At 35.6% G+C, this 72,089-nt stretch overlaps 2 protein-coding genes across 2 annotated transcripts; both read right to left on the bottom strand.

The window, feature by feature from the left end:
* Nucleotides 1-13,140: 13,140 nt before the first annotated feature.
* On the bottom strand, nucleotides 13,141-13,731 carry LOC105158667 (uncharacterized). The gene has a single exon (XM_011075497.2). It carries the CDS (start codon nucleotides 13,729-13,731, stop codon nucleotides 13,141-13,143), a length of 591 nt encoding a protein of 196 aa, XP_011073799.2.
* Nucleotides 13,732-43,987: 30,256 nt separating this feature from the next.
* Nucleotides 43,988-48,103, bottom strand: LOC105157331 (homeobox protein knotted-1-like 7). The gene is made up of 5 exons (XM_011073730.3): nucleotides 47,185-48,103; nucleotides 46,892-47,012; nucleotides 45,018-45,208; nucleotides 44,650-44,781; nucleotides 43,988-44,417 (listed from the first exon to the last, which is right to left on the bottom strand). The coding sequence occupies exons 1-5, from the start codon at nucleotides 47,479-47,481 to the stop codon at nucleotides 44,277-44,279; spliced, it is 882 nt and encodes a 293-aa protein (XP_011072032.2). The 5' UTR covers nucleotides 47,482-48,103; the 3' UTR covers nucleotides 43,988-44,276.
* Between the last annotated feature and the right edge of the window lie 23,986 nt (nucleotides 48,104-72,089).

Genomic DNA, 72,089 nt, shown 5'->3' with positions numbered 1-72,089 from the left:
AGTGGGAGTAGGGTCGATTCCACAGGGTCGGTGTTAAATTGATTTCAGAAAAAGGAAAATGATTCGGGGGTTTTGATTGTAAAGGAGGATAATTAAAAACTAAATTAACTAGAAAGCGAATTATATCAAAAGATGAAAATATGAGAAAGGGCTTTTCCGGTTAAAGTCAGGTTCATACTTGATTCTGTGAGTTGATCACCAATGCAAATGTAATACTTGTATAAACAAATAAATAAGTTATGGTCATTAGTACGACCTAACAACTTCGTATTTTCTTATCTTTTTGTCAACCAAGGTACGACCGTTGACGAGATCCCTAATTAATAGACAAAACTGGGAACGTCCACAAAATTTAATCTATTAATAACATTAAGAATTAGAAAGGCTCAATTCTAATTAACAAATTCCTATGGGGATAATTCGTTTAAATTAGATAATGCATTCCCTATAACATAACTAACTACTTTGACGTAATTAATTCTGCTACGTTGCTACTAAGTATTGAACTAAATAAACAATTACATGGGTTTGTAAAGTTCAATTAGCTAAGCAAACCTTCTTCATAATGAACAATTGGCCACACTATTCATAAATTAGATGTTTGTAATAAGGGCACAGAGAATAACATGAATACTTATTTACAAGTGTAAAAAGAGCAGATTAGATCTCACAATAATTTACGAATCAAGCAATCACCTTAACCTTAACCAGAAAATGATAAAATTTGTTGAACATTTTAATGAAAGAACACACTAGAAAGTGGAATACCACTAACTCTAGGCAATGAGACTAAAGAGATAATATGAAAATAAAATTGTCTATTCAATTCAAAGTGTGTTAAACAAATGGAGAGACCCCCCTATTTATAATAAAAGCCTCCTACGAATCTAGACATTGGTTTCTAAAATGTCAACAAATCATCAATCATGTATTTCAAGGAATCCTTTCCAAAATTCAACAAATTATTCTTTTTTTTTCTCTTGCGAAAATCGCATCTTTCCTTTCTTCATCCTTGTTGACCAAATCACTGAGCGTGGGCACATTTAGTCAATCCCGCAAAACTGCCTTGAAATCTTTTCTTCCTTTTTTGGTGCCTTCAATTCCCATTTTTAGCTCAACTTTGCCATCTTTATCCCATATCATCCCTTTTTAGTTGAATATGCTATAAATTCACAAGATTAGGAAAAATTTTGGCTCAAAAAGGAAGATTAAATCACTATAAAATCATGACAATTTGTGTAGTCATAATTATGTGGTCTCAATGTGATTCAAAGCATGTTCTAGGAACAAAAAGTCGTAGAAGTATTTTCTCTCAAGAAAGAATGAAATATTTTATGAAAATGATAAGCTCAAAATCTTGCGAGGTGTGCTTTAGTCCACTAATCCTATAACAAAAGATTTCAATTCAAATCATTTTGGTAAAAATAAGTTTTCAACTTGTGAATTATCCTTAAATATAAAACATGTATTCTTTTTCACATAATGTCATTAAGTCAAGAGTGGTCCAAAGTTGAAAAGGTTTCATCATGTCAAAATTTTCCACAAAGATTTGTCAAAAAGTTCTTCATTTCAAGTCAACTTAAAAAAGGAAAGGAAATTTTTTTCATTAGGTTCATCCCTCAAAAGCTTTCATCAAGCATTTCCACCAAGCACCAAGCATATCAAAAATCAATTTTTTTTTTAATCAAGCACAAAAATCCTTCCAAGCACATTCAATGAGCATATTCAACAACCAACAACAACTAAATTCAACAAGCATATTCAATCAACCAACAACAACCAAATTCAACATGCATATAACCATACCCCCACACTTAAAATCCACATTACCCTCAATGTGGATCATGACATGCAACTCAAGGATTAAAATTAAAATGAGAGATAGTTAAAGGAACGTCCCTGAGTGCATGAGCACAAGAGCTTTTCTTCAATCCTTATTCAGGTATTAAAGATAGCCCTCCAATAGCTATCTATTGTCTCATCGGTGCACATTCAATATCCATTGTTATGCTTAAAAAGCATAAGCAAAATCAAACTTAGTGCACCAAATAACATTTCCATGATGCTTATAACAAAGAGTTAGGGGATGTAAAACATCTAAGCTCCTCATTAGTCTACCACGACTGAATCTTGGATAGCTTATCCCTAGACAGGGATTCAATTCCTATATGGAGAATTTTATGAACAATATTTGTGTTTTAGAGTTCCACAACATCTTCTATCATTCCAAATGATGTTTTTAACATCTAGAACACTAAGAACACAATTGAGCTCCCATTAACCTTCCACATTATCCTTGACTAAGTCATATACCTCATGAACTTGTCATAATAAGTATTCTAGATATAGGATGTTCAAACCTAGTTTGAGCTCCACAACGGATATTATGGCTCCAATCCATTTATCCAGTCGATGTCTTAAAATGCTTCTCCTTATCCGGTTAGATTCAGAAACACTTACCTATCAAGTAACTGGTGCTTTCAGATCGTCCTCTAGAGAACTTAAATATAGTAAGTGAAGATTTGATTACAAATAATGTTTGCATTATTCCATAATGAACCTGTATAAATCAGACTCCGAGTCTAATTTGCCTCCAAGTAGTCCCTTGACGTATGCAGGACTATTCACTATACTCAAGATTTTGTTAGGATACAGGCTTGCCAATCCATATCAGATATGGTGTTTGGATCACAACCTTAAAAAAATGCCATGTTTTCCAACTTGACGATTTTTGAAAGTCTATATCCCGATGGGCCAGGTAATTCAGTAAAATACCAATTGAACTATGAACAATCAATGTTCGATTTCTTCCTTATCCAAGAGAAATCAACATCCTTTCTTCAGGAAGAATGTCACTGAATGAGAATCCCATTCTTATTTAGATACTTCAAGAACTCTCACTAAATAAACACCATCTCGATCCAATTGAAGGGTTTGTATCATAACCAGTTTGATTCTCCACTTCAAGTCTAATTGCTAGATTTTTTCAAAAGTTTTTAAGCTTGTGAACCCTCTACTAGTTTATGTGTACTCAGTAACCTATAGATGTATTTGAATCTAATCCACTAGATCGTTTTGACAAGTATTTCTTTGCTCACAAAATGCTTTCACGACTTTCTTCTTTCTCAAGAAGGATTCATAAGTTAGGAAACTCAAATAATTTATATCTAGACTCTTTGAATCTACCAACTTACTTATCCTAACTGGAGGGATATGGCCTAGCTTATACAAGCTACTCTTTATAAGTTTTTTTCTTGACTATCTAGCCATTTGTTTTTGAGCGTTCATAATCCAATTATGACATGAAGTACAACAATTTATAACTTAGTAGACTCATTGTCAAAAGAATCTTTTATAGTCTAATTTGTCCAACAATTGACTAACAAAAATCTATCACGTTGGGTTACATAATTGTAAACTATATTAACATGAATACTAATAGCTAAGTTTACTTAGTCTTATAGCTTTTGCAGTAATGGCCTAGCCATCGCCTAGCTTTAAGAATATGTTACTTAGCGATCTATTCCTTTTCATTTCTGTAAACCATTTGCAGAAATGCACTTCGAGAGCAAGTGTCCAACACATGGGAATAGAAATAGAAATTATGTTTGTTAAACAAATGTCATAGCTTAGGTGGAGCGGAGTTGAGATACTCCCTTTTCCAGTACCTCTTGGAAATATATGTAAACATCATGTGTAAATCTTGACTGCCGAACCATTTTTCCATTTTCATTTACCCTAGCCCATCATAGGGATAGGAGCGCTCAAAGCGCTTGCAACGACTGACTTTGCTCCATCCTTCTTCCTCATTCAACGTCTGATACCCTTGCCTTTCGTTCTTGGTGTTGAAGCCTCCAAATCCATATCGATGGCGCAGATTCTTCAATCGTTGACTCGTATTGTTCCAACCATTTTTATCAACTCATGAATGGTTATCTTAAGCCGATCTAGAGTTCATAATAAATAAGTTGGGGGGGGGGGGGATGAAGTGACTGAAGGGTTATGTCAATGTACATCTCATTTTAAGATCAACATTGAAGTCTTAGAGCTTCTCCATAAGGGATAGCATCTTAACACCATGTTTACGTACAGACGATCTTAAGTCATCTTGGCTTCGAAAAATACTCCCTTCACGGCATATCTAATATGCCTATTCAGTGCTGCATAAATTCAATTTATGTGGAGCATTATTAAGCCAACGACATCCAGCCTATCAAAATGCTCATGGATGATGAAAGCAGGTATGATGCTGTGGACCTTGCGATTGTCCTCCTGCCTTAATCCTGAACGTCAAATGTTCTTTAAGTAAGACCACTTTCGCAAGTCATATGGTAATGGCTTATCCATGGCATAAGCCAGGTTTTGAAATTGAGGACAATCCTCCGACTTTGCCGGCAATTTATTAATTGTGTTTAATTAAATGAAATAAATCTCAAAAGTAAATAAAAAATAAAAATCAAATCTTAGACATGCATTCAAAACGCAAAGCAGAAAATAAAATAGATTATGGTAATATTGTGTTTGAGTTAAGACTTGGCCGTTCAGTCATTAACTACTCCCACTATTTCTACAAAATTCCACCACTCTTGGGTGGGGTTTTGGAAAATCCATTCCTCGTGGGCTTGGGATCCACAAGAACAATTTACATGCCCCACTTTTACGATTCACATGTAAAAGGCTTGTGGGAGGCAACCAATGTCATTCTCATTCGATGAGATTCCTAAGATGTTTTGCCTCACCTCTTCACATGATTCTGAGGATTCCAAGTGAATCATGCTACTCAATGTTAAGCCCGATCATCAACCCAATCACACATCAATTGTCCCCCCCCCCATGACTCGTGAGACAGAAAAACAATGACCGTGTCCTTTGTTCATGACAATAATGTAGCTTGCCTTCTATACCAAATATGCCACGACTCGTGAGACCACATTTGGATAGTGGTAGCCTCATCATGATATTGTTATAGATGGAAGGCTTGAACAAATCGAAACACCATTTAGACCCAAGTCCATTATGGGCTTAATATTCATTTAGTGTCAGTCTCAACCCATCAACCAAATCATACCTCAACTGTTGCCCCCCACGACTCATGAGACAGGGGAATAATGAGTGTGTTCTTTTGTTCACAACAATGGTGCAGCTTGTTTCTATTCCAAATGTACCACGACTCATGAGACCACACTTGGGTAGTGGCAATTTGGCCTAACACTTTAACTTGCTCCAACCAAGTGAGACTTAAATTTGAGTGTTGACTGAGACCTGATCACATGATTGTTTTGCATGCATAATCATCAAACACTTAAATTAAAAAAGCATCACACGCAAAAGAACCTAGCACACCCCTGTTGGATGATCATGAGCCCAACTTATGCAACCCATTGAGTCCGCAGTGAGTCTAAAGTAGGGTGGCCCTATGCCATTACAAATTTAATTTACCCATGAATATATAGATGGGCCTTGTAACTCCTCCGTGGGCCTCCTCTATGGACCTTCTTCTCCATGGGCTTACTTTTGTGAAAAAAGATCCTCACAAAAAAAACCTAATTTACTCTCATTACAATTTAAAAAAGAAACCTCGATCAGCAATCGAGGGGACTACATAGTGGGGAAGGAAAGCAAGCCTTATTTTTTCAAGGCAAAGAATGAAGGAAGGAGAGAGATAATAAAAGGGCACATCGGCTCACCCAACATAAATAGAATAAATAAATACATTCAAACGACGACAATGTATCATCTCTTTTGTTCTCAAGGACCCAAGGTAGGCTGGACTTCACTATTCTTGGGTCCTTTCAAGATTTCCCACAACCAATTTATCTTGTAACTTGCCATTTTGGGGAAGTTATCTACTCTTGACAAACCATGGCTGCACCACACCAGTAAGGCATGTGTCCTTTGCCAAGATGGGATCTTTGAGACACATGAACATTTATTCTTTCAGTGCCATTATGTCCGTCAGTGCATTGCAGATATTCAGAGGACTATAAGGGTCCGATGGCCTACTCGATCGTGGAATATTTTCGTAGAGTGGATGCCGCTAAAATGGAGTGGGAAGCACATCATCAACGCCTCATACTGTGCACTGTTGGCGTCGTTAGTGTAGCACTTATGGCAAGAATGGAATCAATGGATCTTTCAGCATACTAGCCGTACATATAACACCTTGCTAGGATTGTATTGAGGAGATTAGACATGTTATGCATAGTCATACCCTCCCCTCAGTAGTTAGTACATGTGCTCTTTACCGATTTTGGAGGATCCCTTGGTTTGACGAGTCCTCAACTGCTTGAACCGTGTGGTTGTATTTTACTTTTTATCTATTTATGCAATTTACCTTTACCGAAAAAAATACATTCAAATGGTCAAGGGCTCCATGATCATCCATTTTCATGAAACTAGCATAATAATCCAAGTACACATAATAGACAAAAATAATACATTCCATGTATAATAAAAACCATGATATCTAATACCAGAAAAAATAATTATATGTAGAAAAAGTTGTAATTAAAAGGATGATCAAAATATGTTCGTCCAATGCACAAAATAAACCATATTAATAAAGCAATTTAATTTCAGAAAAAATCTAATTTAATCCAAAATTAAATTAGCAGAAATTAATAATTTTCATAAAATGCGCAGAAAGTAAAAAAATTCAATTTTTCAGAGAAACGACAAAAAAATGGCCCAGCCGACCATTGCTGGCCTACAGCCGTGAGCAGACGGTCGCATGTTGGCTCCCGTGCCAGAACGCACGAGCGCACAGATGGCTTGCACGCAGCGTCTGCGCAGCGCCCCAGCGCCTGCGCATAGACGGCCGCACAAGCGTGTAGTCCCTGTGTAGCGCGCCTGCACGCGCTACCTGTGCGTGCACGCTGTGCAGCACCAGCCGGAAGTTCACTACTACAATACTTGTTATTTTTTTTGATCCCACACATTAAACTGAAAAATAAAATCCAAGTATTTACAGAAAAATCCATTTTTTTCTCAAATACTTAAATCAACCAATTAATCACATAATTATCAATAAAATAAGTAATTAAAACATGCTTAAAAAATTATTAAAATATATTGGCATGCTTCTTCACATAAAATCGATAGCCTCTATATCGAATCGGACTTTGATACCCCTTGAAAGGATCCTGTTGTACGGCCCGGGAATGGACTAGCAGAAGCGGTAACAAAAACGCATATAACAATTAAATTTAAAGCATAAAAACAACGAATCCAAGGGGTGTATCCTTGGAGTTCCCGCGCGTTTGATGTAGTATGAAAATTACGCAACAATAAAGTATAACCATACGAAGCTATGGTTTGCAAAAAGTAAAATAGAAGCGAAAAGTAAAATGAAAATTTAACTCTTAAATTTCAAGCTTCCAACCGGTTAGCTTCGCTGAACGTTCCCCCGAAATTCCAAAATAGGAATCTCCAAAGGTGATCCACACCACACCAAAAATCGAGACCTTGATACCTTTGATAGCAGAAATCAAGATAAAAAATCATCCTTTCAGAATGATAGAGGGGTGGCCAAAACTATGATGGAGGAGGAGAATATTTTGTGTTGTATTGTGCAATGAATTATTACCTAATAGTCATACACAAAATATATTTATATACCTTGAATAGATAAATAAGAATGTGTTTAGATACATTCTATTATCTACAAGCCAACTCTTCAATCCATTCTAAATAGAGAAGTGTCTAATTATGACCAAACTAGCAATTTCCAAAAATGTAATTCTTTGATCAACTTCCCCTCAATCAATTTTGCTAGAGAGCCTTAATCATTAGGCTAAGTTTATGTAAAATAAGTTCAAGGCCAGATGAATTTTAATTAAATTCAACTTAATAAAATCCATTTCATTGAGCCCACTAGGTTTTTAATCTAATTAAATACTGAAGCCCAAATAGTCTTTATTAATTAATGAAGTTAAGCCCCTTGAAATTAATCCAATTAATTTAAACTTGGATTATCCATCCAATGGACCCCATGTGCGAGTAATCTAATTACTTACATCTTATGGACTTAATTCAAAATTAATTCCTTGTCCTGTCTTTGTGATTTGTGTGGGACTCTTTAGGTTCACCTTTCAGCTAGACTTGGCTTAGTGTCCAACTATTATTAATTAAATCTAATTTAATTAATATTTCTTGATTAACTTTTAATCAAGAAAGCCTGTCACCATGGGTGGCTGTCTAGCAACGACCATGGCACAAAAGACTAGGTGAATTGCCGTGTGAATATTTAGGCTCCTGAGTCCATACGGCCCGGTCCTTCCGTCTACCATATCTTGGCCTTAGTTTAGGGCATGGAATTAGGTGTTGGTTCCCATCTTGGACTATACGTCTATACTTAATACTTCAGATCACTTTACACCAAGTTTCTCGACATAGGAACCTCTTTTTTTCTATTTGATCAACGACGCTGGCCACAAGTTCATAAAGCGTGAATGTATCTTCAGTGCATAGGAGATACCGCTGTCACATATGGAGAGGGGATGGATCCTCTTCTTGGAGCTCACCGTCCTAGCTACATACTCCGATTGTAATGGACAAGGCGTATGATGATCATGTCTGTGACACAATCACCTCTCATACGGATCCAATATACAGTCATCGTATGCACGTGACTGTCATCATTCCTCAAGTTTGAGGACTACTCACATACTATCGGAGCCGGGTTTCGAGTCATATTGACCAAGCCTCTAAGACTTCCATATGATGATCCCCGCGCGTCAGTTCAGTCAGTTGACCACCTTGTCAACCAACCCACCGAATTGCATAAACGTAAAACATTTGTCGCCGATGAAACGCGGCAGTCATCCAATGAATGCAATACTCAGCCCAAGTCTCAACAGGAGTCTAGATGCCCAGTTTTGAGGTTCATGACTTGAAACGTTTCAAACCAAGCCTCAGAAGTTGGTTTTATAGCCGCCATCCAATGTGCAATCCAACTACATGAGTTATTGAATGGTCTGTTGGCATTTGTCGCGATGTGAAAGCAATGCCTAATGAAATTGGTAAGCACAAAAGACACATGAACCAAAGACGAACACTTACAATATTCGTCAAAACAATATTGATTAAATAAAGATTTCTTGAATGATTCTCAAAACCGTCAATCTAATTGGCTTTTAGTCACCTATTGTAACAGTGCCCTTGGTGTTCTCTGGCGTTTGATGTAGTATGAAAATGAGAATAGAAAAGTTCATACGAGGCCATGATTATAAAATCAAGATAAGAGGTACCTAGTGAGAATACCTCTTGAAAAATTCAACTTTGTAACCGGTTAGTTGTGTAAAATTGTTCACCCAAGATTCCAACATAGGAATCCTCCAAAGATGATCCACACTACAACCGAACGGATAGAGGCCTTGATCGCTTTCCTAGAAGGGATCAAATCCAAACTCTCACCTAGTGAGAGAGGAAGGGACAACCGAGAGTGTAGGAGAGGGAGAGAAGTTCTGTTGTTGTCTATAATGTAATTATTTCCTAAATAATTATACACAGATATGGTAATCATAGCCTTGAGTTCCAGGAAGAGGATCCATCCTTTGTCAAAACGTGATAGAGGTGTCTCCTATGCACTTGGAGATGCGTTAACACTCAAAACGTGCATGCATGCGACTGTCACGGTTGTTCAAATCTGAGGACTACTCCCGTACAATTGGAAGTGGGGACTCAAGTCATACCGACCAAGCCTCCAAGGCTTCCATATGACGATCCCCGCAAGTCAATTAGTCAATTAAACACCTAGTAAATCGACCCATTAAGATCACATAGACGTCCCACGTTTGTCGCTAATAAAACACGACACTCATCAAATGAATGCAACTATTAAATGCAATCCTCCATAGGACACTTCAATATCAATTCCCGAGGTCCTCGACTTGGAATATTTCATACGTAACCCTAAACAATTGGTTTCATGACCGCCATCCAATGTGTAATCCAACTATTGCCCAGTTGTTCAAGGTGGTCTGTGGACTTTGTTGTGATGTTTCAAAGAATGCAAACATAAATATAATGAGCACAATAAATGAAATGTCAATAGCGAATACTCATTTTATTCACTGAATAATATTACATAAAATCGAGTTATTGTCAGAATAAATTACAAGCATGTCAATCCAATTGGCTTTCAGGTCACCTACTCTAACAATCTCCCACTTGACTTATAGCCAATCACACATCGACCTCAAACTTATATTATCTAGATGCCAAGCATGGGCGATTTGCAGCATCGACTTAGTAAGTGGATCCGCTATGTTTTCTGCTGAGCTGACTTAGTCCATCCTGACGTCACCTCTGCTCACCATCTCTCTAAGCAGACGGTAGCATCTAAGAATATATTTGGAACGGTGATGAGATCTAGGTTCCTTTGCTTGTGCTATCGGCCTATTGCTATCTCAATAGCTAACCACGGGCTCAGCAATGCTAGGTACCACACCCAATTCTTGGATGTAGTTTTTCATCCAAATCGCTTCCTTAGCAGCTTCTGAAACCACTGTGCATTCAGCTTCCGTGGTAGAATCCACTATGGTATCCTGCTTGGAACTTTCCAAACAACCACACCACCATTCAGCTTGAATATAAAATCTGATTGACTTGGCATCATCATCGTCAGATTGGAAGAAAGCGTGACTATAGCCTTCCAATATCAATTCTCCATTATCGTAAATCAAGAACATATCTTTAGTCCTTTTTAGGTACTTAAGTACTGTCTTAATTGGCTCTAGTGCGCCTCCCCAGCGCATGCCTGACATCGCACCTGGTCATTGGACAACATACTGAATGCTTTCTATGGCTAAAGCATAGGGGATGTCCGACATCATTCCCAATGAGTAGGATGTCGTCTACATAAAGTACAAGGTACGCAATCGCGTTCCCACTGATCTTCTTGTATACACAAGGATCAAATTCATTTTTTATGGAACCATAACCCCATATGACTTCATCAAAACACATGTTCCAGTTTCGGGAAGCTTGTTTGAGGCCATAAATGGATATTTGGAGATGACAGATCTTTTGTTTTTCTCCAGTGAAAGTTAAGCACTCCGGCTGACCTATGTAGATCTCTTCCTCAATGAAACCATTGAGAAAAGTCGTTTCCACGTCCATCTGCCATTTTTCATAGTCATACCATGGTGCTATGGCAAGCAAAATCCGATGCACTTGGCCATAGCTACGGGTGAATAGGTTTCCTCAAAATCGACACCGGGTTGTTAAGTGTATCATTTGCCACGAGCCTAGCCTTGAAGCTGTAACCTTCTCATCAGCTCCAAGCTTACATTTGTAGATCCATTTGCACCTAACAGGCTTAACACCTTTAGGTGGGTCTACGAGGAGCCAAACTTGATTTGAACCCATCGAGTCCATTTTGGACCTCATGGCCTCAAACCACTTATCCAAATTGATGTTTGACATTGCTTCTCCGCACGTCTTTAGATCATTGTCCAAATGAGTAGTCAGTCCCGGGAATCTGTACCTATTAGGTGGTCACGATTCCCTGGTCAACCTACGGAGGGCTGGAGCACTATCATTAGGAACTATAGGCTCAAATGATGTTCCTTCCTTCTGCCGAGGTGTCTCACTTGTTTCCTCAAGTAGCACCTCATCGCTTCAGCTATCCATAGGAAAATCCTTTTTCAAGAACACTGCGTTTCTTGCGACAAAAAAATTTTGCTCAAATAGATCATAGAAGTAGTATCCTGCAGTTTCTTTTGGATATCCGACAAACCTGCACAGACCAGACCTCGAGTTTAGTTTGTCTCCTACTAGCCTCTTGACTTATGCGGGGCTACCCCCACACTCTCCAATATTTGTAGGATGTAGGTTTTCTATGCCATATCTCATATAGTGTCTAGGGGACCCTCTTAGATGGCGCCATCTTAAGTAATTTGGCCGCCGTCTCAAGAGCGTGACCCTATAAGGAAGGGGGCAATTTCATTATGGATCGAACCATGTCCAATAGGGTTCGATTCCTCCTTTCTGCCACGCCATTCAGTTGTGGCATTCCAGGAGGTGTCCATTGAGATTGAATTCGATTTTCCTTTAAATAATCAATGAATTCACCACTTAAATACTCTTCACCTAGATTTGACTGAAGGGCTTTAATTTTACGGCCATTTTGATTCTGGACTTTAAGTTTGTACTCCTTGAACCTTCCAATGGCCTCAAACTTGTATCTCATTAGGTAAACATAACCATAAAGTGAGTATTTAATTGTTAAGGTTATGAAGTACGACTATCCTCCTCTAGTCGGAGTATTTAATGGTTCACAGACGTCTATATGGATCAAATCCAAAAGACCGTTCAAAAGTGCACTTTGTCTAACAAAAGGCTTCTTAGTAATTTTCCCTTTCAGACAGGATTTTCAAGTCGGTAGCTTGTCCAAATCATCTACCTTTAGACTCTTAGAGTCTACCAATTTCTTCATCCTATCTTATGAGATATGGGCTAGCTTTACGTGCCATAGCTGTGCGTTTTCATGATTATCCAGTTTTCATTTGTGTTGGGCAGTCATAATCGAATTAGACTGTTGGAGAATATAAAGACCATTCACTAATGTATCAAGAATATGAGAGTTATTATCATTAAAAAAAAAACCATTTGATTGATCGCAAATACATAACCATCATTGTCTAGAGAAGAAATGGAAATAATATTCTTGATCATGCTTGGTACATAATAATATTCTTTTAATTCTATCCGAATACGATCACTAATGACTAAGTCAAGAGATCCCACCGCTTCCGCAGTGACGGTCTTCCCATCGCCTAGCCTTACAATCATTTCATCCTTACTTAGCATTCTGCTTCGTTCCAACACCTAGGAGTTATTGCAGATGTGAGCTCCACAGCCAGTATCTAATACCCAAGAAGTAGAATTAGTTATCATATTTCTTCAATCACAAACATACCTGGGTTGGAGAGGAGTTGTGGGAACTCCCTCTTCCAGTGCCCCCTTCCGTGGCAGTGGTTACAGACATCATTCACCCTTGACCGCTGAGAATCGCCAACCTTTCCTCTCCCTTTGCCCATTTCCACGGGAGTTTGGATGCGATGACTTTTCCCTTGCCCTTCTTCCTCTTCCAGCGTCCAGCCCTCTTGCATTTCGCTTTGGAGGTTGAAGCCTCTCCTACCAATACCGCCGCGTAGACTTGTGGGTCGTCACCTCGTATTGGACCAGCATACTAATTAACTCATGAATGGACTTTTCAAGTCCATTCATGTTATAGTTAATAATAGTCAGGTCGTAGGATGGAGGAAGTGACTGAAAGATCACGTCAATATACATGTCATTGTCAAGCCCAGTTTTAAGGTTTTCAAGCTTCTCCACTAGGGATACCATCTTAACCTCGTAACTTTGTACAGACGATCCTATGGCCATCTTGCTCTTGAAGAATTCTTTTATAGTGGCATATCTAATATGCCTATCAGGAATCTCATAAACTTCCTTCATGCGAAGTATTATAGAGGAAACATCATCCAGCTTATCATATTGCTTTTGGATATCATTGGACATTGAAGCCAATATGATACTACGAACCTTGCGATTGTCCTCAAGCCATTTATGGAACATGACATGCTCTACGGGCAGGACCCTTCCGGCAAAGCTGTTGGGAGTGGTTTGTCCAAGACATAGCTCTGGTTCTCGAAATCTAGGACAATCTTTAGATTTTGCAGCCAATTTGTTGTAGTTCATGCCATTGAATTTATTAGTCTCCATTTTCATGGTTAAAGCATTCTTAGATATTTTCTAGACAATAGAATATTAAACAAAAATCAATGAATGATTGTAATATATGATTAAGCTTAAAGACTTGGTCTTTAGTCTTTAACTCTCCCACTATTTATATGAAAGCCCACTACTCTCAAGTGGGGTTTCGGGAACAATATTTCCTACTGGGCTTGGGATCCACGAGTGAATTTTCCATGCTCCACTATTACGATTCACATGGCGAAAGCATCATGGAATGTATCCAATACCATTCTCATCGAATAAGATTCCGAGGACTCCAAGCGAATCATGTTACTCGGTGTTAGGCCCGACCCATCAACCAACTCATATTTCATTCGTCTCCCCCCACGACTCGTGATATAGGAAAACGGTGAACATGTTCCTTTGTACACAATAATTATTCAGGTTTCCTCTATTCCAAATATGCCACGACTCGTGAGATCATACTTGGACATCGATACCTCCCTCACCACATTGCTATGGATGAAGGCTTGGACAGATCAAAACCATTTTCATCCAAGTCCATTATGGGCCGAATATTCAACTTGGTCCAACCAAGTGAGAGTTATTTTGAGTTTTAGACCGAGACCTCATCACAAATTAACATTGCATAAATAAGTATCATATACTTAAAGCATTTAAATAAATGCATCGCATGTAATCAAACCTAACGTACCCCTGTTGGATGATCACGAGCCCAACCTATCCGGCCCACTAAACCCACAGTGAGTCTATGGTCATTCTAGGGTGGGCCTATGCTATTACAAAGTATTTTTTACGCATCAACATATAGATGGGCCTTGTGATATCCCCATGGGCCGCCATCTCCGTGGGCTTCATCCTTCGTGAGCCTTCTTCTCTGTGGAACTTCTTCTCCATGGCTTGCACAAAAAGAAAAAATTTCACCAAAAATGTCCTATACTACTATCAGTACAATTGAATAAGAAACCCTAATTTTTGGGGAGTACATCAGGAGGGAGATAGCAAGTCTTATTATTCCAAGGCTAACAATGAGGAGAGAGGAATAAAATCACAAGGGCTCACCGACCACCCAACAAAAATTAAAAGATATGCATGCGGTCTAGGGCATTCAATGCATGCAATTAAATCAAATTAATTAAGCCCCCTTCATCCAATGCACGCAATTAAATCAAATTAATTAAGATAATTTAATTCTAGAAAAAGTTCAATTTCTTCAAAATTAAATTAGCAATAATTAATATTTTTCAGAAAATATGCAGAAATTGAAAAATTCAATTTTTCGAAAAAATGACGAAAGACGGCCCAGCCGTCAACAGCAGCAGCAGTGGAGCGGCCGCACGGCCGCCCGCAAGCACTGTCCACTGTAGGTCGGTAGTGCACTGCTACAGTACCATTTTCTTTTTAAAATCATTCAAAATTACAAAAATTTAAACAAATTAATTTTCTCACATAATTGGTCAAGAATAAGCAAAAAATATATCATGCTTCAAAAGAAATAAAGAACATATTGTCATGCTTATTCACACATAACAAAAGGCACTACATCAAATCTAGCTCTGGTACCACTTGAAAGCACCTTGAAGTGGGAGTGGATTGGCTCGGGAAGGGCAAGCGAAAGCGCCGATAATAAAATGCATAAAATTAAAATAAAAACGCAATAAAATCATAGTTCGAAGGAGTGTACCCTTAGAGTTTCAGGGCAATTGATGTAGTTGTTAAAAATAAATGACAATGAAATTAACAGGGCTAACAGTTGGATACAAAACTAGAGGTGCATAAATCATAAATCATATTTTAAACCTCCTATGTTTGATCCGTTCACGCAAGGTGTCAATGTCGAAACCTTCAAAAATTGCATTCACACTACACCGGAACTTGGGACTCAACTCAATTTGCTAGAAACAAATTGAAGAAAAAAACACACCAAGTGTGTACAAGAGGGGGTTCGCCCAAGTGGAGTAGTTTGAGAGAAACAAATTATTTTTCTTACTTTGTTATATGTTCATTAGTTATTCCAAATAAGAATATTTACATATATATATATATATATATATATATATATACCTTGTATGGATTTACTAGAATCTGTCTAGGTTCATTCTACCATCCATAAAGTAATTAATCCTTTACTACAAATAAAGGATGACTAACATGACACTTTCCAAAAAGTGAAATTGTTAGTCGATAATTTCCTTTTCTAGAATTTTTCAACAACTTAATTATGGTGTAATGCCCGATTTTATTAAATAAAATACAAGGTCCAATTAATTTTAATTTAATTAAAGCCCACATAATTAAGCCCATCATATATTTAATTCAATTAAATATATGAGCTAATAGATTTTATTAATTAATAAGTCCAACTTATTAAATAATAAGGGCAAGCCCAATATAAATTAATCCGATTAATTTATTCTTGGGTTCTTCCATCCAATGGATCCCTCTGATTTATAAGTAATCCAATTACTTATGGAATTAATTTCTAATTAACTCCTCATCCCTTCTTGTTGATTTATATGTGACTATTTAGATTCACCTTTCAGCTAGACGTGGGCTAGTGTCAAACACTATTACTAATTAAATCTAATTTTATAAATAATTCTCTATCAATTCTTGATCAAGAAAGCCCGTCACCATGGGTGGCTGTCTAACAACGGTCCATCGCATTAGAGACTAGGTGAATATTCATGTGAACTCTTGGACTCTCGAGTCCATACGGGTACGGTCCTTCTATCTATAGTCTCCTGACCTTAGTCTAGAGTATAGAATTAGGCGTCGGCACCCATCCTAGACTAGGCGTCTATGCTTAATACTTAAGATCACATTACACCAAATTGCTCGACATAGGAACCTCTTTTTCCTATTTGACCAATGACTATGGCCACAGATTTATAGAGCTCAAACGCATCTCAAAGTGAATTGGAGATACCTCTGTCACTTTTTTGACAGGGACGGATCCTCTTCTTGGAAATCACCTTCCTCGCTACATACATTGACTATATTAGATAAGGCTTATGATCATCATGTTTGAGATACGATCATCTTTCGCAAAATCTAAGATATAGTCATCTCATGCAAATGGCTGCCATGATTCCTCAAGTCTAAGGACACACCCCTACTATTGGAGCCGGGAATTCGAGTCATACCGACCAAACCTTCATGACTTCGATATGACGATCCCCGCGAGTCAGTTGAGTCGATTCGACACCTAGCCAATTGACCCACTAAGATGGCATAGACGTCCCTCTTCTGTCGCCGATGAAACACAACACTCATTAAATGAATACGACTCTTAATTCAAATCTCCATAGGACACTCGATGTCCATTCGCAAGGTCCTCGACTTGGAACATTTCATACCCAACCCTTGCAGTTGATTTCATGATCGCCATCCAATGCGCAATCCAACTATTGCATGATTGTTAAAGTGGTCTGTGGACATCTATTGTCACGTCAAAAGTAGTGCTTGACGTAATTTAGTAAGCACAATAGATACATGTGCAGGATATGAATACTTACCATATTGGTTGGGACAACATTACCTAAATAAAGATTGCTTGCATGGTTCTCAAAAAATGCCAATTTAATGGTTTTTGGTCACCTATTCCAACAATCTCCCACTTGACCTTAAAGCCAATTGCTCATATTTTCAGAGTCATTCAATTATAAGTAATCTGAGATATCGGCTAGGTCTTATGGGTTTACTTTTATTTCTACCGATATATCTTGTGGTCTAACTGCACGTTACATCTTCCTATTATGGCTCCAAGCTGATGTTGGTGTCTAAAATTTTTCCTTTGACATGTGATGAGATCTCGAGCCTTTTACCTTGTGCTGTAGCCCAGTGTCATCCTGCAAGGTAACTACTGGCGCGACTATGCTAGGTAGCATACCTAACAGTTGGGCATTGTTTTTCGATCCTAACCGTTTTCTAATATAACTTTTAAAGTTTTCATACATTCAATTTTCCATGATAAGGGTCCTTATGGTATTCTACTTGGGACCTTGCCAGTATTACCACATTATCATAAAATTAGACTGTACGTTCATTTTGAGATTAAATATTATTCATATGATGTTGGAAGCTAATATCGCTATAGCCTTCTAGAATCAACTCTCCATTAATGTGCATCAAGAGTTCTTCTTTAATCCTTATTCTGGTTTTAAAGATAACCTTTCAATAGCTGTCTGTTCCCTCGTCGATGTACACTCGATATCCGTTGTTATTCTAAAAAAGCATAAGCAACATTGAACTCAGTGCACCGAACAACATTCCATGCTGCTTACATCAAAGACGTAGGATGTCAAACATCTAAGCTCCTCATCAGTCTACCATGACTAAATCTTGGATAGCTTATCCCTAGATAGGAATCCAATTTAATGATGGAGAATTTTATGAACAATGTTCGTGTTTTAGACATCCAAGGCGTCTTTCTATCATTCCAAATGATTGAGATGTTTTTAACATTTAAAATACTTGAAACACAATTGAGCTCCCATTGATCTTCTACCTTATTCTTGACCAAGTCATGTACCTCATGAACTTGTCAAAATAAGTATGTAGGACATTCAAACCTAGTTTGAACTACATAGTGGATTTTATGGCTCCAAGCCATTAATCCGATCGATGTCCTTCATCAATTCTCCATGTTAGGTTTTAGAAACTCGTACCTTTCAGGTAACTGGAGTTTTCTGATCGTCCTTTGGAGAACTTAGACATGGTCAGTTAAGTTTTGATTACAAGTGATGTTTGCATTATTCCATAATGTACCTGTATAAATTAGACCCCGAGTCTAATTTTCCTCCCACTAGTTCTTTAAGGTATGCAGGACCATTCCTCATACTTAAGACTTTTGTAGGACACATGTTTGCCAATCCATATCGAATATGGTGTCTGGATTACGACTTTAAGAAAGCACCGTATTTTACAACTGGATGGTGTTTCGAAAGCCCACATCCAGACGGGCCAACTAATTTAGTGAAGCGTCGATCGAATAATGTCCAATCAAGGTTCGATTTCTTCCTTACTAGAGACAGTTCTACATCGTCTCTTCCGGAGGAATTTCACTGAATGAGAATTCCATTCTCATTTTTAGATGTTTTATGAACTTCCCACTAAATACGCACCACCTCGATCCCATCGAGGGGTTTGTCTCCATAAGCAGTTTGGTTCTTCACCTCAAGTATAATTTCTCCAAATCTTTCTGGAAGTCCTTAGACTTATGAAGCATCTACTGGTATTTAAGTATTTAGTTACTTACAGATGTCTATTTTGGATCCAATCCATTAGATCATTTTTTATAAGTATTTTTGTCCCACAAAGTGCTTTATCGCTTTTTTCCTTTCTCAGAAAGGATTCATAAGTTAGTAACTCAAATCGTCTGTTGCCAGACTATTTGAATCTACCAACCTACTCATCCTAACTAAAGGGATATGGCCTAGCTCATGCATGCCATTCGTTGTAAGTTATGTTCTTGACCATCCATTTTAGTCATTTTTTTTAGCATGCATAATTCAATTATGTAGTACGATAATTTAATAACTCAACAGACTCGAGAGAATCCTTTATTGATCAAGATTATAGTCTAATTTGTTCAGAAATTGACTAACAACTTGATCACACTGGGTTACATAATTGTTTACTATTTTGACATGAATATTGTTAGTTAAGTTTATTTAGTCTTATTGCTTTTGTAGTAATGGCCTAGCCTTCTTTAACTTTAAGACTACTTATCTTAGCATTGTATTCCTTTTCATTTCTACAAACCATTTGCAAAAATGCCTTTCGAGAGCAAGTGTTCAACACTTGGATCTTTGCGCAACAAATGCCATAGCTCGACTGAATGGGAGTTCATAATACTCCCACTTCTAACGGCCTTTGGAAATTTCATGCAAACATCGTAAGTAAATTTTGATTGCTGAACCGTTATTCCATTTTTCTTTTTACCTTCGTCCATTGAGGCGATAGGAGGGCTCAAGGCATTTGTAGCGGCTGACTTTGCTTCATCCTTCTTTCTCATTCGGCGTCAGGCTCCCTTGTTGTTCGCTTTTGAGGTTGAAGCCTCCAAATCCAATACTAACTGCGCAGATTCTTCAATCGTTGCCTCGTATTGGTCGAACCATTTTTATAGACTCCTGATATGGTCTTCTCAAGCCCATTTAGACATAACGATAAATATGTCAATAGGGGGATGAAGGGGAGTGAAGGATTATGTCAATGTACATCTCCTTTCAAGATAAACATTGATGTTATCGAGCTCTTCCATAAGGGATAGCATCTCAACTCCACGTTTATGTACAGACGATACTCAATTTTCTTGGCTTCAAAAAATGCTTCCGTTGCGGCATATCCAATATGCCAGTTCGGTGCTGCATAAATTTAATTTATGTGAAACATTTATTGAACCAACAACGTCTAGCTTGTCATACCGCTCATGAATGATAGAAGCAGGTATGATGCTATGGACCTTGCGATTATCCTTATGCCTAAATCCTGCATGTCAAATTTAAGCCTCATGACTCCTTTTCAAGTCCGATGGAAGTGGCTTTTCCATAACATAACCCTAGAAATCGAGGACAATCCTTCAATTTTCATCTTCAATTTTAATGATTGTGTTCCAATAAATAAATTTCAAAATTAAAAAAATAGAAAATGATATCCTAGGCATGCATTCTAAATGCGAGTAGAAACAATAAGCAGATTACAATAATATTGAGTTTGAGTTAAGACTCGGTCTTTAGTTGTTAACCCCTTCTACTATTTCTACAAAATCCCACAACTCTCAAGTGGGGTTTGGAAAATCCTTTCCTAGTGGACTTGGAAATCACAAGAACAACTCATCCTGCCCCGTCTTTACGATTCACATGGAAAAAGCTTTGTGGGAGGCAACTGATGCCATTCTCATTCCATGAGATTATCAAGATATTTTGCCTCACTTCTTCACACGATCACGAGGACTCCGAGCGAATCATGCTGCTGGGTGTAAGCCCGACCCATCAACCAAATCATACCCCAATTGTCCCCCCCCACAACTCGTGCGACAGGAAAACAACGAGTGTGTTCTATTGTTCATAACAACAATGCAACTTGCGTTCAATTTCAAATGTACCACAACTTGTGAGACCACATTCTGATAGCGGTAGCTTCCTCATGATATTGTTATGGATGGAAGGTCTGGACCGATCGAAATGAAATTTTGATCTGAGTTAATTTATGGGTTTAATGTTTAATTAGTTTTAGGCTCAACTCATCAATCAAATCACACCTCAATTGTCGCCCCTACGACTTATTAGACAAGAAAACAGTGAGCGTGTTCCTTTGTTCACAATAATAATGCAGTTGCCTCTAGTCCAAATGTGCCATTACCCGTGAGACCACACTTGGGTAGTGACAGCTTCCTCACCACATTATTGTGGATGGAAACCTTGGACAGATCAAACCATTTTGATCCAAGTCCATTTTGGGCCCAAACACTTTAACTTGGTGAAACCATGTGAGAGTTAATTATGAGTTGTTTGATCGAGACCTCATCACATATTAATATTGTAAGCATAATTATCAAATATATACAACACACCCGATATGGACTGAACTGTCTCACTACATTCTGAACCCAGCTCATGTACTGATTTAATGGGCGAACAGCCTCGCACGCAATGAAACCTAGCATACCCCTGTTGGATGATCACGAGCCCAACTTACGCGAACCACTAAGCCCATAGTGAGTCTATGTCAGTCTAGGATGGTCCAATGCTATTACAAAAGTAATTTACCCATCAACATATAGATGGGCCTTGTAATATCTCCATGGACCGCCTTCTTCGTAGCCTGCTTCGCCGCGACCTTTTTCTCCATGGACCTTCTCCATGAGCTTGCTTAAAATAAAAACCTCACCGAAATCTCCTATACTACTCTCGCTACAATCTAAAAAGAAACCCCGATCAAAAGTCGGGGGAGTACATTAGGAAGGAGATAGCAAGCCTTATTATTCTAAGGCTAAAAACGAGAAGGTGGGAGAAAATTAAATCACAAAGGCACACAGGTTCACCCAACAAAAACTAAAAGGCATACATAGGGTCTAGGGCTCGATGATCATCCATCCACATTCAACTAGCACATAATATCAATTAAGCATGCTGGATAAGAAAATGAACATCTGAAGAAAACATCGTGATATCCAATACTACGACAAACAATTATATGCAGAAAACATAAAGTTTAAAATCTGCAATTCAAATGGATGATAAAACTCCGTGCATCTAATGCACGCAAAACAACCAAATTAATTAAAGCAATTTAATTCTAGAAAAAAGAATCCAATTTTTACCAAAATTAAATCAACAAAAATTAATATTTTCAGAAAATGTGCAGAAATTAAAAAATTTAATTTTCCAAAAAAAATGACGAAAAACGGCCCAGTTGTCGGTCGTCAACTACAGCAGTAGCACAACGACCACACAGCAGGTCGCGTACGTGCTAGCTCCCTTGCCAGCACTCGTGTGTGCGGCCGCACTGCTTGCGCGCAACTCACGCGCGCACTGCCTTCCAGCTCGCGCACATTGTCCATTGTCGGTTGGTAGTGGACTGCTACAGTACCAGCTTTTTTTTTTATTTCCCCATATTAAACTGAAATTAAAAATAAGTATTTTACCAGAAAATCCAATTTTCTTAAAAAATATTTTAAATCATCTAAAATTGCAAAAAGTTAAACAAGTTAAATTTCTCATATAATTATTCAAGAATAAGGGAAAATAAATATCATGCTTCAAAAGCAATAAAATCATACTATCATGCCTATTCACATAAACCATAGCCCCTACATCAAACCGAAAAATGCGAGTGGATTGGCTAGGGAACGCGCAAGCGGAAGCGGTAATATAAAAAATATGTAAATTAAAAACGAAACATAATAGAATCATGATTCCAAGGGGTGTACCCTTGGAGTTCTCGGGCGTTCGATGTAGTAAATAATAAAAGCAATAAACAGGGCTAATGGTAAAATAAAAACGAGAGGCACAAAATTGTAAATCAAGAATTAACTCTTTGCTTGATTTACTTCAAACCTTCTTTGTTTGATCCGTTCACGTGAGACTTCAATGTGAAAGCCTTCTAAAGTCGCGTCAACACCACACCGGGATTTGGGACCCTCAATTCAATTTGCTACAAAAGAAATAAGGAGAAAAACACACCCAGTGCTTGAAAAAGAAGGGTGGCCGAGTGGAAGCTTTAGGGTTAGGAAACTATTTTGTTTTTGTGTGTTATGTATTCATTAGTCATTCCAAATAACTAATATACATATATATACCTTGTATGGATGTACTACAACGTGTATAGGTTCGTTCTATCATCCATAGTATAATAAATTCTTTATTCCAAATAAAGGATGACTAACATGGAATTTTCCAAAAGTGAAATTGTTAAGTCAATAATTTCCTTTCTTAGAATTTTTCAACAACTTAATTAGGGTGTAATGGGCGACTTTATTAAATAAAATAAAAGGTCTAATTAATTTTAATAAAATCTAATTTAATTAAAGCCCACCTAATTAAGCCCATCATATATTTAATCCAATTAAATATATGAGCCCAATAAGCCTTTATTAATTAATAATAAGTCCAACTTATTAAATAATAAGGGCAAGCCCAATATAAATTAGTCCTATTAATTTATCCTTGGACTCCTCCATCCAATGGATCCCTCTCATTTATAAGTAATCTAATTAGTTACGGAATTAATTCTCAATTAATTCCTCGTTCCTTCTTAGTGATTTGTGTATGACTCTTTAAGTTCACCTTTCAGCTAGATCTGGACTAATGTCAAACACTATTATCAAGAAAGTCCATCACCATGGGTGGCTGTCTAGCAACGATCCATGGCACTAGAGACTAGGCGAATTTCCATATGAACTGTTAGGCTCTCGAGTCCATATGGGTACGATCCTTTCGTTTACCGTCTCCAGACCTTATTCTAAGGGATGGAAATTGGTGTCTGTTCCCATCCTATTCGACCAATGACTCTGACCACAGGTTTATAGAGGCAAACGCATCTCCAAGTGCATTAGAGATACCTCTATCACGTTTTGATAAGGGACGGATCCTCTTTTAGGAACTCACCATGCTCGCTACATACTTTGATTGTACTAGACAAGCTTATGATGACCATGTCTAAGATACTATCACTTCTCGCACAAATCACTTCTCACCATGCTCGCATGGACGTGATTGCCGTTATTCCTCAAGTTTGAGGACTACTCCCCTACTATAGGAGTTGGGGATTCGAGTCATACTGATCGAGCCTTCAAGGCTTTCATATGACGATCCCCGCTCTTCAGTTCAATTGATTTGATACCTAACCAATCGACCTACTAAGATCGCATAGACATCCCATGTCTATTATTGATAAAACACGGCACCCATCAAATAAATACGACTCTTAATGCAAGTCTCTATAGGACACTCGATTCCCATTCTCGAGGTCCTCGATTTGGAACATTTCAGACCCAACCCTTGGCAGTTGATTTCATGACCGTCATCCAATGCACAATCCAATTGATACACAGTTGTTCAAGTGGTCTGTGGGCATCTGTTGTGACTTCAAAGCAGTGCTTGACGCAATTTGGTAAGCACAATAGATACAGGTGCCAAAGATGAATACTTACCATATTCGTCGGGACAACATTACTTAAATAAAGATTGCATGAATAGTTCTCAAAATTCCCAATCTAATTGGCTTTGGGTCACCTATTCCAACACTTGTTAGGTCAAGACTCCTTGGTATCTTTTTGACAAGATCATATACATAACCCTAAAATCTACCCTAGCCAACCAACAGCTGATTCACACCCTTCTCGTAGGACAAAGAATCAAACGTTAATCAATAACGTTATTGATTCACTTCTATGGAGATTTTGGTAGCACGAAATCTCCACTTCCTTTAGTGGTGGCGTTTCATTCTTAAGAGGATCCCGTAATCGAGATCTCACCGTGAACTAAGCTAAAAATGGAAGGAATCAACGGATGAAGCTGTACAAAGAAAAACTACAAGGGTCATCTCTATTTCAATTTTCAACCTCTTATTCTCTTTCTCTGTGTTTCTATTGCCTTTGTTTCATATTGTACACTGAATGCCCGAGAAAGATCAATGCTGAACCCCTTGATTGGGATTTATTGTTTGCTAGGATCATTATTTTTTGATTTTTTGCGCTTTCACCGCACTTTCGGGGCTGATACACTCCCTTCAACTTGTACCTTGAAAGTAAGTTCATTTTGAATATCGACGTAAGTCAAAATAGGGTAGAATAAATCTGATTATCTTTGGAATGAATATGATTGAAAAGGATTATTACAAGATTCAGACAAGCATGGCTTAAGTGTAGGGGAATTTGATTAGTGAAAATTATATGATGCATTTTGTTGTTGATAACCCTATATTCTTATCGTATGATGCTTGCTCTTGGGTTTATTTGTGATATTTTAGGCGCTTTCATGGAAAAAGAGCCAGTTGTAAGAAAACATCTCAAGTTCAAGAAAAGTCGAAAAATGCAGCAAAAAGCGTATCAAGAATAATTTGTGACCCAAAGGTTGTCAGAAAGTCAGCAAACAGAAGATCAAAGTCAGTTTAACCCATGACCGACTGGTTATCAGGAATCTATCTGACAGAGAACCGAGTCTGTTTTTACCGGTGACCCACGGGTTATCATATATGCGCTAGGCAAAAATTGAAGAGTTCTCAACATAATTCTTGAGTCAAAACATTATGTGGAGCAACTTATTCCTTGTAATTATGTTGAGAAGTATGGTAGGAAGAGGATAGGGAAGGAAAGAAAGAGAATAGATTAAACTAAGAACTCTCTTCCTCTCTTACCAAATTTAGGGAACCGATATAACTAGGAGGAAGAGAAGAAGGCCGAGAATGTTCTTTTTGCCAGAGAAAAAAGGAGAAAATCACTGAGTATAGACGAGAAGCCAATGAAACAAATGGATAAATTGATCTGACGTTGGAGTGACAGACCGTTCATGCCTGACTTTCAACTCCATGAGTTTTCCTGAATCTTTGTTCTTTGTGTTTTATCTAGTTATGATGAATTGATTTAATTTTTGCTAGGGCTTTTGAAAAATCTAATTGAGATAATGTTTGGAGTATATTATCAAATTAAGTTATAGCTTTGTTTTCGTATATCCATGTGTTACTATGCTTGTTTTCATAATTTGAAAGCCAAATCAACTTTTAGATTTAATTAATTATGTTGATGAACTGAGAAGAAATTCAACATAGCGGAAAAGGTAATTCATAGACGCAACTCATCTAGTTACACAAGTTTTTCACATGTTTTAATGCATTATTGTCACGAGTTTTAGATTGGAAAAATACATTGTTTCCTTGATGATAATAGATTGGAGAAAAATTATTTCATTTCACTTCAAGGAATTCTACCTTCTTATGATTTCTATAGATTGGTAGAGTTTTTTTTTTTAGCAAATTCTTTCAAGATCATCCCACATTAAAGTGATTAGTGGATCCCTACTCCCTAAAATAGTTTCCCACCAATCTAGAGCATCTTTCTCTAATAGGGACACTGCCACTATGTTTGGTTTTTAAAATTGTTTTGATCTGTTTTGTGGAGATAGAGAGAGAAAAATTAAGATAAATATGTATGTGTTAGAGATAGTGCGTATGTTTGGATTTGTTTTTTGGAGATATTATAAAATAAGTATGGTATGTTTGATGTTGTTTAGTAGGAGAAAAAAACTACTATTCATTGTCAAATCATGTCTGTTTTATATATATTTATATATATATGAGTATGTATATAATTTTTTTAGTTGTAGGGCCTATAATTAGTGTAGCCTTATTTTGACAAAAAATAAATGATGCACTATTTCAAAACATCTCAAAACACCACCAAAACTTCCAAAATAAATCAAGGCAAACATTGTCCGTGCTTTGGCCCATTTCGGAGATGAAGCAAAATTGAAATCAAACATTATGTGCATATTTTAATTTTTGTTCAACAGTATATTCAATTATGTCTAAAAATCTTTCTATATTTCTTAACCACTCTTCAGCTTCTGCAGGGTCAGTGGTACCTGTAAACGCTTTTGCACCCTGCCTCCTAACTACCTTATAGTTCTTACAAATAGCAACGTCTTGGTGTTGGGGTTGTGTTGGTTGAGCCATTTTCTACATAACTCTACAAATTATTGCATGAACGGATTCACATCTTGTTGTCAAATATTTCTATTTAGGGCTTCTGACCATGATGCTCAGGTGCATCATCATGATCATGTACAGACTCTAATGACTCATTCAGACCAGCAGTGTATTCACATGCTCTATGAATACAACTAGTAGGTGTATCAGCTCATGCATAACCTATACATATCTTTGTCAATATAGCAAGATAGAACTATTATAACTTGTTCAGAAGTCATCCTCTGTTTTAATGTGTAATTAATATTCTCAAAATTTATAACTTCTAATTTTATTTACTTGTGAGTGGAATATCGCATACTGAGCCAACCTAACTTGGAATAAACAACGTAGACCTATTCCTCGAGAGTGGTCACAACCCAAAGTCTACACCTGAAAAATATTTGCAGAAGGGTGATCTTGCAACTCAAAAAGTAAATAATCGATACGACCTATATAGGTAATTAAGTTTAGTTCAAACAAGATAGAAGCACGTTACACGTGTAGGATTATCATTTATTTAATTCCAACACATTCCAATTCATTTAGAATGCAAGCATCTTATATTAAGACAACCAATCACATTCTTTCTTCCTAGTATGCTTACAAGAGGGTTATATAGTTTCTTTCTCCACCAACTCAACTTCACCTTTCATCACTTTATGTTTAAGTGAATAAGGCAGATCAGTGCTACCAAAGAAAAAAAAAACGATAAACCAGCATTTCAAAGCCACCCCACAAATCCATGTCGCTGAGAATAGAGAGATCATAGTTGCAGTAGTCATCGTAGCAAATCTGGTGGAGAACAAACTGGATTAATCTTGGACACAAGTATAGCCAAACACCCTCTTATTCATGCTTTTACTCCAACTTGCCCTACACTAGCACTTTATGTTTACGTGCATTTTCCCTTTGATTTCCGCAAAGGCCAGTCGTCACACAGGCTGATTTTGCCACATAGGTCGTGTTGCCCCAAGGCTAGTTTGCCACACAGGCTGGTCAAAATCATCAAAGAGGTATCCAAATAATAATTATGTTTAATTTTTATCATTCCTCATTTTCATATTTCATCTTTTTTGTAAGCAACTAGTTATTCAAGACTACATAGCATCACCATTTCATTTGTAAGCATCAACAAAATACATTCAACCATGGAATATTGAGATGATTTTGCTTATTTCACTTTCACAGAAAAATTATTGAATTCAAACCATCCATCAAGTATACCTTCTTCATAAAGTATTAGCAACACAAATCATATATTTACATAAAAGTAATCTCAAGCTGAAAATGGACATATATAGATGTCGCTAGTCATTTTACTTACTAAATTTGTACATCGTTGTTGATCTTAGTTCATCATGTGAATTTTCTTCAATTGATCCAGCTCCTATTAAGATTTCAAATATATTTATTTAGATATTCTCACTTTTAGCAAAAAAAAAATGAAACATAAATACTTATATCACCATGTTAATTAGCCTCTTTCTACACAGGTTTGATAATACCTCTATTTTTGTTTACAAGGTCTCCCTAGGAAAAACTATAGCTAATACAGGAGCCATTGTTACTCCAATTCTTCTAAATTTTTTGTCTAGTTTTATTTCGAACAAGAATCATGCAAGTTGGATCTCTATAGAATGAGTTATTTAGATGAGACTGCAACACATTCGGTTCTACTACTTTAAATCCTCGGAAAAATCATATACTCTTTCAAAAATCACAATATTTTTGTAATATAATCTCCTATCTATGTAGCTTCATTCTGTGAAAGAATCATACAAATTGAACTATTATAGCTCAGGTTACAAGGTTCTTAATACACTTAGTCCTGATTAATGTCAAAATAAGGCAACAGAATGTTCTCTCAGATTTACAATTGAAAATAATGATTTTGCTGCTGCTCAAATCTAAAATATGTTATTAGACATCCTAAGGTTTTCATAGATATAAGAATCACTAAATTTGGACTGTTATAACTCAAGAAAATCAGGATTTACGCATACAGATTATTTTCTGCTGCTTCTCTTCCAATTACATGGATTTGCTTTCTTTAGGTTCATCTTATATCTTAACTTCTCCACAAAATTTAGGCAAGAAATGAATAATATACTTATCAAAACCAGCTACTAGGAGTTCTTCAAAGGATTTCTGGAGTGTTCAAATGTTTAAAAGAAAGAATGCAGACAAGTTTTATTCTTCTATATAGCCTCCATCGCCTCATCCCTCTCTTTTTGTTTTCTTTTCTATTTATTTAATGTGGGCTCTTTACCCTTCAATTAGCTGATATCTACCTATATATATATAAGTGTCTATATATATAAATGTGTGTGAAGGTAAGTAGGTGTATATACATATATATATCTATGTATGTATATGAAAATAATATATTATATAAACATGTTGATAAGGATGTTTCTTTTGTTATATAGAGTACATATATGTATATATTGTATTGTGCTTATATATATCATATTAAGACTTTATTTATTCCCTCTCATATTTAAATTTCCACATTTTAACCTCAAAATTTCTATAATACAAATATTTGAATGCCTACAATAATATGTATCATCTTTTAAATTATTCTATTAACCGCAAGTATTATATATTTATTACTCTGTATATCCATATTCTTATACTAAATTATTAAGAATTGTATATTATAATTTCATGGGCATCACATATTGTGTTTTAGTATTTAAGATTACGGGAAGTGGCACAAGATTCTCCTCCTAAGGAAAGATGTTGTATGAGTTAGTATGCACTATATTTAATAGAAGAAGAAATGGAAAAGGCATCGAACAAATTCAAAAGAAACTTCATCTTCTTCCTTTTATTTCTGGAGCTCTGTCCCTGTTTGAATTGGGACAAACATTTTTAATAAAATTTGATCGTATTATTTAGTGTTTTCATTTCGACCCTTGCTTCCGCCATGCTGGCTTCTGCTCCAATCTCCAAATCGGACTTTTAACGCTTCCAAGCTGCCATCGTCACCTTCACCGAGGCCGTGGACGATTGCCATTTCACAATGGAGTCTCACCACGATTGCAATTTCACAATGGAGTTTCAAAATGGTTGCCATCGCCAAATTGCACCAGCAACTCCCCACCTTTTTCCCGCACCTCTCTACGGCTTCTCATCCATCATTAAAATTTCTGCCCAAAACCCTAAACATAGAACCACAGCTACAACAGCAACTCTCCCCCCTCCCCCCTCAAAAAAAAATATCAGAAAATACAGCCCTAGCTCCAATAACAACTCTTACTCCGCTTACCTTCTCCTCCGACCATTCCCTTCTCATTTTCTCCAACCCAACTCCCATGGGATTCTACTCTAATTGTTGTTGCGAGTAATGTTGCCATCGTGCTTGCTTCTGACAAAGGACCCTACAACACTCAACGCCACTCACCTTAGGGACCTTTGATTCACAGAAACCAGCCCTCGAATCACTGGATGTTATTGGTCCTGGCAATGAACCTGAAATGGAACAACAACTCACATATGCAGACAATGTTGGTTCTTGGTTCACTCTTGAGAAAGAGCTTGTTCTCTAGCCACCTTCCCGTCACCGTTACTGCGAGAAACCCCCTTCTCGCTCATTCCCATCTTCCTGCTCTACTATGACGACAGGAGTGACCCCCGCGGCACAGCACCCACTCGCCAGGCAACATTTTTTGCATTCCTACCCTCAGATTAGAAATTCAATGGCATTCCCTCTGCGATTCCAGCTCCTTGTCCTCCTCTTCCTATTGATCTCTCTATTCATCTCTGCCTCCAGCACAGACGTCGCCTCCGCCGCCCCTCCCTTCTCTCCGACCCCTCACCCATTCAACTTCCCACCTCAGACAAACTCCCCACCTCTCTTCATCACCATTCTCTCCATCTTCGGATTCCACGTGATATTTATATAATTTTATACATAATTGAGGGACCAATATATAAGTATTAAGAAATTTTAATTTAATTATGGGTTAAATCCATTTTGACCCTTGTGATATAACAAAATATCAAAAATCCCCCTATGAAATTTTTAATGTCAAAAATTATCCTTATATTACGAATAAATAATCACACTGCCCCCTGGTCAATTTGAGTCTATTCTTTTAGAAACAATGATTAAAATACCCCTTCTAGTCAACCGATCAAATTACACTTATCAATATATAATTATTTTAATTTATATTATATATAAATTATAATTATTAAAATATATTTATAATATATATAATTATAAAAATTATAACCCCCACCCATCTTCTTCCTCCCCCCCCCCACCCCCCCTTTCGCCTTCAAACCCCCCACCCCTCCTCCCCCCCCCTTCCTCCCGACGACATTCCCTTCCTTTCCCTCCCCCCACTGCCCATTTGGGCGACGCCGGTCGCCCAGATGATGGGCGTCGGCCCTCCTCTTCAGCAGCAGCGGCGTCTTCGATGCTGCCGTTGCCTTTTTTTTTAATTATATATGTAATTAATTTTAATTTATTTAAAATAATATTTTATTATATAAGTATTATTAAATAAAATAAAATGATGAAGCTAACGATGTTGATGTTATAAATTGAAATAAAAGATGGCTTATCTAACTGGGGGCATACTGCAATGGCTTATGATTATATGATTAATGATGAGCTTTGTGTTGTCATTGATAAGTGGCGATTATCTGACATAGCGTACGAGCAACGTGCTGTATAGTATCATTGATGTTGGGGTATCATACGAGTTGTGTGCCCTGTGATGCCGAGGAAAAAAAAAAGAAGAAGAAATATTGCAATTGAGATGATTGTGATAGTAGGCAAAGGCCATTGAGTGATGCCCTAAAAGAAATAAACTATAACGTTATAATTATGTCTTGGATTGATATATGATTGTGAGCATGTGTTATTTCTTACATTTATTGTTATTATATGACGAATATTTACTGTTTGATATAATTGCATTATATTTGACTTGTTGCATATTTATATATATAGACTTGTTAGTTATACTTATTAAGTAGGCAGCTCATTCCTTATCATATATTTTTCAAAAAATAGATCACAATGACTAGTCGAACTGCGTCATAAGCGGATCATCAACATTATTAAGTAGGACAACATTGTTATATTGAATTGAGAGCCCTAGCTACATAATGACATAGATACTATACTTTCAGTGGCTTTATATTTCTAATTTTTGTAATAACTAGAATCTTTACCTTCTCCTTCCTTTATATTTATAAATGCTAAGATTGAGGATAAAATATAAATGGCGCATATCACTATGTGATGTCTACATAATGTACCAAGTAAAATATGATTTACTTTATTGGCCTAAATGTGAATTTCTTAGAAAATAAAATGTAATTACGGAGGGGGTGTCACATTCCAGGAGCGAGCCACCGACCGTCGCACACGCACGGCGGATCCTGCTGACGAACTCGCCCCTTGGGCGAAATGTGAATTTCTCATAAAATAAAATGTAATTACAGAAGGGGTGTCACATTCTAGGAGCGAGCCATTGGCCGTCGTACACACACGGCGGATCCTGCCGATGAACTTACCCCTTTTTCGTCCATGCGGATCACTGGTTCTTGACGACAACACGCCGCCAACTGCACTCTATCACACTACTCGCTGCTTCAATTCGTTGTCGTCTCAGCTGGTGGAATGGGTTATAAAAAACCAATTAAATTTGAGGTTTCGAGCACTATTGTTTTTATTTAAGTAATGTTGCCCTGATGAATGTGGTAAGAATTCGTCGTGGCACACGTATCTTTTGTGCTTACCAGATTACGTCAAGCACTGCTTGAACGTCATAACAGATGCCCACAGACCACTTTAACAACCATGCAACAGTTGGACTGCATATTGGATGGCGGTAATGAAACCAACTATTTAGGGTTGGGTTTGAAATATTCCAAGTTGAGAATCTCGAGACTAGGTATCGAGAGTTCTACTGAGACTAGGCATCAAGAGTTCTACTGAGAGTTGCATTAAGAGTCGCATTCATTTGATGAGTGTCGTGTTTCATCGGCAACAGACATGGGACGTCTCGATATTAATGGATCGATTGGATAGGTGTCGAATCAACTGAACTGACTCGAGGGGATCATATATGGAAGTCTTTGAGGCTTGGTAGGTATAACTTGAGTCCCCGACACCGATAGTACGGGAGTAATCCTCATACTTGAGGAATCACGGCAGTCACGTACATGCGATGATTGTATCTTAGATTTGTGCGGGAGATGATCGTGTCTCAAACAATGTAATTATAAGCCTAGTCTAGTGCAGTCAAAGTATGTAGCGAGGACGACGACTTCCAAGAAGAGGATCCGTCCCTTGTCAAAACATGACAGAGGTATGTTCTATGCACTTGGAGATGCGTCTACGCTCTATAAAGCTTTAGCCATCGTCATTAGTCGAATAGGAAGAAGAGGTTCCTATGTCGAGCAATTTGGTGTAACGCGATCTCAAGTATTAAGCATAGACACTTAGTCCAGAATGGAAACCGACACCCAATTTCATGCCTTAAACTAAGACCAGGAGACGGTAGAGAAAAGGATCGTACCCGTATGGACTGGGGAGTCTAAAAATTCACATAGAAATTCGCCTAGTCTCTAGTGCCATGGATCGTTGCTAGATGACCACCCATGGTGACGGGCTTTTTTGATCAATGGTTGATCGAGAATTATTAATTAAATTAGATTTAATTAATGATAGTGTTGGACAATAACCCAAGTCTAGTTGAAAGGTGAACCTAAAGTCACACACAAATCACTGAGAATGGACGAGGAATTAATTGGGAATTAATTCCATAAGTAATTGGACCACTTATATATGAGAGCGATCCACTAGATGGATAAGCCCAATGATAAATTAATTGGATTAACTCATATTGGGCATGCCTTTATTATTAATAAGTTGGACTTATTATTTAATAAAGGGTTATTGGACTCATATATTAGATTAAATATATGATTGACTTACCTAAGTCGGTTTTGATTAAATTGAATTTAATTAATTGGACCTTGTATTTTAATTAATTAAAATCGGCGCAAGCCCATTAATTAAGTTGGTGAAAATTATTAGAAAAGCAAATTATTGATTAACAAATTTCACTTTTGGAAATTGTCATGTTAGTCATCCTTTATTTGGAATAAAGGATTTTATTTTTTTATGGATGGTCTAATGAACCTAGACATGTTTTAATGTATCCATACAAGGTATATATATGTGTATTAGTCATTAAGAATGACTAGTGAGTGAATGAATACACAAAAGAAGATAATTTCCTACACTAAAAATCTACCTATCGGCCGCACACCTCTTCTATACACAACTAGGTGCATTTTCTCCCTAATTTTTTTCTAGAAAAGAGAAGTGAGGGATCCCAATTCCGGTGTGGTGTGAACGCAACTTTATAGGGCTTCTACGTTGAAGCCTTGCGTGAACGGATCAAAATGAATGTGGTCCGAAGTAAATTAATGAAACAAGTAATTCTTGATTTACGTTTTTGTTCCTCTTGTTTTTCATTCTATCCATAGCCCCGTTAATTTTAATATCATTTAATTTTATTAACTACATCGAGCACCTGAAAAATCTAAAGGTACACCCCTTGGAATTATGGTTTCATTGCGATTTCATTTTAATTTACACAATTTATTTTAACTGCTTCCGCTTGCACTTTCCCGTGCCGATCCACTTGCACCTCGCGGTGCCTTTCAAGAGCTCCTCTCGTCAAATCTAAATTTCATCCAAATCGCTATTGTTCCATGTCCTTTTTCCTAGAACCGAGATTTCGATGCTGTTCTTGCACTTGCCTTGCTTAGATCTGCCTATTTCCGCTATTGGAGTTCTCATCGGCGAGCCACATACATCTACTTGTTGGTCGTTGCTCGTTTTCGAAGATGGAGGACTTCTTTCAATTGTTGTTGTTGTGTAAAGGTTTTCTGCGCTATTGCCTCATTTCCATTTGTTGGGCCTTGAGGGCAAGGCCATGACAGACCCGTACGAAAAAGGTCCACTAATCCATTAATATTATTATTATTATTATTATAAAAATAATGTTTTATATATATGATAAGAGAATTATTTTGGCTTAGTTATTAGGATATATTGTATTTTAGTATTCAAGATTACATCAAATGGCACAAAATCATCCTCCTAAGGAGAGATGTTGTACCGGCAAGTATGCACTATATTGAATGGAAAAAGGAATGGAAAAAGCAAAGAACAATTTCAACATAAACTTCATCTTCTTCCTTTCAACAAAAATATGTTCATCTTATGAATAATGATGGTAACACACATATATATGCTTTGTACAATAAGGTAGAAATGTGTCTGGATACATTCCACCTACCTGCAAGGCAACCCCCTTCCTATATTATATGATCTAATCATGCCATTTAAGAAGGGCTTCAAAGATGGTCAAGTCTGCACTTTTCAGAAGTGCAATTTGACCAACCCTCCTTCCAGCAGTAGAGGTAAACTTTATTGCTAGTGGGCCTTAACTTAGTGGACCAAATTTTATTTTAATCAAATTAAACTAAATCCAAGGCCTAATCAATTTAATTAAATCCAACTTAATAAAGTCAAACTAAATTAAGCCCAATCTCATTTAATCCAATTAAAGACATTAGCCCAATTTATTAATTATGACAAGCCTAATTAAATTAATCCAATTAATTTAATCTTGGGTTATCCATCCAATTGATCATCCCACATGTAAATAATTTAATTATTTACATCTTTCAGAATTAATTTTGAATGAATTTCTAGTCCTTCCATGGTAATTTGTGTGTGACTCTTTAGATTCACCTTTCATCTAGACTTGGGCTAGTGTCCAACACTACTGATCAATTAAGTCTAATTTAATTAGTCGTTCTTGATCAATCATTGTTCAAGAAAGTCCGCTACCATGGATGGTCGTCTAGCAACATCCATGGCATTAGAGACTAGGTAAATATATATGTGAACATTTAGGCTCCTAATTTCATACGTAAGGGTACGCCCCTTCCATCTACTGTCTCCCGGCCTTAGTTTAGTGCATGGAATTTGATGTCAATTTCCATCCTAGAATAGACATATATGCTTTAATACTTGAGACCACATTTTGTTTAATTGCTCGACATAGGAAATCATTTCCTATTCGATGAACCATCGTAGCTACAGATTTTATGAGGCATAAACGCGTCTTCAAGTGCATAGGAGATACCGCTATCACATACTGATAGGGCCGGATCCTCTTCATGGAACCCACCATCCTTGCTACACATTCTAACTGCACTGGACAAAGCTTATAATGATCATGTTTGTGACACAATCACCTATCGCACAAATCTAAGATACAACCATTTTGTGCACGTGACTGCGATTGTTTCTTAAGTTTAAGGACTACTCCGGTACTACAGAGCCGGGGACTTAAGTCATACCGACCAAGTCTCCAAGGCTTCCATATGACAATCTACATGAGTCAGTTCAGTCGTTTGACCACCTTGTCAATTCACCCACTGAAATTGTAGAGACGTCCAACGTCTGTAGCAAATGAAACACGACACTCATCTAATGAATGCAATACTCATGCAAGTCTCATTAGGACTCACAATGCCTAGACTCGAGGTCCTTGACTTGGAACGTTTCAGACCAACCCTCAGAAGTTGGTTTCATAGTCACCATGCAGTGTGCAATCCAACTACATGGGTTATTTAAATGGTTTGTGGGCATCTGTTGGGACTTTGGAGCGATGCTTAACGTAATTGATAAGCATAACAGATACATATACCAAAGATGAATACTTACCATATTCATTAGGCAATATTACTTGAATAAAGATCGCTTGAATAGTTTCCAAAATCGTCAATCCAATTGGCTTTCTAGTCACCTATTCTAGCAATGACTTGAGTATTGCTATTGCTATTAGGAAAGGAACACGAGCATGCACCAAACATTCAATTTCTCACTTTACTTCCTTTGAAAAATGCTCTAAAATTCATAAGTGTTTTCTTAGTAAAATAAATTCAATTTCCATACCACAAACATTTGATGAGGCACTTAGGAATGAGAATTGGAAGCCATGAATGATGAAATGAATGCGTTGATTAAAAACCAAACATGGGAAATAGTGGATTCATCAAGAGATTCGTAGAATGTAAATGAGTGTACATTGTTAAATACAAAGCAAATGGCTCGTTGGAGAGATACAAAGCGAGACTTGTAGCTAAAGGGTACACCCAAACTTATGGGGTTGACTACTATGAAATCTTTGCACCAATAGAAAACATGAGCACTATACGTATATTGTTATCCTTGGCAGCTAACTTTGATTGGCCATGCAGCAATTTGATGTAAAAAAATGCCTTTTTGCATCGAAATTTAAATGATGAGGTTTATATGGCAAGTCGACCTGGATTCAAAAATAAGCTTGGGAATCAAGTTTGCAGATTGAAAAAGGCTCTATATGTCCTTAAACAATCTCCTCGGGCATGGTTTGGGAGATTTACAAAAGTAATGCTAGGAATGAAATACAAGCAAAGTCAAGGAGATCACACTCTATTCATTAAATTCTCTACATGAAGTAAAATGACAGCTCTTATTGTTATGTGGATGACATTCTAGTCACAGGTAATAATGCTAAAGAGATAAACCACACAAAGCTTGAGCTTGCACAGGAATTTGAAATTAAAGACTTAGGGAAGTTAAAATACTTTCTCGCCCGATTAAAGGGTGGGATTTTTCTGTCTCAAACACAAGGACATCCTGGACCTTCTAAAAGAAACTGGAATGATGGGGTGAAAACCAATTGATACACCTATTAAACCAAATCACAAACTAAGTGAAGTAAAAGATGATGAACCTATTGACAGGGGAAGGTATCAAAGGATGGTAGGAAGACTAATTTATTTATCACATACTAGGCCAGACATTGCATATACAGTGAGTCCAATCAACCAGTTCATGCATGATCCTAAAAATGTTCATCTTCAAGCTATATACAGAGTATTGAGGTATCTTAAAACTACTTCTGGAAGAGGAATCATGTTTAGGAAGAATGAAAGCAGAGAAATTGAAGCTTATATGGATGCGGATTGTGCAGGTTCAATTACAGATAGAAAGTCAACAACTAGGTATTGCACTATATTTTTTGGCAACTTGATTACTTGGAGAAGTAAGAAACAGTGTATAGTTGCTCGATCAAGTGTTGAAGCAGAATTTAGAGATATGGCTCATGGCATATGTGAGCTTTTATGGATACGTATCATCTTGAGTGACCTCATAATTAAATGACAGGGACCTATAAGGTTTTATTGTGACAACAGGTTAGCAATTAGCATTGCACACAACTCGATACAATATGATAGAACTAAACACATTGAATTTGATCGGCACTTTATAAAAGAGAATCTGGAAAGTGGACTCATCTGCACTCCATATGTTCCCCAAGGAAACAAATGGCAGACATGTTGATTAAGGGACTAGTAAGTGCAAAATTTGAAGAAGTTATATGCAAACTGGGAACGGATAACATCTATACACCTGCCAGCTTGAGGGGAAGTGATGAAAATTAGCAATATAATTCACCAGATCTTGTATCTTACTTGTAAATATAAAATCATATCTTAGCTTTATATAGGAGATAATGTATGAATTGTAAATAGGAGGGTATCTTAGTGAATCAAGATAATATCTTGACTCCACATACGAGATATTATAGGATTATTAGCCTCCTTTAAATTAGAGATTTTGGTAGATGGAATCCATAAACTAAAGGGTAAGGACCTATACATATATAGTTGTTGTAGTAGTTGTGAAATGCAGAAGAGAAATTATTCCTCTCTTCAAAAGCCTCAGGTAAATCATTTTAAAGTTTTTGTTTGCATTGCTTATTCTCATATTCCATCTCAACAAAGGGAAAATTTTGATGAAAAATGCGAGAAACTTATCCTTGTTGGATATAATTGATTGCTTAACCCGAAAAAACAAAAGCTCACAATTTTGAGAGATGTTATATTTTATGAAATGAAATCGTGGAGTTGGGATATTGATCAGGCTGTTCCATCTCAACCGATATCACCAATGTTTTTATCAAAATGAATTGGTCAACCAAGTGTGAGCGATGATGTAAGGACATCAAGTGGTGGAGATATTGAACTGGAATTAGAGAGCCTGGTAAGAAAAGTTTGGAACTTAAAAGAAATATATGATTCATGTGATATCACATTTTTTGCCAATAAGCCAAAAAAATTTGATGAAGCTGCAAAGGAGGAAGTTTGGTAAAAAGCAATGATGAAGAGATTGCTAGCATTGAGAAATATCATACATGAAAGGTCTTGTAGACCTTCCAGATGAAAAAAATGTGTTCGGCGTAAAGTGGATCTACAAGAAAAAATAGAAGAAAGATGGTTCAATTCACAAGCACAAAGCTCACTTAGTTGCGAAAGGATATTCTCAACAACTTGGAGTTGACTTCACAGAGACATTTGCATCAGTGGCAAGAATGGAGACAATCCATATTATTCTTACTATATCTATTCAACTGGGATTACCGTTTAATCAATTGGATGTGTAATTAGCTTTTCTCAATGGCGAATTGATATTTTATCCGTAGGGAAGTGTTAATCAAATATTTATGCATAGGAATATATTACTAATTTAATGTTTTCTCTCCTATACAAAGATTTGTAATCTTGAAGTTGTGGCAATGGATAAGTGAATTACAAATACTTGCTGACGCGTACCAAAAATTTGGCCACACCACAAAGGTCGAATGATTTTAAAAAAAATCCTAAGATTATCAAAGGACTAGCCCTGCAAAATAAAGGTGAACACTTCGATGCTTAAGTCAAGTAAAGGATTAAAGAGAAATGAAAGGAAAAACTTGAATTAAAGTGAGAATAATGGTGAGATAGATATGATAAAAAATGATGAATATTCATATGGAGTGCAAAATACAGGCTTAAAATAACCTAAAAACCGAGAGAGAATGATGCAAGAAAGTGAGAGTTTGAGATTAAAGAATGATGTTGTTTGATGTGACCAAAAATCTGCACAAAATTTCTATTTATAGGCTTGTACAGAGTTGGATACGGAGTCAAATACTGAGTTAAATATGCCTTTAGAAAGCTGTTTGAGTTGGCTATCATACACAACAAACCGTTGGTGATTTGGATAAGTATTGGTTGAGATACGTCAGCTGGATTAAATCCTGCCAAATCTTCCTATAATTTTGGAAATTATTTATTTGTATATTTTTCACCTCGTTTATGTCCGATTTACTTGGAACCACTTGAAAAAATATTTTAGTGTGACATGTACAAATATGTTGGCAAGCTATATGACGTGTCCTCCCAACTATATGATGACGTGTCAGGCTGAAATGGGCTTATTTCTTAAGCCTACCAGTTCAAATAAGTAGCAGGTAAGCCTGTGGGCGTATCTTCTCTGTTGATGGGCTTTATCCGTCCTATTGGTGGGCTCTTATTCGTCCTGCTGATGAGCCTACTAGGCTAGTACGCCTACCTTGTGGGCTTGGCCCAATAATTTTAGGGGGTATCATCAGTCCCCCCCCCCCAACTCCAGGGTGCAAATCGTAGAGTTGGATTGCTGGAGTAGATGATTGTCCTGCAAAAAAGAGAAGAATTTTTCTGCTCGTCAACAGGACGAGTCCCGTTGAGCTTCTTGCGTAATCCTGACCAACTGAAGGACTCTAACTAGAGAGTCATTTCTACTATGCTTTGTTTTACAGGTTAGTATAAATACTTAGCTGAAGAATACCCAATTTATTTGTTACGTAACAATGCTCCCTACAGATGTTAGAGCAATGCTAAATAGGATAAGATAATTCTTAATCCAAGTAGCTAGGCCTTTATGGTGACAAGGTTGTAAGTTAAGGCAACCTGTTATTTGGCAAAAATTGTTGACCTATTGTGCTCAACTGATGCTGCGTACTTGTTCCAAGTGCTCCTATCATTAGCGAAGAAGATGTGATTTCGTTAGTAGGAGAGATTATATCTCTAAGTAAATGAGTAAGGATAGAAATCAAGTAGTGAGTCAGTAACCAGGTTTAACTAGCATTATGCTGAAACAAATGTGCCTATAGAAGGCAGCTAGAAACTGAAGTGAGTGCGATAGATGGTAGCTGCTTGTAAGATATATGTGTCAGCTGGTGATGACTGAGTTGGATATGTGCGCCAGCTAGCAGCGGCTTATGTTACTGTGTGCACTAGCTAGTGGCAGCTTACGTAAGTGCGTACACAAGCTAGGGGAGACTTATTAGAAGTGCGCATTAGCTAGGGACGACTTATGTAGAAGCCTGCGCCAGTTGGAGGGGCCTTATTAGGAGGATGCATCAATTGGTGGCGACTTATCAGAAGCGTGTGCCGGCTAGTGGCAGCTTAAGTAAGTGCATATGCCAACTAGAAACGACTTATGTAAAAATATGCGCCCAGCTAGTGCCGACGGCTTATGTTGAGTTGGCTAAGAGCTTAAAAATGAGACTGCAAATAACACAAAATGGGAAGCAAGAATTGCATTTAATGCTGTGAGATAATACTTGATTGCACGAATTGCAAGTTGTAAATGAAGAGTAGGAATTCAGAAATAAAACTTCCTAAGAGTATAAGCGTTGCATGATCCAGAAAGCCACCTAGAGATCCTCTACTTGCTCCTTGCTCCTTGCTCCTGTAGGAGCTGTGGTGATGAGAACGTTTTTCCTTCTCTTCATGCATTTTTTCTTTATCCACGTATTCTTTTAGGTAGCCGGCTTGTATAAGCCTTTCTATCTCTTGCATCAACTAGCGGCACCGATTGGTGTCGTGCCCATACTCCCTGTGGTACCTGCAAAATTATTTAGATTTTGAGAGTTGTAAGGCCATTGTAAGGCGAGATGTTGGTCAATTACCATGAGTATTCTAGCTGGGCTGGTGATGAGCAGGGTATACTGCTCGTTTTTTGGACCCAGGGGAATGAAGCATCCTCTAGGCTCTCCCCTGCTCGTGCTGGAAGAGAACAAATTGTTCTCTTTTTACCTATCGTGATTGCTCCTTCCTACCAGCCAGGCATCCTCCAAGTTCATGTACTTCTCAGCCGAACTAGAACATCTAGGAAGTTAGTGACTGGTTTCTTAGCTAGAGACTCGAAAAGAAGGGCTCCACAGAGTCCTTTGGTGAATGCACTAACTAGCATCTCCCTGTGAGCTGTTGGGACTTCAAGGATGGCTGAGTTAAAATGTTGGACATAGGTCCTCAAAGTTTCCTTCTCTTCCTACTTGACACCGAAAAGGCTAACTGTTTATTTCATGTATTTCTTGTTGCTAGCGGACTAATGTTGGAAGAGAACTAAACTGTACAAAAGGTCTAATTGATCTAGCAAGAAGCTGGTGAAACCATTGTTGGGCAAAATTCGTTAGTGTAGTAAGAAAAACACAAATTTGATACCATCAGTATACCTATGCAGCAACGTTGGATTTTAAAACTTATGATGTGTTCAACTGGATCGATGGTACCATCATAAGCAGGTAGATGGGAAGGTGCATGGAAATGATTAGGAAGTTCTTCCGTCATGATGTATTCACTAAAAGGAATGCCACGTTCAGTAGGCATAATCTCTTTTGTCACCTGCTGGCGAAGTTCCACAATCTCCTTCTTGAGGGACTACCAGATACTCGGGGGCTGATGTCCGACTACGTACCTCTTTGCTCATAAATTCAGCAGGGTTAGATCGATCCTGCTATAGTTCAACAGGAATCTGTTCGTTCATACCTTTACTTCCTGGTGTTCCTCCTCTTTCTAGTTAGGAAGAGGGACCTGCTTCATTGGCTTGAGAACCATGGAGGGTTGAATTGATGGTCTCCATGATGAATCAACGAAGCTATTCTTTTAAAAATAGGTTAGGAACAGCAGGTTCAGTTGCTTGCTCAAGAATTGGAGCGTTGGCTCCTGGTGCTAGATCTGGACCGGGGACGTTAACATCTCCTAAGGTAGTGTCTGTAGGTAGAACAACAAATCCAAACGCAGCAGGGAGAGAAGAGTCTCCCTCATAATATATGTGGTTACCTCCGTTGTTGGAATTTTTCATTTCTCACGCCAAAGCTCAAGTGTTCCCACAAGCAGCTCCAATCATACATACCAGAAATTTCTCCACACCATAAAGGTCAAAGGATTTTCAGAAAAATCTAAAAATTATTAAATGACTAGCCTTGCAAAATAGAGGTTAGCACTTCAATGTTAAGTCAGTAATGGATTAGAGAAGAAATAAGAGGGAAAACTTGAATTAAAGTGAAAATAATGATGGGATATGATTAAAATTGATGAATATTCATGTGAAGTACAAAATATAGGCTTAAAATAGCCTAAAACCTGAGAGAAAATAACCAAAGAAAGTGAGAGTTTGAGATTAAAGAATGATGTTATTTGGTATTACCAAAGATCTACACAAAATCTCTATTTATAGGCCTGTATAGAATTGGATAATGACTGAGTTTTGTACGCCATTAGAAAGCTATATGAGTTGACTGTCATACACAACAAATCGTTGGTGACTTGTATAAGTATTGGTTGAGATGAGTGAGCTAAACTAAATCCTGTTAAATCTGCCTATAATTCTAGCAATTAGTTATTTATAGATTATCCACCTTTTATCACCAATTTACTTAGAACCACCTAAAAATATTTTAAAATGACGTGTACAAATCATGGGAGAGTTACCAAAAAAAGCATTTATCGTTCGTGGGACTAATCTAATCAAAGTTTCTAAAATATTATGGTTTGTGCTACATCCTTCTCAATAATTTAAAGATTAAAGATATTCCTACAAACGTGTAAACGTATATCATAGTGAAATAAAATGAACCATCATGAGATTCTTTATGCAAACATGTGCGCGTTGCCGTGGAGTGCCCGATATATGGCTAAATTACAATGGACTTAAATTTATACAATGATCATCTAACAAATACCCCTAATGGCAGTATATTGTAGAAAATATTTATTAGAACTTTTAAAAAATATTTATAATTAAATCAAATTTCAAGAGAGTAGGTTGTATATTCGTATATTTGTATATTATCGCATAGCAAGAAGTTAGACAACAACAATGTAAGTTCATCACACAAATTTACTACATGGTGGCAAAAGTTATTACAATGGAGGTATATACATATATAGATATATATATACCCCCATTTCTTACAAGTTTGTTAGCAGGGTTTTCTTATCTCAACATACAAATCTACACACATATATATGTATATACGACGTTCTTACACGGCTGATCTAATAGTTAACTAAGACCATTAGTTCCAAGTTACTTCACAATTGTTTCATGCTGAATTTGTTCCCGGATCAGAAGTCACCTAATGTTCATATAGCACAATGATTGTCATGTTCTATCGCTTGCGCTTGGACTTGAGAGATGTGGCCGACTGTGAGTTACTGTGCCAGTTGCGTTTCCTTTGGTTTATGAACCAGTTGTTTATTTGCTTCAGCTGCAGCCCTGTTTGTTCTACTAGCTTCGCCTTGTCGTCTTCCTGCACACGACCATTCACGTGTGCATGAGCAATTTAATGAATAATGTGCCTAGACGTGCAATGATTTACTATTATGGAGGATTTCAAATCGTTTAACTCTATATTTTTATGACATATTGATGGATTTTAATTTATTTTGATATAAAACCATTCCAAATGATTTTTCTGAATCTTTCAATCCAAATATCTGGTGAATGAAGAAAACGGAATTTAGAGATTCATCTGGACTTACAGTTGGATAAGGCCACTTTGAGTGCTGCTGCCACCAATTCTTGAGCACGGTGGTTGTGTCGCCAGGTAATTTCCCTGCCCTTCTTTTTCTTAATATTTCCTCTCTCACATCTTCGATTCTCGACTTGAATCCCTGCAATGGAGTTTCTAAATTACATCGTGCATAAAGACGACAATCTGCAGGGTCGACATGCAAGCAATATGCTTGAAAAATGTCATCAAGTTCATTCCTCTTCCAAGAGAACTGCATATCTTCCGGTTGAAAAATAGACTTCTTTTGAAGTCCAAAATCCGCTAGTGTATTTCTTTTACTTAAGTATTTTGGATGACCTTGACTATAATGTTGAGCATCAGAAGAAGAAAATTCACCTGTTTCAGCTCGATTTTGAGTTCCTGCCTCACTCTCTCCATCAAAGAACGTTCGGATTCAGTTGGAAGCAACGGGCCGAACCCCATTAGATCATGGCCGTCAGCTCCAGATTGATCTAAAGAGAAATCCATTTGCAGCTCATCCTCGTCGTCTGACATTGTAGCTCCGGTTCCTTCGCCCAGTGTTGCTCCTGCAGGAGGGGGACAACAACATTACAGTATAATCTCTGTCTAATCTCTTCCTAATCTCTAGCAAAACACCTGCGTTCTACTACATATGTCCAACGGCTAAAATTGCATTTTCTTCACGTAGCTTGGAGTTAGTATATAAAAGTTAAATTTTCAATTATTCGTTTTGAGGATTTAATCACACAATCCATTGACTCAGTGAATGTCAGTCTAATTTAGTCGGAAAAATTTCCAGTGAATTTATCCTGGAATTCGAAGTTCTAGGGAACCTTTGGAATAAAATCCATCAAACTGGGTCTGACATTTGCAACTGTACCCCAAAAATGTCCTCTTAATTTCAGAAAACAAAAATAATTTCCAACCAAAATTTGAGTTTTCTAATTGAACTGAGATGGGAGCTGAGTCAATAGATATAGCGGATTAAAGACTAAAAATAAATAGATCAAGAACGAAAATCCACGCAAATTTATATTTCAACATAGACAGTGAAACGGAAATGTTCCATGAACGAAATATACATGCAAATTTAAGCATTTTGTACATCCACTGTATCTCGTATTACACTTCATATATACAAACAGTGTGGACAAAAGTACGTAGTATTCTTTTTATTGCAAAAGTAGTAAAGAATTTATCCACATAACATGCATATATAAAGTTAATACGATACGAAATATGATACAAAGATATATAAAGTAATGGAACCATATATAGCTAGAATGCCTGTATATATATAGGAGGTAACATTCTTAGGCTAAATTAATTAGAGGAAGCCTTTTCTTAGTACAAAAATAGTTGTTAAATCAAAGTCTGGCATCACCACATACCAACTTGATCCAAAAGCAAGCAATCAAATCAAAGCAACATCAAATGCTTCATAAGTTGTCAGTGGGACAAATGAATAATAATGTCTTGGTTCATTGTCACTTGTTTTTGTTCCTTAATTCCATCACTCAAAACCCAATTACCATTTAAAACTCTCCTAACTATATAAAACTACTGAAGATGGATCCCACTCCCACCCACCTCTTGTTGTACGGTCACACTAACTTACAAGATCCTCAATCCCTTTCTTATCCTCTCGCCCACCAGAAGAATCAACCTACCCATTAAACAATCATATCAAATCAGTCCCTATATTTCATATTTTCATTAGCCAACAGCACACCCTTAAACCCACCGGACAACAATATAACTTCATGTCGGACTCAGATTTGAAATAGTTGAATCTAATCTAAATTTCACTCTTTCTTCTCTAGTAAGAGAATTTGTATATTTAAATTACAGGGTTAAATGCAATTTTTATTAATTTAGATTATTTGGGATTTTTTCTTTTTTAACTTTTGAGGGTAGTATTTTGTTTGTATTATTATTACGATGAAAAAAAAAAGAATGAAATTTGAAAAAATTAAAAAGAACATAATAAAAATGCTATCCTATAATGAAAATGCATTTAAGCCTTAAAGTTTTGTATCCCATAGTGTGAATTATTGTTTGCTGTAAGTTTCTTGTACTCTACTGATTTCTAACCCTATTATATGCCAGCTAGTTTCTTGATGAATAAGCCAAAAATACAAAGCAATCCCATAAGATTCCGTACAAGTTTGAGTAATTCACCATCTGTATCTGTGTGTATGTATATATATATATATATATAGAGAGAGAGAGAGAGAATTGATTGTTACCGGTGAGAGATTGTAAGTTCTGTTCAATTTCACGGCAGGCCATGACAGCTTCAACAGCATGGACTCTGACATGTTGCTGCAGCTGCTCTCTAAATGAACACAAAACTAACAAGTACTGTGCCTGTTCATCCATAAATTTACACAGAACCCACACCCAGGGTAAAAATTCAAATCCACACTCAAACAATAATTAAAATCAGATTTCCAAAGAGAAAAGCCCAAATAATATCAGAACTAGTGAAATAAACCCATGATGGAAAGAACAAGAAGAAAGGCGGAAAAAGAAAACCTACCAAGAAGTTGTCGAGTTCTTGGCGTTCATGTAGTGAGTGAGTGGCGTTTTGAGCGTAAGTGCGCAAGATGTGGTGGGACTGAGAGAGCTGCGCATCAATAAGTGGCAGCTGATCAATAGGGGTGGCCACACGCAGGCATGCTACGTGGGCGGAGAGCAGCTGCTCGTACAGCGGGTGGGTGGCGATCTCCGACTTGAGCTGGTGGTGCAACTCGCCGGAAACCGCCACGGACACATCATTAGCACTTATTCCTCCGATTCCTCCAGACCCCATCATACTTATCCCTTGCTCTTGCATATCTGGTACTACCAAAAATCAAGCCCGAGTTCGCCTTACACCGGAGTATCTATGTGCATATATAGTACAGTGCGAGTGGGGTAAATCAATCACTATTCACAAGTAATCAGTTGGCATCATGTAGTGAAAGAAACAAGAAAAATGGGAGTCGCGAGGAAATCAAAGCAAAAGCAGAAAAAGGGTTTTAAAGGCGATCGAGGCTGAGAGGTGGACCACTTGAAAAAGGGTTTCCTGTTTACACAAGCAAACCCTTCTTCACTGATTTCTTCAGACTTCCTTCCTTTCAGATACTACATATATATATACACACACATATACATGTAGAGAGAGAGAGAGAGAGGGATTGTAAGTTGTATATATTGGGATCAGAGATACAAAACTTTCTGTACCTACTCAGCAGAGATGCAGATATTTACACAGAGAGAGAAAATGAAAGAGATGCAAATGTGCAGAGGAGAGAGAGAGAGAGAGAGAGAGAGAGAGAGGGATGGAATTGGAATTGAAATTGAAATGAAATAGATAGAGAGAAGTTGGAGGGAGAGGTAGAAGAAAGAGCTGTAGAATCATTACCAAAAGAAGAGGGCAGAGAGGGTGGGAGAGAGGGACAGCTCCTGTAAAGATATAACTGATAAAGATGCATCAATCCCCTCATTTTTCCATATCATCTCTTCTTTTTTCTTTCTTTTTCATTTATTGGAGATTGGAGATCTTCCATCACATTTGTACTTCCAATGATTTCTATTTTTATTGTGTAAATAAATTATAAAAAAAAAAGGATGAAGTTTTTTCACATGAAAAATGATAGTTATATTATTACATTAATATTTAAATAAATTAAGCAACTGAATAATATATTTATTCAATCAATACATCAACATAATTAAAAATTATAAAATAATAAATTTAAATAACTCACATAAAAATAAAACAAATACCCACATATTCAATAAAACTCGAATAGAGTCATGGGAGTTGCGCTTAAGTAATTGTACCAAAATTTTAGATTGTTTAAAGACATAAGGAAAAAATATAGAAAAAGAAACGACTATGTAAAAATATTTATATTTTATTAGTAAACTGTAGAAGTTGTTCGGCAATTCCTTATAGCTGCAAATTTAAACAATTCAAAATCAGAAGTCATAAATAAAAATTATCTTTTCGCCTTATTTTTATAAATAAGTTGATACAGACTTAGTTTAAGCAGTTACAAACACTCCTTTCAGTATTCTCATAATAAAATATTCTTTTAAAAAAATAAAATACATAAATAACTCTCGTGTTTCATACATTTGATATCTAAATCATGGTACATAGTTTATTATTTATTATAGTCACAAATTCGATGAAATTTGAGTAATATATAATTTTTTTGGTTTGATTTCAAAATATTGATTTACTATTTAAATACAAATTTTCGTACATCGACAATAAATATATTTAGTATTAGAGTAAATGTAGACCACAAACTAATATATTGTGCATAGATTAGACGTTGATTTTAATAATAAATTAGACCACCTACACAAACTATATATTATTTCTGATTATGACATTTCAATTGACAATATATAGATTAGAACAAAGGTCTTTTATTATAACATATGAATGAAATTATTATCATTTTTTTAACTATATATATCACTTGTTCATACAATATCCATTTAAGTACAGCAAAAACAATACTTAAGTATTTTGACTGGTGTTGGGTCTGGACAGCCGGAGCAACAACATTTCAGAAAAGATAATTAGTTTATTTTTTCTGTTGGTTGTTTATGATTTAGTGTATGTTGATTTGGTTGTATTTTGACTTATGTTTGTTGACTTGAGAGTGTAGACATTGATATTATTTGGTAGTATTTTTTAATGATAACATCAATTATATTAGTGTTGTTGTATTATGAGTATCTTTTTGTTAATATTTGTTGTTCTTGTTTGAAAAATTCAGATTTTGGTATTAATGGAATGTATTTGATGGTATAATGACCAAAATATTAATTTGGGTATAGAAATTAAAAATTCTGCCCAAAAAAATAAAAATAAAATTAGAGACGAAAAATTTTGAAAGTTTAGAGCCCGAATCAGAGATGGATTAGAGACGGAATTAGAGACGGAATTAGAGACGGAAATTAACAAACAGATACTTTACATTGAGACGGATTAGAGACGAAAAGTTCTTTTTTTATCGACGGAATCAGAGACGGATTACCTACGAAAATCAAAGACGAATTACACTTAAATTTTCTTCTTGTTTGTCGACAGAATTAGCGACGAAATGTTCCGTCTCAGAATTAGAGAAGGAATATTTCAGTCGCTAATAATTTAGCGATGGGACTTTCAGCCACGGACTACGGCGATGGATTTTTCGGTTGCTAATTTATTTTAGAGATGGAATTCCTACTTTCCGAGACGAAAATTTTCGTCTCTAATATCCTGTTTTCTTGTAGTGCTTGTTGGTCATGAATTTTTGGAGTGTGGTTAAAATATTTGTTATGGTTAAAAAAATATCAAAAACATTTGTTATGGCCATAGCTATGACAAAAATAGTTTTCGAGATTGATAATTTAAGTTTTTCCATCGTTTTTTGTTTAATTATAATTAATAATATTTATTTACTACAATTAATTCATAACCAATAAAATTGCATTCAGTACTAAATTTTCTTCTAGTGTGACTATTTCAGAGACATTTTTCAAATCCCACTGATTTAGATAAAATAACACATAAAATAGAAAATCCAAACTGCAACTATATATATACCCTTCAAAATTCAAGCAATTAATACACATGCATACTATAATTACTTAATTGAATATTTTATTTTGAATTGGTACATATTATTAAGAAATGTTAAAAATAATTAAAGTTTGAAATAATCACTAATTAAATAAATTAATTATTTTCTATATTATAAATAACCCTAGTGTAAAAATTATGGCCAAGTAATACTATCTATGAAACCAAGTGCAAAAATTTTAATTTTTAATCAGGGTTAATCAACATTTTCTTAATTTCAATGATGGCTAAAATATTGGCATATTTTTTGTTGTGGATAATGTTTTAACTTTAACCGCAGAAATAAAAGGTAATAGTCTTTAGACGACTGTAATTTTTTTATATTTATATATAGAAATGGTGGATACATATTGTTACATCAATATAAATAAATTGATAAATATATCAATTTGATGAATAAATTCACAGTATAATAAATTTATATTAAATGAAACAAATACCCGTACATCTAGTGAGACTTGAACCATAATAATTACCTATGATGACACAAAATCATATTTCTTTTAATATATATATATATATATATATATATATATATTAGTACACCATCTTAGTTGTGATGCAAATTAAATGTTAGTGTCAACATTGATTTATTTATTTTAGGTGTTGGGAATTTAATTCTTGTCTAATTAGTTTGCCTATGTGTTTCCTTTAATTAATGCATGTATATATATAGTACATGCCATCCCATTTATGTTAGGTTTCTAATTAATATTATTTCCTTGGTTAATATGATATTTATTGAGAAGGTATTTGGCTAAGCGTATAAGTTTCTAAAATATTTTATAAAATGTTAGAGAGTTTATAAGCTCTAATAAAGTATTTGACTATTTTCTCTAAAAAGAATTTATAAGATCTCAAAATAAGATGTTTGGGATCTTATAAGCTCTTTAAAAAACAGTTAACTTTCTTAATGTTTTTATAAGATCTTATAAACTATATAAAATTAATATGTTATAAGACAAAAATATCCCTATTCATACACTCACACACTCTCCTCTCTCTCTCTCTCTCTCACACACACACACACACACACACACACACATTTTTGTCATTTTGCCAATAAAAGAACTTATTATGACAAACGCGCTAACATCTTACAAGATGTTTTCACATCTTTTAAATTTTAATATCTTATTTTATCCATACACTTTATGAGCGTATTTTTAGAATAAGATCCAATATTTATAAGCTCCTAAAAACATCGTATAAGTTATAGGAACTTATAATATGTTTTGAAATAGCTTAGCCAAACACCCTCTTAGTAATCATTTGCTTATTGGTCTAAATATGGATCCATGGTATAAGGAAATCCTATTTGTAGAGAGAGTTCTCAAAATAAAAAATTACAAAAATAAAACTAATTCTTACAATTTTAGGAATTATATATCTTTTTAGGGTACTCTTGTTTTTTCCTATGTTGTGTCACTCCCCCATATAAGTCCTGTTATATATATTACTGATACATGGCACACTTAATATATGTGTAAAAATATTTCAAAATTATAAATAATTAAATTTTATATTGATGGGTTGATCATAGTCATAGAATAGTTGATTCAAAATATAAAATGTGCCAAAAATTGGAGTTTGCAAGTTTGAAGGGTTTTTTGATATATTAAAAACATTAAAATTATTATTATAATCAAATTTAATTGAATATTAAATGAATTAATGGATAAAGTTGGATATTTAAAAGTTGGTATGACAAACATGATTGTTTTTTATAATAATATAGATATTATTCATAACATGCCAACAACTTTTTTTATTTATTTGAACTATATTTATATATAGGCAAAATTGCAAAGTTGATTTTGTATATATAGGGGGTTGGCAAAATTAATTTTATAAGTAAGGGACAGACAATTTTGGCCCCAAAAGTTTTAATTTAGTGCAACTTTGCTCCTTTCGGCTACCAACTAGTCTCAACTTAAATACATACTTCTTAATTCTCAGCACTTATGTGGTTGCTGACATGGCCTGGGCATGGATGTGGGGTGAGGCTAGGCAGAGTTGAGTCCATGGCGGATGTTGATGACAAGAAGGAGTCGCGATGAGGAGGAGTTAGCGACAAACAAAGGATGCCCAAATGTTCGAAAGTCTGAAAAAAATTAAAATTAATCAGTAGAAAATGATACGATGGGCTTTCCAATGGGGGCGGTCTAGAGGTGAGAGGATGTCCTATGGTGGAGGGTTGATGGGGGTAAGTTTGACAAATTGCGACATCGATGTGAAAATGGCGTTGGTGAGATGTAACTGAAGAGTTGATGAAAAAAGATGAGAGATGGTGCCTTAGGAGCGTTGGAGGGCTGCCAAACTTTTGGTGGAGGGCTGATGTCATGGGTCGAACGATGGCTAGCTAATCGACAGAGAAGACAAAGTGGCCTGCCCAATGCCATGTCCGCAATCATGTAAGACACCACGTATTTAAGTTAAGATTAGCTGGAGCCAGAACCCTAAACCCCAATTGTCCAACTAATTTCTGGGTAATTTTGATAGAAAGGACCAAATTACCACTAAATTAAAATTTATATCAATCCAATACTTACAGAACTAATTTTGCCACCGCCTATACTTACAGGACCAATTTTACAATTTTATCTTTGTATATATATTTGAAAGGAAATATGTATATTTTATTTATATTTATATATATTTAAATTCAAATGATGTTTTAAAATAATTTTAAGTTTTCATGTATACATAAGCAACATATACTTTGAAAGGTTTAATATTTTAAAGTCGCCTATAAATTTATTAAAAGAAATTAGTCTTTCAATAATATTTTTGCTTCATATTAATAAAGTTAATGCAATATTATTTATAAAAGCATATATTGTTTTAATATCTTAAGAAGTCTAATAAAATCTGGCAGGTCCGATCCACAGGAGTCTCGAGTCCAAAAAATCTTGACCGGTCAAGTCTCGGACTTTGGCAAACCCCCATCTAACCCGACCCATTATCATCCCTACATTCCAACTCAAACAAAGTTCGTTTATTCAATTGAAAGTTTCAATCTAAAGTATTTATTTGAAAAAAAAGAATCCATTAATTTCATCTGCCCTAACTTAATTTATTTATCATATGAATTTATTATTTAAATGCTAAAAATATTTTTTATTTTATCGTTTGGAAATTGGAACCCAAGAAGTATGATCTCTAGGGGCATAATAGTCTTTCCATTATATTTGTTATTTAAGAAAGTCGGCTGAGAGTTGAGCTGTCGCTCTTACTCTTCAATTGCCGCTACCCATTTAGCTTCACATAGTTTTTTGCCTAACTCGCCAATACAAAACGACGACTTCGTACCAACCGTTAACGTATGATTTTCAGACCAAGTTGTTGGCTTATAGCTTAAAACTCAAAATACGCCTTTAGTTAGATGTAGTTGTGAAAGTTAGTACATAAACCACCGTAGTCTTTTTATCTCATGTGAATAGAACGGTAAATTAGGGGCCATCAGTATAGTAATTATTTTAGGAAAAATGCATTTTCTGTCTTATAATTTAGGATCTTTTTATTGTTGGTTTCGTTAGTTATGAAATTTCGATTTTTGGTTCAACAACTTTCAAAAAATAGTATTTTTAATCTCATGACACATTTTTATTTTATGTTTTAACGAAATTACTAGAGCCTTTATATTTTCGATTCAATATGTTACAAGATTCTTATATGCTTTCGGTCTCATAACTTTAAAAAGTAGTATTTTTGGTCTCATGCACTTAATGGTCACGTAACCTTTTCCATTAAACATTTAACAAAAAGATGTAATAGAACCAAAATTGCTCTTTTTTTAAAGTTACGGGACCACAATGAAAAATTTCATAATTAATAGGATCAAAAGTAAAAAAGCTCTAAATTACACGATGAAAAATACTATTTTCCCTAATTTTTTACAGAGGTGAGTTTGAAGTTTTTGTCGCTGTAAAATGTTTCATTTAAACAATAGTTATTACCCAGATGACGAGTCTCTCTGTATAGCTTAGCTAGGGGTATTTGCAACTGTTTAAAATATGTACTTATTAGCCTATTATTGAAAATATTTTTTTTTATTTATAATTTTTATTTTTGAACTACTTAAGTTGATTTAAATCAAAAGTTATAAGTAACTCACTATTACATACTACAATTTATTCATAAAAATCTAAATATTAAGTTATTTTTTCAAACGCTCTGAGTTTAATTTTATTTTATTTTTCACTTGTACTTTCATACGCTCCCAATTTCACTACCAATTTACATATATTTTTTTTACAATTTATTCACATTATAAAAGTAGATGCTATTGTAAATAGCCCTTAAAGGGCTGTGTCTGGATAATTTTATAAGCTGTTTTTAAATATCTTGTACAAAGTGTTTTTAAAAGATCTGGTGGTATACAAGACGTACAAAGTGTTTAGTAACTTTTCTTGTAAGAAAAAAGAGCTTATAAGATTTAAAAATAAAATATCAGGAGTTCTTCACTTATTTTAAATCTTAAGAAACTCGTTCAAATCAATTACCAAAGCTTAATCAATAATAACACATAATAAGCTTCATCCTCTTATTTTATACAAATATTTCAAGAAGTGCATTTTGAAAAATACGATCCAACATCTTATAAATTCTAAAAGCATTTTATAAAACAACATTAAATGCTTATTTTGTCCTATAAATTAGGTTATTAGCGTTTTTGTTCTTTAACTTTTTAGGATATTATTTTATTTCTATATCTTTTTAATTTTTGTAATTTCAATCCTTTTTTCGCTGAAATTCATTACAACTGAATATGTATATTAGGACACTTTTCTTGGGATGTTTATTTTACCTGTCTCAAAAGAATTATATTAGGACATATGTTTAATTGTGTCTCATCATTAGCCTTAATGAGAAACTTAAATATATAATAAATTTAAGTAATGATATTTTACTTTTATTTGATATCTTTTATTTATAAATAATTATATTTACACCCCTTCACCTATTGCTCTTTTATACAAACCATTCCTACCTTATAAAAAATTACAGAAACTACCTTTGACAGCCTTTAAAATCCCAAAATGCCCCTATTTGATCAGGTCAAACTTTAATATAATTTTTTAAGGACAAAAATACTCTTAGGGGTGCACTACAAAGAAAAAGCGGGATTTGAGGCGGGTCTAAGAATGTTTCTTTTTTTTTTTTTTTTCATTTGGAACGGTTTTGAATTGATGGGAATTAATTTGAATCGGATTTTGAAACGATTTTGGAACGATACACCTTCGGTCCGTATATAGAGCATTACAATGTTTAGGAACAGTTGATGAAGGACTGTTCCAATTTAGAACGGTCACTGTAACAGATTGTTGGTTGGCGTTCCAAATATTAATTTTGTGTCAATTTTTTTTTTAATTGTAACGGGTTGAATGAAATTTGGAACAGTTATATTATTTATTCTGGGTCACTTTTAGAATGGTCTTTGTACTATTCTGCTGTATTTATTTATTTTCATGAAATATTTAGGAACGATCATTGGAATGACTTGTTTGTCAATCTTTCATTAGTATTAGGCATGGTCAAATTTTTGCTTGGAACAGTCTCTTGTAACCATTTTAGGAAAGGTCAATCTTATTTAGTAACACATATATGAAACTATTTTAGTAACGGTACACTACAAAAAAAAGGCGGAATTTGGGGCGGATTTTGGAACCATTTTTTTTGTTGGTTTCCAAGACACAAAACTTATTTGGACTGAATTTTTGACGATTTTGGAATGGCTTGTAATCCGTCCTTACAGACAGCGTTACAAAAATTTAGGAACGTTTTTGGCAAAACAATTCCTATTGTGGACGGTAATTGTAACTATCATTGAAATTTGTTCCTAATATTGAATTTATTCAATTCTTTTTTGTTTTCCGAATAGGAACACTTTTTATGAGTTTTGGTATGGCTAATTTTTTTTTTCAGGGAACTTTGGAATGGTTTTTGTAATACTCGTGCCTCAATTTGGAATTATTTCTATTTATATTGGTAATAACTATAGGAATGGATTTTGGAACTGTATAGAGCCACGAATTTTGGAATGGTTAGTCTTAAATAGGAAAACGTTTGTAGAACTTTTTAATTATGGTATTAAGAACCTGTATTCTTAGTTAGGAACATGTATTATAAACTGGAATAGTAATGGTATTTGGAATGGCTAGCCAATAATTAGAAATACTTATTTTAAATGATTGTAGCAATGGTATTCGCAATGATCCGTCCGGTTTACGAACACGTGTTTAGAACTATTTTAGTAACGGTATTTATTTAAATTTATAATATTTTCTTTACCATTCCTAAAATCGTTCCTATTTTTTGAATTTTGTAATTTATTTATAATTTTATAAATTATTGATATTTTATAATTTATTAATATATTTAATAAATTTAAATAAATAAATAAATTTATACATTTTAATAAATTTTCATATTTAATTAAATTGATTTAATGAATTTTTAATTAATTGTATTTATGAATTTAATTAATTGAATAAATATAAAATAATGGAGTGTAATAAACATTATGAAACATGAAAATAATTAAAAAAAATATTATATTAATATGAAAAACTATTTACTTACAAAAATAAAAAAAAATATAAAATCTAATTTAACCCTTCCTCGTCAGCGACGTCCATATCGTCCTAATTCGAGCTCGGGGGTCTGTAGGAGGTGGTGCTGCGATCGAGAAGGGCCATCATGAGCTCGAGGCGACCGATGCGATCCTCCATAGCCGTTTGGCGGTGGCGGTGGCGGTGGCGATGGGGGTAGCGATGGTGATGTGAATGTGCGGCTGGAGACGTGGACCTCATAACCAAGGTTGAATACTTGGCCCTTATTCTTGCCTCCGACTACAACCAACCATATATGCTGCTCCGCCGTTGCCACTGAAGCCTCCGATTTGAAGGGGCATCATGGTCCTCGACCGTGGGCTGAGGCTGACGATCCTCCAGCAGCTTCCGGAACGTCTCCTGCAAAACAACAAAATTGTTAGTACTTTTAACGAAGAATTAATTATTAAAAAAATAATATTAATAATTTAGGTACTTACCGCCACCTCTACCGCCTGCGACCCGCTCCAGCCGCCGTCCTCTTTTTTCTTGTAGCACCGCTCGAATAATTCTGTCTGTTTGGAGGCCGACCAAGCTCTGTCTCCTGTAGAAGAAAAAAATAGTCATCATTGCATTTAAATAATGATAAAGCACCGTATTTACTTACTAAGTTCCTCTTATGCATGCCGACTGAGAAATAACCCCCCTCCTGCTAAACAGTCGAGGACGCCTTGGGGTTCGCCGCCCGATTGGCCTTATTCTTCAAGGACTCCTGCTAGAATTTCTCGATGACCTAGTACATCTGGAGAAATAGCCAGACCTTGCTGGCCAACCAGAGTGGCTTGACCAGATTGGACCGAACAGTGGAAAAAACCTTCTGGATGTACTTGTCGGCCCACATGTGGAAGAACCAGAACATGGACTCATTGTCAGAGTCCCACCAATAAGTCATCTGCAGTATTAAAATTAAACAAAACATGGTTTTGCATTGCATGGTCAGTACGATATTTCGATTGCACACCAGCAGGGTGCAGGTACTTCACAGACTCAAGTTGGTCAAACTGATAAAGAAGACAAAAAGGATGATGAAGACAACTTCGAGGACTACGAGACTACATAATGCATATTTTTTTAATAAAATATTTTTATTTTGCAATGTTATAAAATAAAAATAAATTATAGAAGTGGGGAATTTAATATTTTTTTTTGTTTTTCTATAATTTTAGAAATTTTTTAATGCATTTATGAAATTTTAAAATTTTTGAAGAAATTCTGTAATTTTGAAAAATTATGAAATTTTACAAATACAGGTAAAAAAAATTTCATTTATGTAATTTTAAAAAAGTTTTACAATTTTTATAAATATTTTAGAAAAATTTCATAATTTCTTAATTTTTTTTGTTTTCTATAATTTTAAAACAATTTTGAAAAAATTTCATAATTTCTGATTTTTTTTTAATTTCTATATTTTAATAAAAATTCAGAATTTTTTTCATGATTTCTGATTTTTTTAATTTCTGTAATTTTAAAAAAAAGTTTAGAAAGTTTTCATAATTTCTGAAACTTTTTTGATTTTCTGCAATTTTAAAAAAATTTCAGAAATTTTCCATAATTTCTGATTTTTTTTGGAATTTTTGTAATTTATGTAATTTCAATAATTTTTGGAAAAATATGGACCTGAACACAATTTGTAGAAAAATTATGTATTTTGGGGAAAAATTTGACCTTAATGTAAGTTTCAGGAATAAAATTCGACCTTAATGTAATTTTAGGTGAAATTGGACCTTAATGTAATTTTATGCAAAAAGCGGACCTAAATACAATAATAAGGAAATTATGCATTTACAAAAAAAGTGGACATTAATGTAATATTCGGCAAATTTGGACCTAAATGCAATTTTTAGGAAAATTATGTATCAGATGGAAAAAATTGAATGTTAATGTAATTTTACTCAAAAGTTGGACCTTATTGCAATTTAAAGGTATATTATGCATTTTTGGAAATCAAATGGACCTTGATGTAACTTTCGACAAAAACCTTAATGCAATTAGTAGGAAATATTTAGAGCTTATCTAATTAAAGGCAAGTTTTAGGAAACTAAATAATAGGCTTAATGCCAATTTTAGGAAAATAATGGGATTTAATGAATTTTTTATAAATGTTTTAATGAAAAAATTGATTTGATTTTCCATTAGCAAGATGATAATAGGACCCATATTTTCTTTATCCGAAAACGGATCGAGGAGTGATGAAAGAAATAACTGATTAGTCTTTCTACTATAGGCATTATTTTTTTCTTTTTCAAAAATAATTAAGAAAAACTCATGGTAACAATTCGAACAGACGAAATTAGTAATATTATCCGTGAACGTATTGAACAATATAATAGAGAAGTCAAGATTGTAAATATCGGTACCGTCCTTGAAGTGGGCGATGGTAAGACCTTAATACAATTTTTAGGATAAATTTAGACTTTAATGTAAATTTTAGGAATTTTACAAAGAAAATATAATTTTATCAATAATAAAAACAATTACGTGTCTTTAATGTATTTTTTTTTAAATTGTATATAATGATGATCGTGCTCCGCCTCTCCTAGGACGAGGTTGTGGTCGCACCCGCTGCCGCAGCCGTCCCAATCTTCCTCGGGATGAGTTAGCGGATGCACCCCCAACCCCCCAATCCTTAGAGGCTGTGTCCCAAGCCCCATCGATTCCTGCAGACACCCCTGTAGTAGGGTCATATGCGGTAGGGCCCAGTAGTTCACAAGTCCTGGCTCGACCGTGGGATGCACCACCACCACCACCACCACCACCACTACTTCCCCCAGTGGCCCAAAGGCATTACATCAGATGTGGCAGGGCCTAGTAGTTCACAGGGCCCGGCTCCCCCAGTTGCGAGGTACATACAATTACTAAATTATTTTATAATTTATTATTTTAAGATTGATTTTAATATTTAATTATTATTTTTAGGTCCGATCAAGATTTTCACACTACCATCAATGCTGGGGTCAAAGGGCATTATTCGCATCCCTGGGCCAACCTATTGCAAATCCATATCAGCACCAGTCATTCTAGTTCCAAAAACTAAAGGTAATAATACTATTATTTAATTTTAAGTAATAATTATATTTTTTAATTAAATATTTGTATTTTTTTAATTTGTCAAATTTGTAGATATCGTACTGGTGGGATTGCGAGGATGAGTCGATGTTCAAACTCGTCAAGTCGCAGGTAGGGAAGTTCCTATGAAAGCGATTTGCTGACACCCAGAACCAGTTAGCCCGACCATTGCGGTTGGCCGAGGAGATCTGGCGTCAGCTCCTGGAGTTCTGGTCGAGCCTAGAGTTCCAAGCACAGTCGACTAAGAATAAGGTCACCCGAGCAGCCAACCTAAAAGCAATTGCCACCATCTACCACTGGGGGTCGTCATCTGTTGGAGCGCACAAGCGCAAGATGGTAAGTGTTTTAACGCATATTAGTAATTGTATTGATTTTTTATATTTCTAATCTTTTTTTAAAAAGATTTTTGAACAGGAGACACAACTCAGACGCCCCATCACTTAGATGCATGTATTCGAAAAGTCTACAAGAAAGAAGGAGGACGACCAGTGGAATGGCCCGAGGGAGAAGGAGGTCGCAGTAAGTAACTAAAGTAAATGATGCAATTTATTATTTTAATTTTAAATTATCTTTTTAATCTAATTATTTTACATGTTTGCAGGAGATGTTCTTTAGGATGATGAAAGAATGCCAGAGACAGTACAACAGCAATGAAGAACCTCTATTTTTGTCTCAAGGCTTCGTGGCCCCAAACAAACAGCAGGTCTGGATGTCAACACCTGGTGGCCAAAAGAGGGGTCGAGTGTTCGGTCTTGGCTCCGAGGCCCACCACTCGGTTGCTTGAATTTTACAATCTAGCCGTCGATTGCTCCATCGCCCTCGCCACCACAGCCGCACCGCCCTGACCTTGATGATCGGGTATTGGCCCTCGAGCGTTACATCAGAAGCATCGACCCCAGGCCCGATCATCTAGTGCCCCAGCCTCCAACTGATCTCCCAGCACCCAATGACGATGATGAATATGCGGCCACATGGGATAATAATTTAGATTAGGATTTTTTTTCTGTATTTTGTAAAAGTATAATTTTATTTCGTATTAAATTATTATTTGCTTGTTATATTATGTGTTTCTTATAATTCATTCATTTAATTTTACAAAAACAAATATTAAAACATATTTAAATAAAATTAAATCAAATAAATATTAAAATATATTGAATAAATAATAATTTTTGTAACTGCATGGCTTTCGTAGTACACCAAGAATAGATAAAATTTTCATATCGTTACAAAGACTGTGCGAAAAATAGTTATCAATTTCGAACTTGGCCATTCCAAAAATCGTTACAAAAGCAATGATAAAAGCAGATACAATATAATTCAAAACTGTTATAAAGAGTATTACAGAAACCGATACAAATATCGAGCACAACCATACCTAAATATGCTATAGAGACCGTTACAATAACAATTAAATCAATTTCTACTGAGTAGGTACAAAAGTAGTTCCAAATTCATTCCTTTTCATGAGACTAGATTTGTAACGGCTTATAAAGGCCAGTACAAAGTGTTAGAATAGGTGACCAAAATCTAATTAGATTGACAGTTTTGAGAACCATTCAAGCAATTTTTATTTAAGCAATATTGTTCCGACGAACATTATAAGTATTCGTCCTTAGCACATGTATCTGTTGTGCTTACAAAATTACGTCATGCACTGCTTTGACGTCACAACAGATACCCATAGACCACTTGATAACCCATGTAGTTGGGTTGAGCATTAGATGGCGGATATAAAATCAATTTTTTAGGGTTGGTGTAAAATGTTCCAAGTCGAGGACATTGAGACTAGGTATCGACTGTCCTATTGAGACTTGCACTAAGTATTACCTCATTGGATGAGTATCGCGTTTTATCAGCGATAGACGTTGGACATCTATAGATTTTCAGTAGGTTAGTTGACAAGGTGGTCAACTAACTGAACTGACTCGCGGGGATCATCATATGGAAGCCTTTAGAGGTTTGGTTGGTATGACTTAAGTCACCGGCTTCGATAGTATTGGAGTAGTCTTCAGACTTAAGGAATCACGGCAGTCATGTTCATACGATGACTATAGCTTGGATTTGTGTGAGAGGTGCTTGTGTAACATACATGATCATCATAAGCCTTATCTAATACAGTCGGAGTATCTAGCGACGACGGTGAGTTCCAAGAAGAGGGTCTGTCCAATGTCAGTATGTGACAGAGGTATCTCCTATGCACTTGGAGATGTATTCACACTTTATAAATCTGTGGTCGCAGTCGTTGATCGAATAGGAAAAAGAGGTTCCTACATTGAAAAAGTTGGCGTAACGCGATCTCAAGTATTAAGCATAGACTTTTAGTCCAGGATGAGAATCGATACTTAATTCCATACCCTAGATTGAGGTTAGGAGACGATGGACGGAAGAATCGTACTCTTATGGACTCGAGAGCCTAAATGTTCACACGGTAATTCACCTAGTCTCTAGTGCCATATACCTTTGCTAGACGGCCACCCATGGTGACGGGCTTTCTTAATTAAAGGTTAATCAAGAATAATTAATTAAATTTAATTTAATTAATAATAGTGTTAGACACTAGCCCAAGTCTAGTTGAAAGGTGAACCTAAAGAGTTATACACAATCACCGGAAAGGAACAAGGAATTAATTCCACAAGCAATTGAATTACTTACAAAGAGAGATCCATTGGATGGAAAAGGCCCAAGAATAAATTAATGGCATTAATTTATATTAAGTTTGTCCTTATAATTTAATAAGTTGAATCTTGTTAAATAATAAGGCTAATTTGGCTTTATGTATTTAATTAGATTAAATACAATTGGGCTCAATTAAATGAATTTTTTGAAAATTGAATTTACATAAAAATTCATTGGGCTTGTAACATTTTTTAGGGGAAAATCAGCCGAGCCTATTGCATTGAGCCAATGAAAAATTTCATGGAAGGGAATAAATGGCTAGCAAACTGCAATTTTAGAAACTGCAATTCTAACCATTTTTAGGGGTTTCTTTATTTGGAATAAAGAGAAATATGCCTTGTAGATAATAGAATGTGTTTAGAAGCATTCTTAATTACCAAACAATGTATATATTTATATATATATATATATGTGAAATGTAATTATTTAGAAAATAATTATAATCATTATTGGACAACACAAAAAAAAAATAAAAAATCCCCCTCTGTTCCACCATTGACTCGGCCACCCCCTCTCTTTCTTGCACAAGGTGCAATTTTCTTCTCTCTTTCTCTTCTTCCAAAGAGGACGTAGAGGTCCTGACTCTAGTGTGGTGTGGCAAATTAAAGGGCAGCTACGTTAGAACCTCAAGTGAAGAGCATTTCAAGCGACCATGAAAAATGAAGGTATCATTTTTCCCTTTATGTGTTTTAGTTCTATGAATTTTACATCAGTCCCTTGTTTATTTTTATTTTAGTACATCGAACGACGAAGAACTCCAAGGCTACACCCCTTGAATTCATTTAATTCTCGCATTTATTTTCGTTATTACGCGTTTTATTTACCATTTCTACTAGCGCGTACCACGCTATCCCTTCAAATGGTATCAGAGCCAGTTCGATGTAGGGGCTGATAGTTATGTAATTAATGTGCTTTTATGGCTTTTGAAACATGTATTTAACCCTTTCGTTTATTGGTTATATGATGAAAAATGACTTGTTCGTTTTTTGCAATTTATGAATGATTAAAGGGTATGAAAAATTGGGAATTTTTCTGAATTTACACTTTGTTTTTGCTGTTTCATATTGAACACACAAACAAAGGAAGATAATTGAGGTAAAACTGCTACTGCTAGAGCACACTGCACGCGTTTAGGCATGGGGAGCCTGCCCGCAGTCTAGGCCGGCCTGTGTACGGATAATAGCCCGTGAGCGGGCACATGCCTACGCGCGTGCGCCCTGCAGCGACGACAGAGCGCTGTTCATGAGGTAATGAGAGTATCTCCCTCCTAATTCTCTAACCTCCCTCGACTTCTGATCAAGGTTTCTTTTTAAAATGTAATGAGAGTAGTATAGGAATTTTGGTGAAGTTTTTATTTTTTAAGCAAGCCCATGGAGAAAGAAGGTCCATAGAGGAGGAGGCCGACGAAGAAGGCAGCCCATGAAGATATTACAAAGGCCATCTATATGTTGATAACTAAAATAATTTGTAATAGCATAATAGACTAACCATAGACTTACTACGGGCTCAGTGAGTCGCATAGGTTGGGCTCGTGATCATCTTAGGGGCTTGTTTAACTGTTTTGCATGCGATGATTTATTTATTGCTTTAGCATTGAATGTTATGCATGCAACACAATTATGTGATGAGGTCTCGGTCAAACAACTCAAATATTAACTCTCACTTGGTTGGACCAAGTTAAAGTGTTAGGACCCAAAATGGACTTGGATCAAAATGATTTGATCTGTCCAAGATTTTCATCCACAATAATGTAGTGAGGAAGCTGCTACTATCGAACTATGGTCTCACGAGTCGTGGCATATATGGACTATATGAACAAAGGAGCACGCTCATTGTTTCCCTGTCCCACGAGTCGTGGGGGGCGACGTTGAGATGTGATTTGGTTGATGGGTTGAGGCCAACACTAATTAATATTAAGCTCATAATGGACTTGGATCGAAATGGCATTTCGATCTATCCAGGCCTTCCATCCATAACAATTTCATGAGGAAGGTACTTCTATCCAAATATGGTCTCACGAGTAATGGCACATTTGGAATAGAAGGCAAGCTGCATTATTGTTATGAACAAAGAAAAACGCTCATTGTTTGCCTTTCTCACAAGTCGTGGGGGGCGACAATCGAGGTGTGATTTGGTTGATGGGTCGGGCTTAACACCGAGTAGCATGATTCGCTTGGAGTTCTCGGGATCATGTGAAGAGATGAGGCAAAATATCTTGGAGATCTTATGGAATGAGAATGACATCGGTTGCCTCCCATAAGGCTTTTTCCATGTGAATTGGAAGAGCGGGGCATGATAAATTATTCTTGTGGATCCCGAGCCTACTAGGAAAGGATTTTCCGAAACCCCACGTGACACTGGTGGGATTTTTCGAAACCCCACTAGGAAAGGATTTTCCGAAACCCCACTTGAGACTGGTGGGATTTTTTAGAAATAGTGGGAGAAGATAACGACTAAAAGATCAAGTCTTAACTACAAACAACATTGCAATTATCTACATGTTCTTTCTGTTTTGCGTTTAGAATGCATGTCTTAGATCCGTTTTCTAATTTATTTCTTTAAGATTTATTTCATTTAATAGAACACAAACAATTAAATTGACTGTGAAAATAAAAGATTGCCCTTGATTTTTGAACCTAGGCTTATGCCATGGAGAAGCCACTTTCATCGGACTTGAGAAAGGAGTCCTTGCTTAAGGAACTTGACATTTGGGATTAAGGCAAAAGGATAATTTCAAGGTCCGCAGCGTCATACCTGCTTCTGTCATGCATGAGCGGTATGACAGGTTGGACGTTGTTGGATCAATAAATGCTCCACATAAATCAAATTTATGCGGCACCGAACCAACATATTGGATATGTCGCGACAAAAGCATTTCTTGAAGTCAAAATGACTGAGGGCTGTCCGTACACAAATATGGGGTTGAGATGCTATCCCTTGTGGAAGAGCTTGATAACCTCAATGTTGATATTAAAAGGAGATGTACATTGACGTAATTCTTTAGGTCTCTTTATCCCTCCTTCGGCCTATTTATCATAAACTCTAAATGGGCTTGAGAAGACCATTTCATGAGTTGATAAAAATGGTTGGACCAATATGAGGCAACGATTGAAAAATCTGTGTTGTAGGTATTAGATTTGGAGGCTTCGACCTCAAGACCGAAAAGCAAGGGTACCGAACCCCAAATGAGAAAGTAGGATGAAGAAAAGTTAGCCGTTGCAAACACTTTGAGCACTCTTGTCGCCTTGATGGGCGAGGGTAAAAGAAAAAGTAGAATAATAGTTCGGCAATCAAAATTTACATATGATGTTTGATAAAATTGCCAAAGGGTATTAGAAGAGGGAGTATAGTGAACTCCTCTTCAGTCGAGCTATGTCATTTGTTGAGCAAACATGATTACTCTTTGTATTCTCAAGTGTTGGACACTTACTCTCTAAGCGAATTTATGCAAATAGTTTGCATAAATGAAAAAGAATAAGATGCTAGCTACGGGATGGCTAGGCCATTACTGCAAAAGCTATAAGACTAAGTGGACTTAGCAATTAGTATTCATGTTAATATACAGTAAAACCTCTATAAATTAATAATATTGGGACTATGAATTTTTATTAATTTAGAGAGATATTAATTTATCGATAAATTAATATTTTATTAATTAAAAGAGAGACTTTTTAAATTTAACAAATTTAGTACATATGTATTGAAAATAAATAAATTCATATATGGTTCATTGATTATATTTATGCATCAATCAGTTCTTTGTAACTAATTAAATATATTACTGTTGTATACAATTAACTATTATATTCATAGACGCATATAACAATTCATTGGAATTACTTAAATATACATGTTTACATTAATTCGTTGCACTTAAATAACTATTATAGCCAATTAAACATATTCATGCATGATGATGAAACATATACTATATAAATCTCAATATGAAAATAAAATAATTCATGACACCTAACCATGTCTTTTCTTCTAAAAGGCATCGCAAAATCATCCATGAATGATCAAATGCGTAATGCATTACAAACTTCATATTTTAGCAAATTACCATAATATTTATAATTGTAATATTTATGAATTATTAATTTAGAGTTTTAATGGGACCTAATATTTATAAAGAAATTTTCTGAAAAATTATTATCTTATTATCTTATCGAATTTGATGATTTTTTACAAAGGCCCAAGTCGGGATCGAAAGATTTTATTATTTTAGAGAGTTTATTAATTTATAAAGTATTAACTTATAGAGGTTTTACTGTAGTATATAATCATGTAACCTAGCATGATCAAGTTGTTAGTCAAATTATTGGACAAATTAGACTGCAAACTTGATCAATAAAAGATTCTTTTGAGTCTACTGAGTTATTGAATTATGGTACTTCATAATTGGATTGTGCATGCTCAAAATAAATGACTAAAAATGGATAGTCAAGAACATAACTTACAGAGAAATGCATGCATGAGCGAGGCTATATCCCTCTAGTTAGAATGAGTAGGTTGGTAGATTCAAAAAGTCTAGCAATAGATGATTTGAGTTTACTAACTATGAATCATTCTTGATAAGGATGAAAGCCATGAAAGCACTTTGTGGGACAAAAAACGCTTGTAAAAAATAATCTATTGGATTAGATCCAAAATAGACATCTGTAAGTTACTAAATACATAAATACAGGTAGAGGGTTCACAAATCTAAAGACTTTTGGAAAATTCGGAGAAATTAGACATGAGGTGGAGAACCAAACTGGTTATGGACATAAACCTTTCATGGGATCGAGGTGGTGCGTATTTAGTGGGAGTTCTTGAAATATCCAAATGAGAATAGAATTCTCATTCAGCGAAATTCCTCCGAAAGAGACGATGTTGAACTGTCTTTGGTGAGGGAGAGATCGAACCTTGATTGGACATGGTTCGATCGGTGCTTCACTGAATTAGCTGATCCATCTGGATGTGGACTTTCAAAAACTGTCAAATTGAAAAATATGGTGTTTTCTTAAAATTGTAATCCAGACACCATATTTTGATATGGATTAGCAAATCTGTGTCCTGCAAAATTCTTGAGTATATGGAACGGTCCAACATACGTTAAAGGACTAGTAGGAGGCAAATCGGACTCGGAGTCTGATTTATATAGGTTCGTTATCAAATAATGCAAACACGATTAGTAATCAAATCTTCATTGCCTATATTTAAGTTCTCCGAGGGAACGATCAAGAAGTTCTAGTCACCTGATAGGTACAAATTTTTTAGTCCAACTGAATAAGGAGAAATGGATCGATCCGCATAAATGGCTCGGATCCATAATATTCACTATGGAGTTCAAACTAGGTTTGAATGTCCTGTATCCAAAATACTTATTTTGACAAGTTCATGAGGTACATGACTCGGTTAAGAACAAGATGAATGGTCAGTGGGAGCTCAATTGTGTTCCTAGTGTTTTAGATTATTAAAAATATCTTTGATCATTTGGAATGATAGAAAGATGTTATAAAACTCTAAAACACGAATATTGTTGGATTCCTGTCTAGGGATAACCTATCCAAGATTCAGTCATGGTAGACTAATGAGGAACTTAGATGTTTGACATCCCCCTACGTCTTTGCTGTGAGCAGCATAGGAATGTTGTTCAGTGCACTGAGCCTGATGTTGCTTATGCCTTATAAGCATAATAACGAATATGGAGTGTGCACCGACGAGGCAGCAAACAACTGTTGAAGGGCTATCTTTAATACCTGAATAAGGATTAAAGAAGAGCTCTTGACGCACATTAATTGAGAGTTGATTCTAAAAGGCTATAGCGATAATAGCTTCCAGCACATGAATAATGTTTAATCTCAAAACGAGGGTAGATTCAAGCTTTATGATAATTTAGTAATATTGGAAAGGTTCCAAGTGGAATACCACAAGAAATTTCATCATGGAAAATTGAATGCATGGCAACTTTAAAAGTTATATTGAAAAATGATTAGGATTTCAAAACAACACCTGATTGTTGGTTGTGCTAGCTTGGAGGATGACAATTAGGCTATGGCACAAAGTAGAAGGCCCGGGATCTCATCACAGGTCCAAGGAAATCTTAGACACCATCATGTGCTTGGAGCGATGATAGAAAGATGTAACGTGCGGTTGGACCGTAGGACATAGGCAGAAACTACAGTAGACCTATAAGACATAGCCGGTATCGTAGATTGCTCATGATCTGAATAGTCTGAAAACATGAGTAATTGACTTTAAGGTCAAGTGGCGATTTTTAGAACCATTCAAGAAATCTTTATTTAAGCAATATTATCCCGAAAAAATATGGTAAGTATTTGGCACACGTATTTAAGCACTGTTTAAGTTACGTTAAGCACTGTTTTGACGTCACAACGGATGCCCACAGACCACTTAATAACCCATGTAGTTGAACTGCACATTAGATGACGACTATGAAACCAGCTTCTCAGGGTTGGTCTGAAATGTTCCAAGTCGAGGACCTCGAAACTGAGCATCGACAACCCTACGGAGATTTACACTGAGTATTGTATTCATTGGATGAGGGCACATTTTATCGGCGCTAGACGTTGGACGTCTATGCAATTTTAGTAGGTTAGTTGACAAGGTGGTTAACTAACTGAACTGACTCACGGGGATCATCATATGGAAGCGTTGGAGGCTTGATCGGTATGACTTGAGTCCCTGGCTTCGATAGTATGGGAGTAGTTCTCAAACTTGAGGAATCACGGACGTTACATACATACGATGACTGTATCTTGGATCTGTGCGAGAGGTGATTGTGTCACATACATGATCATCATAAGCATTGTCCAGTATAGTCAGAGTATGTAGCGAGGACGGTGAGTTCCAAGAACAGGATCCGTCCCCTGTTAATATGTGACAGAGATATGTCCTATGCACTTGGAGATACGTTCATGCTTTATAAACTTGTGGCCACAGTCATTGATCGAATATGAAAAGGAGGTGCTATGTCGAGAAACTTGATGTAACACATTCTCAAGGATTGAGCATAGACTCGTAGTCTAGGATGGGAATCGACACCTAATTCCATGCCTTACACTAAGGCTGGGAGACGGTAGATGAAAGGATCGTACCCGTATGCACTCGAGAGCCTAAATGTTCACACGGTAATTCACCTAGTCTCTAGTGCCATGGACCGTTGCTAAACGGCCACCTATGGTGATGTGCTTTCTTGATTAAAGGTTAATCAAGATTTATTAATTAAATTGAATTTAACTAATAATAGTGTCAGACACTAGCCCAAGTGTAGCTAAAAGGTGAACTTGGAGAGTCACACACAAATCACCGTAAAGGAACAAGGAATTCATTTTATAAGTAATTAGATTACTTACAAAGAGAGACCCATTCGATGGAAAAAGGCCCAAGAATAAATTAATAGCATTAATTTATATTGGGCTTATCCTTATAATTTAATAAGTTGTATCTTATTATAAACTAATGATAATTTGAGCTTATATATTTAATTAGAGTAAATACAAGTTAGGCTCAATTAAATAGAATTTTATTAAATTGAATTTAAATAAAAATTCATGGGGCTTGTAATATTTTTCTTAGGGAAAAATCGGCCAAGCCCTATTGCATTGAGCCCATGAAAAATTCTATGGAAGGAAATAAATGGCTAGCAAATTGTAATTTTAGAAAGTGCAATTCTAACCATTTTTGGGGGTCTCTTTATTTGGAATAAGGAGAAATATGCCTTGTAGATAATAGAATGTATTTGGTGACACATTCTTAATTATCAAACAAGCTATATATATGTGAAAAATAATTATAATCATTATTGTACAAAGAAAAAAAAAATCCCCCTCTCTTCCACTATTGACTCGGCCGCCCCATCTCTTTCTTCCACAAGGTGCAATTTCTTCTCTCTTTCTCTTCTCGCAAAGAGGATATAGAGATCCCGACTCCGATGTGGTGTGAACAAATTAGAGAGCTACTACATTGGAGCCTCAACTTAAGAGCATTTCAAACCTCGAAACCTTTATGTTTTTCGGTTCTATGGATTTTAGCTCCATGTTTATTTTATTTTAGTTCATTGAACGCTCGGACACTCCCAGGGTACACCCCTTGGATTCGTTTAATTCTTGCGTGTATCTTTCGTTGTTACACATTTCATTTAGCGCTTCCGTTAGAGCATTCCCAGGCCGTACCACGCGATCCCTTCATAAAGACTGTTACAAATTATAACCACTTTCTGTAAAGCCGTTACAAATAGTTTGTAACACCCCATTTGCTGCGGTAGGGCTATTCGTTAGAAATTAAAAAAGCTGTTTCAAATTAATAAAATGTAGCCATTACAAAAGCCATTTCAATAAAATATTTTTTTTGTAATGTGTTCCAAATAGAGTTTCAATATTTTACCGTTTCAAATTTAGACCGATTTTTGGAACGAAAATTGTAATAGTTTGTTGGAACACCTCTAGTAATGATTTTTCCATACAAAAACAAAATATCACATAAAGAATGAGGATCATGACGTCATCGACCACCGACCGACCTCTTGAATACCCATACCCGTTCCTAAATGGCACAGGATGTGGAACGGTCAGCGTATTCTCTCCAAATCTTGCTATTTCTTGTAATAGTGTTACTGTAATTACTAAAAGATAGAGGGAATGTCAAAATAATGTATATGGGGATAAGTGCTATGATCTCATAACTTTTTTATTTATATTAAATTAAATTATTTTATTAATTTTTTTAATTAAATCTCTATATAAAATTACAATTTTTAATAATCAAAATATTAGATTATTTAATTGATACATTAATAAAATTAATTGCTAGATTATGATTTAAATTAAAAATTATCACACTTTTATATATTATTTGAAATTATTAAAATTAAAAGATTATTTATATCCTCTATTTTTATGTATAATAGAATTTTACTAAAATTAATAATAATAATTCAAAATAATTTATGCAGTTTATATGAATCATATTAGAATTAGTAAAATATAATTTACTTATTAAAAATATTTTGAATTATTAATTTTTTTTTGAATATCCTCTTTTCCCAATCCTACGACCATACACCCTCCTGCTATCATCTGCCATCAAAATATGTATGTATAAATTTATAAATATATAATTAAATATGTCCAATTATTACATATTTATATATTTCTAATATAAATATATATACATATATGTATAATTTATTAATTTTAGTAAAACTTAGTTATAAGCAAAAATAGAGAATAGATCTTCTTTTAAGAATTTAAAATAATGTATATAAGTGTGATAATTTTTTTTTTTGATTTAAAATGTATAATCTAGTAATTAATTTCTATTAATATATTAAGTCAATAATTTAACATTTCAATTATTAAGAGATATAATTTTATATAGAGATTTAATAAAAAAAATCTAATAAAATAATTTAAAGTTAAATTAAAAGTTGATATAAATGATAAAAGAAAT

This window comes from Sesamum indicum, linkage group LG1 (assembly GCF_026168435.1).
Source record: "Sesamum indicum cultivar Baizhima isolate 11 linkage group LG1, ASM2616843v1, whole genome shotgun sequence".
Taxonomy (NCBI): Eukaryota; Viridiplantae; Streptophyta; class Magnoliopsida; order Lamiales; family Pedaliaceae; genus Sesamum; species Sesamum indicum.
Note: the sequence above shows the minus strand (reverse complement) of the source record. Positions and strands in the feature narration are given on the sequence as shown.

Excerpts from the sequence above, each read along its gene's own strand:
- LOC105158667 (XM_011075497.2), bottom strand. The coding sequence starts at position 13,731 with ATGGAGACTAATAAATTCAATGGCATGAACTACAACAAATTGGCTGCA.
- LOC105157331 (XM_011073730.3), bottom strand. The coding sequence starts at position 47,481 with ATGCAAGAGCAAGGGATAAGTATGATGGGGTCTGGAGGAATCGGAGGA. Across the intron at positions 45,209-46,891 it reads GAACTTACAATCTCTCACCG|GAGCAACACTGGGCGAAGGA; the intron begins GTAACAATCAAT and ends CCCCTCCTGCAG. Across the intron at positions 44,782-45,017 it reads TCAAAATCGAGCTGAAACAG|GGATTCAAGTCGAGAATCGA; the intron begins GTGAATTTTCTT and ends ACTCCATTGCAG.